Source organism: Hemiscyllium ocellatum, chromosome 31 (assembly GCF_020745735.1).
Source record: "Hemiscyllium ocellatum isolate sHemOce1 chromosome 31, sHemOce1.pat.X.cur, whole genome shotgun sequence".
Taxonomy (NCBI): Eukaryota; Metazoa; Chordata; class Chondrichthyes; order Orectolobiformes; family Hemiscylliidae; genus Hemiscyllium; species Hemiscyllium ocellatum.
This window is the reverse complement of record NC_083431.1, coordinates 36054987-36115934: the sequence shown is the minus strand read 5'-3', so window position 1 is coordinate 36115934 and position 60948 is coordinate 36054987. Positions and strand designations below refer to the sequence as shown.

The 60948-nt window shown below is 37.7% G+C and overlaps 1 protein-coding gene across 1 annotated transcript; it reads left to right on the top strand.

The window, feature by feature from the left end:
- The first annotated feature begins 1213 nt into the window (after positions 1-1213).
- Positions 1214-43115, top strand: LOC132830258 (putative uncharacterized protein DDB_G0282133). The gene is made up of 13 exons (XM_060847803.1): positions 1214-1408; positions 2605-2880; positions 3115-3252; positions 3977-4162; positions 5557-5742; positions 6939-7214; positions 7449-7586; positions 8311-8496; positions 9891-10076; positions 11273-11548; positions 11783-11920; positions 12645-12830; positions 43008-43115. Exons 1-13 carry the CDS (start codon positions 1214-1216, stop codon positions 43113-43115), a joined length of 2475 nt encoding a protein of 824 aa, XP_060703786.1.
- Positions 43116-60948: the final 17833 nt, after the last annotated feature.

The following is a 60948-nucleotide window of genomic DNA, read 5'->3' as shown; positions in this document are numbered from 1 at the left end:
AATGATGCTAACAACAAGATTCGGAAAGATGCTCACAGCACGATTCAGAATGATGCTATCAGCAAGGTTCTGAATGATGCAAACAACTAGATTCAGAATGATGCTAACAGCATGATTCAGAAAGATGCTAACTGCACGATTCAGAATGATGCCAACAGCAAATTTCAGAATGACGCTCACAACGTGATTCAGAATGATGCTAACAGCACAATTCAGAATGATGTTAACAACATGATTCAGAATGTTGTAAACAACTTGATTCAGAATGATGTTAACAGCAAGATTCAGAAAGATGTTAACAACATGATCAGAATGATGCTAAGTACACGATTCAGAATGATGCTAACAGCACGATTCAGAATGATACTAAACGCATGATTCAGAATGATGCCTAAAACATGATTCAGAATGATGCCATCAGCACGATTCAGAATGATAATAATAGCGGGATTCAGAATGATGCAAACAACGCAATTCAGAATGATGCTAACAGCACGATTCAGAATGATGCGAACAACATGAATCAGAACGATGCGAAAAGCAAATTTCAGAACGATGCTAACAACAAGATTCTGAATTTTGCTCACAGCACAATTAAGAATGATGCTAACAGCACGATTCAGAATGATGTTAACAGCACGATTCAGAATGATGCCAACAGCAAGATTCAGAATGATGATAACAGCAAATTTCAGATGCATGTTAACAGCACGATTCAGAATGATATTAACAACAAGATTCAGAATGATGCATACAGCATGATTCAGAATGAAGCAAACAGCATGATTCAGAATGATGTTAACAGAAAATTTCAGAAGGATGTGAACAGCACGATTCAGAATGATACTCACAACAAGGTTCAGAATGATGCCAACAGCAAGATTTTGAATGATACTAACTGCACGATTCAGAATGATGCAAACAGCAAATTTCAGAATGATGCCAACAGCAAATTTCAGAATGACACTCACAACATGAATCAGAATGATGCTAACAGCACAATTCAGAATGATGTTAACAACTGATTCAGAATGATGTTAACAGCACAATTCAGAATGATGCTAACAGCACGATTGATAATGATGCTAACAGAAAGGTTCAGAATGATGCTAACAGCACGATTCATAATGATGCTGACAGCACAATTCAAAATGATGCTAACAGCAAGGTTCAGAATGATACTAACAGCACGATTCAGAATGATGCTCGCAACATGATTCAGAATCATGCGAAAAGCAAATTTCAGAACGATGCGAACAACAAGACTCAGAAGTTTGCTCATAGCACGATTCAGAATGATGCTAACGGCAAGATTCAGAAAAATGTTAACAGCACGATTCATAATGATGCTAACAGAAAGGTTCAGAATGATGCTGACAGCACGATTCAAAATGATGCTAACAGCAAGGTTCAGAATGATACTAACAGCACGATTCAGAATGATGCTCACAAACTGATTCAAATGATGCGACCTGCAAATTTCAAAATTTTGCCAACAACATGATTCAGAATTTTGCTAACAGCACGATTCAGAATGATGCGAACAGGACGATTCAGAATGATGTTAACAACATGATCAGAATGATGCGAATATCACGATTCAGAATGATGCTTACAGCACGATTCAGAATGATGCTAACAACATGATTCAAAATGATACTAACAACATCATTCAGAATGATACTAACAGCATGATTCAGAATGTTGTTAACAACTAGATTCAGAATAGTTCTCCCAGCAATGTTCAGAATGATGCTAACAGCATGATTCAGAATGATGCTGAGAGCACGATTCAGAATGATGCTAACAGCACGATTCAGAATGATGCTCACAACATAATTCAGAATGATGCCAACAGCACGATTCAGAATGATGCTGAGAGCACGATTCAGAATGATGCTAACAGCACGATTAGCAATGATGCTAACAGCACGATTCTGAATGATGTTAATAGCATGATTCAGAATGATGCTCGCAGCACGATTCAGAATGATGCTAACAGCACGATTCATGATGATGCTAACAACATAATTCAGAAAGATGCCAACAGCACGATTCAGAATGATGTCAACAGCACGATTGAGAATGATGCTAAGCACATTATTCAGACTGATGCTAACAGCACGATTCAGAATGATGCTAACAACATGATTCTAATGATGCAAACAGCACGAATCAGAATGATGCTAACTGCACGATTCGGAATGATGCTAACATCACGATTCAGAATGACGCTAAGCACATTATTCAGACTGATGCTAACAGCACGAATCAGGATGATGCTAACAACATGATTCGAATGATGCAAACAGCACGAATCAGAATGATGCTAACTGCACGATTCGGAATGATGCAAACAGCAAGTTTCAGAATGATGCGAACAACAAGACTCAGAATATTGCTAATAGCACGATTCAGAATGATGTTAACAGCACGATTCAGAACGATGCTAACAGCATGATTCAGAATGATATGAAACGCATGATTCAGAATGATGCCATCAGCACGATTCAGAATGATAATAATAGCGCGATTCAGAATGATGCTAACAGCACGATTCAGAATGATGCGAAAAGCAAATTTCAGAATGATGCTAACAACAAGATTCAGAATTTTGCTCACAGCACGATTAAGAATGATGCTAACAGCACGATTCAGAATGATGCGAACAACATGAATCAGAATGATGCGAAAAGCAAATTTCAGAATGATGCTAACAACAAGATTCAGAATTTTGCTCACAGCACGATTAAGAATGATGCTAACAGCACGATTCAGAATGATGCGAACAACATGAATCAGAATGATGCGAAAAGCAAATTTCAGAATGATGCTAACAACAAGATTCAGAATTTTGCTCACAGCACGATTAAGAATGATGTTAACAGCACGATACAGAATGATGTTAACAGCACGATTCAGAATGATGATAACAGCACAATTCAGAATGATGCCAACAGCCAGATTCAGAATGATGATAACAGCAAATCTCAGATGGATGTTAAGAGCACGATTCAGAATGATATTAACAACAAGATTCAGAATGATGCTAACAGCATGAATCAGAATGATGCCAACAGCACGATTCAGAATGATGCTAACAACACGATTCAGAATGATGCTAACGGCAAGATTCAGAACAATGTTAACAGCACGATTCAGAATGATGCTAACAGCACGATTCACAATGATGTGAACAGCAAGGTGCTGAAAGATGCTGACAGTACGATTCAGGATGATGCTAACAGCAAGGTTTTGAATGACAGTAACTGCACGATTCAGAATGATGCCAACAGCAAATTTCAGAATGACGCTCACAACATGATTCAGAATGATGCTAACAGCACAATTCAGAATGATGTTCACAAATGATTCAGAATGATGTAAACAACATGATTCAGAATTATGCTAACAACAAGGTTCAGAATGATACGAACAACAAGATTCAGAATGATGCTAACAGCACGAATCAGAATGATGCTAACGGCAAAATTCAGAACAATGTAAACAGCACGATTCAGAATGATGTTAACAACGAGATTCGGAAAGATGCGAACAGTTTGATTCAGAATGATGCTAACAACATAATTCAAAATGATGCTCACAGCACGATTTTGAATGATGCTAACAGCAAGATTTTGAATGATACTAACTGCACGATTCAGAATGATGCAAACAGCAAATTTCAGAATGATGCCAACAGCAAATTTCAGAATGACACTCACAACATGAATCAGAATGATGCTAACAGCACAATTCAGAATGATGTTAACAACTGATTCAGAATGATGTTAACAGCACAATTCAGAATGATGCTAACAGCACGATTGATAATGATGCTAACAGAAAGGTTCAGAATGATGCTAACAGCACGATTCATAATGATGCTGACAGCACAATTCAAAATGATGCTAACAGCAAGGTTCAGAATGATACTAACAGCACGATTCAGAATGATGCTCGCAACATGATTCAGAATAATGCGAAAAGCAAATTTCAGAACGATGCGAACAACAAGACTCAGAAGTTTGCTCATAGCACGATTCAGAATGATGCTAACGGCAAGATTCAGAAAAATGTTAACAGCACGATTCATAATGATGCTAACAGAAAGGTTCAGAATGATGCTGACAGCACGATTCAAAATGATGCTAACAGCAAGGTTCAGAATGATACTAACAGCACGATTCAGAATGATGCTCACAAACTGATTCAAATGATGCGACCTGCAAATTTCAAAATTTTGCCAACAACATGATTCAGAATTTTGCTAACAGCACGATTCAGAATGATGCGAACAGGACGATTCAGAATGATGTTAACAACATGATCAGAATGATGCGAATATCACGATTCAGAATGATGCTTACAGCACGATTCAGAATGATGCTATCAGCAAGGTTCTGAATGATGCAAACAACTAGATTCAGAATGATGCTAACAGCATGATTCAGAAAGATGCTAACTGCACGATTCAGAATGATGCCAACAGCAAATTTCAGAATGACGCTCACAACGTGATTCAGAATGATGCTAACAGCACAATTCAGAATGATGTTAACAACATGATTCAGAATGTTGTAAACAACTTGATTCAGAATGATGTTAACAGCAAGATTCAGAAAGATGTTAACAACATGATCAGAATGATGCTAAGTACACGATTCAGAATGATGCTAACAGCACGATTCAGAATGATACTAAACGCATGATTCAGAATGATGCCTAAAACATGATTCAGAATGATGCCATCAGCACGATTCAGAATGATAATAATAGCGGGATTCAGAATGATGCAAACAACGCAATTCAGAATGATGCTAACAGCACGATTCAGAATGATGCGAACAACATGAATCAGAACGATGCGAAAAGCAAATTTCAGAACGATGCTAACAACAAGATTCTGAATTTTGCTCACAGCACAATTAAGAATGATGCTAACAGCACGATTCAGAATGATGTTAACAGCACGATTCAGAATGATGCCAACAGCAAGATTCAGAATGATGATAACAGCAAATTTCAGATGCATGTTAACAGCACGATTCAGAATGATATTAACAACAAGATTCAGAATGATGCATACAGCATGATTCAGAATGAAGCAAACAGCATGATTCAGAATGATGTTAACAGAAAATTTCAGAAGGATGTGAACAGCACGATTCAGAATGATACTCACAACAAGGTTCAGAATGATGCCAACAGCAAGATTTTGAATGATACTAACTGCACGATTCAGAATGATGCAAACAGCAAATTTCAGAATGATGCCAACAGCAAATTTCAGAATGACACTCACAACATGAATCAGAATGATGCTAACAGCACAATTCAGAATGATGTTAACAACTGATTCAGAATGATGTTAACAGCACAATTCAGAATGATGCTAACAGCACGATTGATAATGATGCTAACAGAAAGGTTCAGAATGATGCTAACAGCACGATTCATAATGATGCTGACAGCACAATTCAAAATGATGCTAACAGCAAGGTTCAGAATGATACTAACAGCACGATTCAGAATGATGCTCGCAACATGATTCAGAATCATGCGAAAAGCAAATTTCAGAACGATGCGAACAACAAGACTCAGAAGTTTGCTCATAGCACGATTCAGAATGATGCTAACGGCAAGATTCAGAAAAATGTTAACAGCACGATTCATAATGATGCTAACAGAAAGGTTCAGAATGATGCTGACAGCACGATTCAAAATGATGCTAACAGCAAGGTTCAGAATGATACTAACAGCACGATTCAGAATGATGCTCACAAACTGATTCAAATGATGCGACCTGCAAATTTCAAAATTTTGCCAACAACATGATTCAGAATTTTGCTAACAGCACGATTCAGAATGATGCGAACAGGACGATTCAGAATGATGTTAACAACATGATCAGAATGATGCGAATATCACGATTCAGAATGATGCTTACAGCACGATTCAGAATGATGCTAACAACATGATTCAAAATGATACTAACAACATCATTCAGAATGATACTAACAGCATGATTCAGAATGTTGTTAACAACTAGATTCAGAATAGTTCTCCCAGCAATGTTCAGAATGATGCTAACAGCATGATTCAGAATGATGCTGAGAGCACGATTCAGAATGATGCTAACAGCACGATTCAGAATGATGCTCACAACATAATTCAGAATGATGCCAACAGCACGATTCAGAATGATGCTGAGAGCACGATTCAGAATGATGCTAACAGCACGATTAGCAATGATGCTAACAGCACGATTCTGAATGATGTTAATAGCATGATTCAGAATGATGCTCGCAGCACGATTCAGAATGATGCTAACAGCACGATTCATGATGATGCTAACAACATAATTCAGAAAGATGCCAACAGCACGATTCAGAATGATGTCAACAGCACGATTGAGAATGATGCTAAGCACATTATTCAGACTGATGCTAACAGCACGATTCAGAATGATGCTAACAACATGATTCTAATGATGCAAACAGCACGAATCAGAATGATGCTAACTGCACGATTCGGAATGATGCTAACATCACGATTCAGAATGACGCTAAGCACATTATTCAGACTGATGCTAACAGCACGAATCAGGATGATGCTAACAACATGATTCGAATGATGCAAACAGCACGAATCAGAATGATGCTAACTGCACGATTCGGAATGATGCAAACAGCAAGTTTCAGAATGATGCGAACAACAAGACTCAGAATATTGCTAATAGCACGATTCAGAATGATGTTAACAGCACGATTCAGAACGATGCTAACAGCATGATTCAGAATGATATGAAACGCATGATTCAGAATGATGCCATCAGCACGATTCAGAATGATAATAATAGCGCGATTCAGAATGATGCTAACAGCACGATTCAGAATGATGCGAAAAGCAAATTTCAGAATGATGCTAACAACAAGATTCAGAATTTTGCTCACAGCACGATTAAGAATGATGCTAACAGCACGATTCAGAATGATGCGAACAACATGAATCAGAATGATGCGAAAAGCAAATTTCAGAATGATGCTAACAACAAGATTCAGAATTTTGCTCACAGCACGATTAAGAATGATGCTAACAGCACGATTCAGAATGATGCGAACAACATGAATCAGAATGATGCGAAAAGCAAATTTCAGAATGATGCTAACAACAAGATTCAGAATTTTGCTCACAGCACGATTAAGAATGATGTTAACAGCACGATACAGAATGATGTTAACAGCACGATTCAGAATGATGATAACAGCACAATTCAGAATGATGCCAACAGCCAGATTCAGAATGATGATAACAGCAAATCTCAGATGGATGTTAAGAGCACGATTCAGAATGATATTAACAACAAGATTCAGAATGATGCTAACAGCATGAATCAGAATGATGCCAACAGCACGATTCAGAATGATGCTAACAACACGATTCAGAATGATGCTAACGGCAAGATTCAGAACAATGTTAACAGCACGATTCAGAATGATGCTAACAGCACGATTCACAATGATGTGAACAGCAAGGTGCTGAAAGATGCTGACAGTACGATTCAGGATGATGCTAACAGCAAGGTTTTGAATGACAGTAACTGCACGATTCAGAATGATGCCAACAGCAAATTTCAGAATGACGCTCACAACATGATTCAGAATGATGCTAACAGCACAATTCAGAATGATGTTCACAAATGATTCAGAATGATGTAAACAACATGATTCAGAATTATGCTAACAACAAGGTTCAGAATGATACGAACAACAAGATTCAGAATGATGCTAACAGCACGAATCAGAATGATGCTAACGGCAAAATTCAGAACAATGTAAACAGCACGATTCAGAATGATGTTAACAACGAGATTCGGAAAGATGCGAACAGTTTGATTCAGAATGATGCTAACAACATAATTCAAAATGATGCTCACAGCACGATTTTGAATGATGCTAACAGCAAGATTTTGAATGATACTAACTGCACGATTCAGAATGATGCAAACAGCAAATTTCAGAATGATGCCAACAGCAAATTTCAGAATGACACTCACAACATGAATCAGAATGATGCTAACAGCACAATTCAGAATGATGTTAACAACTGATTCAGAATGATGTTAACAGCACAATTCAGAATGATGCTAACAGCACGATTGATAATGATGCTAACAGAAAGGTTCAGAATGATGCTAACAGCACGATTCATAATGATGCTGACAGCACAATTCAAAATGATGCTAACAGCAAGGTTCAGAATGATACTAACAGCACGATTCAGAATGATGCTCGCAACATGATTCAGAATCATGCGAAAAGCAAATTTCAGAACGATGCGAACAACAAGACTCAGAAGTTTGCTCATAGCACGATTCAGAATGATGCTAACGGCAAGATTCAGAAAAATGTTAACAGCACGATTCATAATGATGCTAACAGAAAGGTTCAGAATGATGCTGACAGCACGATTCAAAATGATGCTAACAGCAAGGTTCAGAATGATACTAACAGCACGATTCAGAATGATGCTCACAAACTGATTCAAATGATGCGACCTGCAAATTTCAAAATTTTGCCAACAACATGATTCAGAATTTTGCTAACAGCACGATTCAGAATGATGCGAACAGGACGATTCAGAATGATGTTAACAACATGATCAGAATGATGCGAATATCACGATTCAGAATGATGCTTACAGCACGATTCAGAATGATGCTATCAGCAAGGTTCTGAATGATGCAAACAACTAGATTCAGAATGATGCTAACAGCATGATTCAGAAAGATGCTAACTGCACGATTCAGAATGATGCCAACAGCAAATTTCAGAATGACGCTCACAACGTGATTCAGAATGATGCTAACAGCACAATTCAGAATGATGTTAACAACATGATTCAGAATGTTGTAAACAACTTGATTCAGAATGATGTTAACAGCAAGATTCAGAAAGATGTTAACAACATGATCAGAATGATGCTAAGTACACGATTCAGAATGATGCTAACAGCACGATTCAGAATGATACTAAACGCATGATTCAGAATGATGCCTAAAACATGATTCAGAATGATGCCATCAGCACGATTCAGAATGATAATAATAGCGGGATTCAGAATGATGCAAACAACGCAATTCAGAATGATGCTAACAGCACGATTCAGAATGATGCGAACAACATGAATCAGAACGATGCGAAAAGCAAATTTCAGAACGATGCTAACAACAAGATTCTGAATTTTGCTCACAGCACAATTAAGAATGATGCTAACAGCACGATTCAGAATGATGTTAACAGCACGATTCAGAATGATGCCAACAGCAAGATTCAGAATGATGATAACAGCAAATTTCAGATGCATGTTAACAGCACGATTCAGAATGATATTAACAACAAGATTCAGAATGATGCATACAGCATGATTCAGAATGAAGCAAACAGCATGATTCAGAATGATGTTAACAGAAAATTTCAGAAGGATGTGAACAGCACGATTCAGAATGATACTCACAACAAGGTTCAGAATGATGCCAACAGCAAGATTTTGAATGATACTAACTGCACGATTCAGAATGATGCAAACAGCAAATTTCAGAATGATGCCAACAGCAAATTTCAGAATGACACTCACAACATGAATCAGAATGATGCTAACAGCACAATTCAGAATGATGTTAACAACTGATTCAGAATGATGTTAACAGCACAATTCAGAATGATGCTAACAGCACGATTGATAATGATGCTAACAGAAAGGTTCAGAATGATGCTAACAGCACGATTCATAATGATGCTGACAGCACAATTCAAAATGATGCTAACAGCAAGGTTCAGAATGATACTAACAGCACGATTCAGAATGATGCTCGCAACATGATTCAGAATCATGCGAAAAGCAAATTTCAGAACGATGCGAACAACAAGACTCAGAAGTTTGCTCATAGCACGATTCAGAATGATGCTAACGGCAAGATTCAGAAAAATGTTAACAGCACGATTCATAATGATGCTAACAGAAAGGTTCAGAATGATGCTGACAGCACGATTCAAAATGATGCTAACAGCAAGGTTCAGAATGATACTAACAGCACGATTCAGAATGATGCTCACAAACTGATTCAAATGATGCGACCTGCAAATTTCAAAATTTTGCCAACAACATGATTCAGAATTTTGCTAACAGCACGATTCAGAATGATGCGAACAGGACGATTCAGAATGATGTTAACAACATGATCAGAATGATGCGAATATCACGATTCAGAATGATGCTTACAGCACGATTCAGAATGATGCTAACAACATGATTCAAAATGATACTAACAACATCATTCAGAATGATACTAACAGCATGATTCAGAATGTTGTTAACAACTAGATTCAGAATAGTTCTCCCAGCAATGTTCAGAATGATGCTAACAGCATGATTCAGAATGATGCTGAGAGCACGATTCAGAATGATGCTAACAGCACGATTCAGAATGATGCTCACAACATAATTCAGAATGATGCCAACAGCACGATTCAGAATGATGCTGAGAGCACGATTCAGAATGATGCTAACAGCACGATTAGCAATGATGCTAACAGCACGATTCTGAATGATGTTAATAGCATGATTCAGAATGATGCTCGCAGCACGATTCAGAATGATGCTAACAGCACGATTCATGATGATGCTAACAACATAATTCAGAAAGATGCCAACAGCACGATTCAGAATGATGTCAACAGCACGATTGAGAATGATGCTAAGCACATTATTCAGACTGATGCTAACAGCACGATTCAGAATGATGCTAACAACATGATTCTAATGATGCAAACAGCACGAATCAGAATGATGCTAACTGCACGATTCGGAATGATGCTAACATCACGATTCAGAATGACGCTAAGCACATTATTCAGACTGATGCTAACAGCACGAATCAGGATGATGCTAACAACATGATTCGAATGATGCAAACAGCACGAATCAGAATGATGCTAACTGCACGATTCGGAATGATGCAAACAGCAAGTTTCAGAATGATGCGAACAACAAGACTCAGAATATTGCTAATAGCACGATTCAGAATGATGTTAACAGCACGATTCAGAACGATGCTAACAGCATGATTCAGAATGATATGAAACGCATGATTCAGAATGATGCCATCAGCACGATTCAGAATGATAATAATAGCGCGATTCAGAATGATGCTAACAGCACGATTCAGAATGATGCGAAAAGCAAATTTCAGAATGATGCTAACAACAAGATTCAGAATTTTGCTCACAGCACGATTAAGAATGATGCTAACAGCACGATTCAGAATGATGCGAACAACATGAATCAGAATGATGCGAAAAGCAAATTTCAGAATGATGCTAACAACAAGATTCAGAATTTTGCTCACAGCACGATTAAGAATGATGCTAACAGCACGATTCAGAATGATGCGAACAACATGAATCAGAATGATGCGAAAAGCAAATTTCAGAATGATGCTAACAACAAGATTCAGAATTTTGCTCACAGCACGATTAAGAATGATGTTAACAGCACGATACAGAATGATGTTAACAGCACGATTCAGAATGATGATAACAGCACAATTCAGAATGATGCCAACAGCCAGATTCAGAATGATGATAACAGCAAATCTCAGATGGATGTTAAGAGCACGATTCAGAATGATATTAACAACAAGATTCAGAATGATGCTAACAGCATGAATCAGAATGATGCCAACAGCACGATTCAGAATGATGCTAACAACACGATTCAGAATGATGCTAACGGCAAGATTCAGAACAATGTTAACAGCACGATTCAGAATGATGCTAACAGCACGATTCACAATGATGTGAACAGCAAGGTGCTGAAAGATGCTGACAGTACGATTCAGGATGATGCTAACAGCAAGGTTTTGAATGACAGTAACTGCACGATTCAGAATGATGCCAACAGCAAATTTCAGAATGACGCTCACAACATGATTCAGAATGATGCTAACAGCACAATTCAGAATGATGTTCACAAATGATTCAGAATGATGTAAACAACATGATTCAGAATTATGCTAACAACAAGGTTCAGAATGATACGAACAACAAGATTCAGAATGATGCTAACAGCACGAATCAGAATGATGCTAACGGCAAAATTCAGAACAATGTAAACAGCACGATTCAGAATGATGTTAACAACGAGATTCGGAAAGATGCGAACAGTTTGATTCAGAATGATGCTAACAACATAATTCAAAATGATGCTCACAGCACGATTTTGAATGATGCTAACAGCAAGATTTTGAATGATACTAACTGCACGATTCAGAATGATGCAAACAGCAAATTTCAGAATGATGCCAACAGCAAATTTCAGAATGACACTCACAACATGAATCAGAATGATGCTAACAGCACAATTCAGAATGATGTTAACAACTGATTCAGAATGATGTTAACAGCACAATTCAGAATGATGCTAACAGCACGATTGATAATGATGCTAACAGAAAGGTTCAGAATGATGCTAACAGCACGATTCATAATGATGCTGACAGCACAATTCAAAATGATGCTAACAGCAAGGTTCAGAATGATACTAACAGCACGATTCAGAATGATGCTCGCAACATGATTCAGAATCATGCGAAAAGCAAATTTCAGAACGATGCGAACAACAAGACTCAGAAGTTTGCTCATAGCACGATTCAGAATGATGCTAACGGCAAGATTCAGAAAAATGTTAACAGCACGATTCATAATGATGCTAACAGAAAGGTTCAGAATGATGCTGACAGCACGATTCAAAATGATGCTAACAGCAAGGTTCAGAATGATACTAACAGCACGATTCAGAATGATGCTCACAAACTGATTCAAATGATGCGACCTGCAAATTTCAAAATTTTGCCAACAACATGATTCAGAATTTTGCTAACAGCACGATTCAGAATGATGCGAACAGGACGATTCAGAATGATGTTAACAACATGATCAGAATGATGCGAATATCACGATTCAGAATGATGCTTACAGCACGATTCAGAATGATGCTAACAACATGATTCAAAATGATACTAACAACATCATTCAGAATGATACTAACAGCATGATTCAGAATGTTGTTAACAACTAGATTCAGAATAGTTCTCCCAGCAATGTTCAGAATGATGCTAACAGCATGATTCAGAATGATGCTGAGAGCACGATTCAGAATGATGCTAACAGCACGATTCAGAATGATGCTCACAACATAATTCAGAATGATGCCAACAGCACGATTCAGAATGATGCTGAGAGCACGATTCAGAATGATGCTAACAGCACGATTAGCAATGATGCTAACAGCACGATTCTGAATGATGTTAATAGCATGATTCAGAATGATGCTCGCAGCACGATTCAGAATGATGCTAACAGCACGATTCATGATGATGCTAACAACATAATTCAGAAAGATGCCAACAGCACGATTCAGAATGATGTCAACAGCACGATTGAGAATGATGCTAAGCACATTATTCAGACTGATGCTAACAGCACGATTCAGAATGATGCTAACAACATGATTCTAATGATGCAAACAGCACGAATCAGAATGATGCTAACTGCACGATTCGGAATGATGCTAACATCACGATTCAGAATGACGCTAAGCACATTATTCAGACTGATGCTAACAGCACGAATCAGGATGATGCTAACAACATGATTCGAATGATGCAAACAGCACGAATCAGAATGATGCTAACTGCACGATTCGGAATGATGCAAACAGCAAGTTTCAGAATGATGCGAACAACAAGACTCAGAATATTGCTAATAGCACGATTCAGAATGATGTTAACAGCACGATTCAGAACGATGCTAACAGCATGATTCAGAATGATATGAAACGCATGATTCAGAATGATGTTAACAACATGATCAGAATGATGCTAATAACACGATTCAGAATGATGCTACCAGCACGATTCAGAATGATACTAAACGCATGATTCAGAATGATGCCATCAGCACGATTCAGAATGATAATAATAGCGCGATTCAGAATGATGCGAACAGCATGATTCAGAATGATGCGAAAAGCAAATTTCAGAATGATGCTAACAACAAGATTCAGAATTTTGCTCACAGCACGATTAAGAATGATGTTAACAGCACGATACAGAATGATGTTAACAGCACGATTCAGAATGATGATAACAGCACAATTCAGAATGATGCCAACAGCCAGATTCAGAATGATGATAACAGCAAATCTCAGATGGATGTTAAGAGCACGATTCAGAATGATATTAACAACAAGATTCAGAATGATGCTAACAGCACGAATCAGAATGATGCCAACAGCACGATTCAGAATGATGCTAACAACACGATTCAGAATGATGCTAACGGCAAGATTCAGAACAATGTTAACAGCACGATTCACAATGATGTGAACAGCAAGGTGCTGAAAGATGCTGACAGTACGATTCAGGATGATGCTAACAGCAAGGTTTTGAATGACAGTAACTGCACGATTCAGAATGATGCCAACAGCAAATTTCAGAATGACGCTCACAACATGATTCAGAATGATGCTGACAGCACAATTCAGAATGATGTTCACAAATGATTCAGAATGATGTAAACAACATGATTCAGAATTATGCTAACAACAAGGTTCAGAATGATACGAACAACAAGATTCAGAATGATGCTAACAGCACGAATCAGAATGATGCTAACGGCAAAATTCAGAACAATGTAAACAGCACGATTCAGAATGATGTTAACAACAAGATTCGGAAAGATGCGAACAGTATGATTCAGAATGATGCTAACAACATAATTCAAAATGATGCTCACAGCACGATTTTGAATGATGCTAACAGCAAGATTTTGAATGATACTAACTGCACGATTCAGAATGATGCAAACAGCAAATTTCAGAATGATGCCAACAGCAAATTTCAGAATGACACTCACAACATGAATCAGAATGATGCTAACAGCACAATTCAGAATGATGTTAACAACTGATTCAGAATGATGTTAACAGCACAATTCAGAATGATGCTAACAGCACGATTGATAATGATGCTAACAGAAAGGTTCAGAATGATGCTAACAGCACGATTCATAATGATGCTGACAGCACAATTCAAAATGATGCTAACAGCAAGGTTCAGAATGATACTAACAGCACGATTCAGAATGATGCTCGCAACATGATTCAGAATAATGCGAAAAGCAAATTTCAGAACGATGCGAACAACAAGACTCAGAATTTTGCTCATAGCACGATTCAGAATGATGTTAACAGGACGATTCAGAATGATGTTAACAACATGATTCAGAATGATGCTAATAACACGATTCAGAATGATGATAACAGCACGATTCAGAATGAGGCTAACAACATCATTCAGAATGATACTAACAGCATGATTCAGAATGTTGTTAACAACTAGATTCAGAATAGTTCTCCCAGCATTGGTCAGAATGATGCTAACAGCATGATTCAGAATGATTCTAACAGCAGGATTCAGAATGATGCTCAAAACATGATTCAGAATGATGCTAACAGCACGATTCAGAATGATGCAACAGTACCATTCAGAATGATACTAACAACACGATTCAGAATAATGCTCACAACATGATTCAGAATGATGCTAACAGCACGATTCCGAATGATGTTAACAACATGATTCAGAATGATGCTAATAACACGATTCAGAATGATGATAACAGCACGATTCAGAATGATGCTAACAACATGATTCAGAATGATGCTAACAGCACGATTCCGAATGAGGGTAACAACTAGATTCAGAATAGTTCTCCCAGCAATGTTCAGAATGATGCTAACAACACAATTCAGAATGATGCTAACAGCATGATTCTGAATGATTTTAACAGCAGGATTCAGAATGATGCTAATAGCTCAATTCAGAATGATGCTGAGAGCATGATTCAGAATGATGCCAAGAACATGACTCAGAATGACACAGACAGCACGATTCAGAATGATGCTGACAACACGATTCAGAATGATGCTAACAGCACGATTAGGAATGATGCTAACAGCACGAACCTGAATGATGTTAATAGCACGATTCAGAATGATGCTCGCAGCACAATTCAGAATGATGCTAACAGCACGATTCAGAATGATGCTAACAACATAATTCAGAAAGATGCCAACAGCACGATTCAGAATTATGCTAAGAACATTATTCAGACTGAGGCTAACAGCACGATTCTGAACCTTGCCATTAGCATCATTCTGAATCGTGCTGTTAGCATCATTCTGAATTGTGCTGTTAGTATCATTCTGAATCGGGCTGTTTGCATCTTTCTGAATCATGTTGTTAGCATCATTTTGAATCATGTTGTTAGCATCATTCTGAATCGTGCTTTTATCATCATTCTGAATCATGTTGTTAGCATCATTTGAATCATGTTGTTAACCTCATTCTGAATCGTGCTGTTAGCAAAATTCTGAATCTTGTTGTTCGCATCATTCTGAATCATGTTGTAAGCATCATTCTGAATCATGCTTTTCATATCGTTCAGAATGATGCTGTTAACATCATTCTGAATCATGTTGTTAGCATCATTCTGAATCGTGCTGTTAGCATCATGCTGAATTGTACTGTTAGTATCATTCTGAATCCTGCTGTTAAAATCATTCTGAATCGTGCTGTTACCATCATTCTGAATCGTGTTATTAGCAAAATTCTGAGTCTTTTTGTTCGCATCATTCTGAAACTTGCTGTTAGTATCATTCTGAATCATGTTGTGAGCATCATTCTGAAACATGTTGTTAGCATCATTCTGATTCTTGCTGTTAACATCATTCTGAATCGTGCTCTTAGTATCATTCTGAATCATACTGTTAGTATCATTCTGAATCATGCTGTTTGCATCATTCTGAACCTTGCTGTTTGCATCATTCTCAATCTTGCTGTTACCATCATTCTGAATCATGCTGTTCATATCATTCTGAATCGTGCTGTTAACATCCATCTGAGTCGTGCTGTTAGCACCATTCTGAATCGTGCTGTTAGCATCATTCAGAATCATGTTGATAGTATCATTCTGAATTGTGCTGTCAGCATCATTATGAATCATGCTGTTAGCATCTTTGTGAACCTTTCTGTTAGCATCATTCTGAATCTTGCTGTTGGCATCATTTTGAATCTTGCTGTTTGCATCATTCTGAATCGTGTTGTTAACATCATTCTGAATCTTGTTGTTTGCATCATTCTGAAATTTGCTGAATCATGTTGTTAGCATCATTCTGAATCGTGCTGTTAGCATTATTCTGAACCTTGTCATTAGCATCATTCTGAATCGTGCTGTTAGCATCATTCTGAATTGTGCTGTTAGTATCATTCTGAATCGTGCCGTTAACTTCATTCTGAATCGTGTTGTTGGCATCATTCTTATCGTGCTGTTAGCATCATTCTGAATCATGTTGTGAGAATCATTCTGAACATCGCTGGGAGCACTATTCGGAATGTAGTTGTTAACATCATTCTGATCGTGCTGTTAGCATCATTCTGAATGATGGTGTTAGCATCATTCTGAATCGTGCTGTTAGCATCTTTCTGAATCATGTTGTTAGCATCATTCTGAATGATGTTGTTCACATGATTCTGAATCGTACTGTTTGCATCATTCTGAATCGTGATGTTAGCATCATTCTGAATCATGTTGTGAGCATCATTCTGAATCGTGCTGTTTGCATCATTCTGAATCGGGCTGTTAGCATCATTCTGAATCGTGATGTTAGCATCATTCTGAATCATGTTGTGAGCATCATTCTGAATCGTGTTGTTAGTATCATTCTGAATCGTGCTGTTAGCATCATTCTGAATCGTGCTGTTAGCATCATTCTGAATCATGCTGTTAGTATCATTTTGAATCATGTTGTTTGCATCATTCTGAATCGTGCTTTTATCATCATTCTGAACCGTGATGTTAGCATCTTTCTGAATCATGTTGTTAGCATCATTTTGAATCATGTTGTTAGCATCATTCTGAATCGTGCTTTTATCATCATTCTGAATCGTGATGTTAGCATCATTCTGAATCATGTTGTGAGCATCATTCTGAATCGTGCTGTTTGCATCATTCTGAATCGGGCTGTTAGCATCATTCTGAATCGTGATGTGAGCATCATTCTGAATCATGTTGTGAGCATCATTCTGAATCGTGCTGTTAGCATCATTCTGAATCGTGCTGTTAGCATCATTCTGAATCATGCTGTTAGTATCATTTTGAATCATGTTGTTTGCATCATTCTGAATCGTGCTTTTATCATCATTCTGAATCGTGTATTTTGCATCATTCTGAATCATGTTGTGAGCATCATTCTGAATCGTGTTGTTAGTATCATTCTGAATCGTGCTGTTTGCATCATTCTGCATTGTGCTGTTAGCATCATTCTGCATCGTGCTGTTAGCATCATTCTGAATCGTGCTGTTAGCATCATTCTGAACCGTGATGTTAGCATCTTTCTGAATCATGTCGTTAGCATCATTCTGAATCATGTTGTCAGCATCATTTTGAATCATGTTGTTAGCATCATTCAGAATCGTGCTGTTAGCATCATTCTGAATCGTGCTGTGAGCATCATTCTGAATCATGCTGTTAGTATCATTTTGAATCATGTTGTTAGCATCATTCTGAATCGTGCTTTTATCATCATTCTGAATCGTGTATTTTGCATCATTCTGAATCATGTTGTGAGCATCATTCTGAATCGTGTTGTTAGTATCATTCTGAATCGTGCTGTTTGCATCATTCTGCATCGTGCTGTTAGCATCATTCTGAATCGTGCTGTTAGCATCATTCTGAACCGTGATGTTAGCATCTTTCTGAATCATGTCGTTAGCATCATTTTGAATCATGTTGTTAGCATCATTCTAAATCGTGTTGTCAGCATCATTCTGAATCCTGCTGTTAGCATCTTTCTGAATCGTGCTGTTAGCATCATTCTGAATCGTGCTGTTAGCATCATTCTGAATCATGCTGTTAGCATCATTCTGCACCATGTTTTGAGCATCATTCTGAATTGTGCCGTTAACATCATTCTGACTCATGTTGTTAGCCTCATTCTAATCGTGCTGTTAGCATCATTCTGAACCGTGTATTTAGCATCATTCTGAATCATGTTGCTAACCTCATTCTGAATCGTGTTGTTTGCATGATTCTGCATCGTGCTGTTAGCATCATTCTGAATCGTGATGTTAGCATCATTTTGAATCATGTTGTGAGCATCATTCTGAATCGTGCTGTTAGTATCATTCTGAATCGTGCTGTTTGCATCATTCTGCATCATGTTGTGAGCATCATTCTGAATCGTGATGTTAGAATCATTCTGAATCGTGCTGTTAGCATTATTCTGAATCGTGCTGTGAGCGTCATTCTGAATCATGTTGTGCGCATCATTCTGAACCGTGATGTTAGCATCTTTCTGAATCATTTTGTTGGCATCATTTTGAATCATGTTGTTAGCATCATTCTGAATCGTGCTTTTATCATCATTCTGAATCGTGTTATTAGCATCATTCTGAATCGTGCTGTTAGAATCATTCGGAATCGTGTTGTTAACATCATTCTGAATCGTGCTGTTAGCATCATTCTGCACCATGTTTTGAGCATCATTCTGAATCGTGCCGTTAACATCATTCTGACTCATGTTGTTAGCCTCATTCTAAACATGCTGTTAGCATCATTCTGAATCATGTTTTGAGCATCATTCTGAATCGTGTTGTTAGCATCATTCCGAATCGTGCAGTTAGCATCATTCTGATTCGTGCTGTTTGCATCATTCGAATCATGTTGTTAGCATCATTCTGAACATCGTTGGGAGCACTATTCTGAATATAGTTGTTAACAATATTCTGATCGTGCAGTTAGTATCATTCTGAATGATGTTGTTAGCCTCACTCTGAATCGTACTGTGAGCATCATTCTGAACCATGATGTTAGCATCTTTCTGAATCATGTTGTTAGCATCATTTTGAATCATGTTGTTAGCCTCATTCTAAACATGCTGTTAGCATCATTCTGAATCATGTTGTGAGCATCATTCTGAATCATGTTGTTAACCTCATTCTGAATCGTGCTGTTAGCATCATTCTGAATCGTGCTGTTAGCATCATTCTGAATCGTGTTGTTAGCGTCATTCTGAATCGTGCTGTTGGCATCATTCTGAATCATGTTGTTAACGTCATTCAGAATCGTGCTGTTAGCATCTTTCTGAATCATGTTGTTAGCATCATTTTGAATCATGTTGTTAGCATCATTCTAAATCGTGCTTTTATCATCATTCTGAATCGTGTTATTAGCATCATTCTGAATCATGTTGTTAGCATCATTTTGAATCATGTTGTTAGCATCATTCTGAATCGTGCTCTTTGCACCATTCTGAATCGTGCTCTTTGCATCATTCTGAATCGTGCTGTTAGCATCATTCTGAATCGTGATGTTAGCATCATTCTGAATCATGTTGTGAGCATCATTCTGAATCGTGTTGTTAGTATCATTCTGAATCGTGCTGTTAGCATCATTCTGAATCATGCTGTTAGTATCATTTTGAATCATGTTGTTAGCATCATTCTGAATCGTGTATTTAGCATCATTCTGAATCATGTTGCTAACCTCATTTTGAATCGTGCTGTTTGCATCATTCTGCATCGTGCTGTTAGCATCATTCTGAATCGTGATGTTAGCATCATTTTGAATCATGTTGTGAGCATCATTCTGAATCGTGCTGTTAGTATCATTCTGAATCGTGCTGTTTGCATCATTCTGCATCGTGCTGTTAGCATCATTCTGAATCGTGATGTTAGAATCATTCTGAATCGTGCTGTTAGCATTATTCTGAATCGTGCTGTGAGCGTCATTCTGAATCATGTTGTGCGCATCATTCTGAACCGTGATGTTAGCATCTTTCTGAATCATTTTGTTGGCATCATTTTGAATCATGTTGTTAGCATCATTCTGAATCGTGCTTTTATCATCATTCTGAATCGTGTTATTAGCATCATTCTGAATCGTGCTGTTAGAATCATTCGGAATCGTGTTGTTAACATCATTCTGAATCGTGCTGTTAGCATCATTCTGCACCATGTTTTGAGCATCATTCTGAATCGTGCCGTTAACATCATTCTGACTCATGTTGTTAGCCTCATTCTAAACATGCTGTTAGCATCATTCTGAATCATGTTTTGAGCATCATTCTGAATCGTGCTGTTAGCATCATTCCGAATCGTGCAGTTAGCATCATTCTGATTCGTGCTGTTTGCATCATTCGAATCATGTTGTTAGCATCATTCTGAACATCGTTGGGAGCACTATTCTGAATATAGTTGTTAACATCATTCTGATCGTGCTGTTAGTATCATTCTGAATGATGTTGTTAGCCTCACTCTGAATCATGTTGTGAGCATCATTCTGAATCGTGATGTTAGAATCATTCTGAATCGTGCTGTTAGCATTATTCTGAATCGTGCTGTGAGCGTCATTCTGAATCATGTTGTGCGCATCATTCTGAACCGTGATGTTAGCATCTTTCTGAATCATTTTGTTGGCATCATTTTGAATCATGTTGTTAGCATCATTCTGAATCGTGCTTTTATCATCATTCTGAATCGTGTTATTAGCATCATTCTGAATCGTGCTGTTAGAATCATTCGGAATCGTGTTGTTAACATCATTCTGAATCGTGCTGTTAGCATCATTCTGCACCATGTTTTGAGCATCATTCTGAATCGTGCCGTTAACATCATTCTGACTCATGTTGTTAGCCTCATTCTAAACATGCTGTTAGCATCATTCTGAATCATGTTTTGAGCATCATTCTGAATCGTGTTGTTAGCATCATTCCGAATCGTGCAGTTAGCATCATTCTGATTCGTGCTGTTTGCATCATTCGAATCATGTTGTTAGCATCATTCTGAACATCGTTGGGAGCACTATTCTGAATATAGTTGTTAACAATATTCTGATCGTGCAGTTAGTATCATTCTGAATGATGTTGTTAGCCTCACTCTGAATCGTACTGTGAGCATCATTCTGAACCATGATGTTAGCATCTTTCTGAATCATGTTGTTAGCATCATTTTGAATCATGTTGTTAGCCTCATTCTAAACATGCTGTTAGCATCATTCTGAATCATGTTGTGAGCATCATTCTGAATCATGTTGTTAACCTCATTCTGAATCGTGCTGTTAGCATCATTCTGAATCGTGCTGTTAGCATCATTCTGAATCATATTGTTAGCATCATTTTGAATCATGTTGTTAGCATCATTCTAAATCGTGCTTTTATCATCATTCTGAATCGTGTTATTAGCATCATTCTGAATCATGTTGTTAGCATCATTTTGAATCATGTTGTTAGCATCATTCTGAATCGTGCTGTTGGCATCATTCTGAATCATGTTGTTAACGTCATTCAGAATCGTGCTGTTAGCATCTTTCTGAATCATGTTGTTAGCATCATTTTGAATCATGTTGTTAGCATCATTCTAAATCGTGCTTTTATCATCATTCTGAATCGTGTTATTAGCATCATTCTGAATCATGTTGTTAGCATCATTTTGAATCATGTTGTTAGCATCATTCTGAATCGTGCTCTTTGCATCATTCTGAATCGTGCTCTTTGCATCATTCTGAATCGTGCTGTTAGCATCATTCTGAATCATGTTGTGAGCATCATTCTGAATCGTGTTGTTAGTATCATTCTGAATCGTGCTGTTAGCATCATTCTGAATCATGCTGTTAGTATCATTTTGAATCATGTTGTTAGCATCATTCTGAATCGTGTATTTAGCATCATTCTGAATCATGTTGCTAACCTCATTCTGAATCGTGCTGTTTGCATCATTCTGCATCGTGCTGTTAGCATCATTCTGAATCGTGATGTTAGCATCATTTTGAATCATGTTGTGAGCATCATTCTGAATCGTGCTGTTAGTATCATTCTGAATCGTGCTGTTTGCATCATTCTGCATCGTGCTGTTAGCATCATTCTGAATCGTGATGTTAGAATCATTCTGAATCGAGCTGTTAGCATTATTCTGAATCGTGCTGTGAGCGTCATTCTGAATCATGTTGTGCGCATCATTCTGAACCGTGATGTTAGCATCATTCTGAATCATTTTGTTGGCATCATTTTGAATCATGTTGTTAGCATCATTCTGAATCGTGCTTTTATCATCATTCTGAATCGTGTTATTAGCATCATTCTGAATCGTGCTGTTAGAATCATTCGGAATCGTGTTGTTAACATCATTCTGAATCGTGCTGTTAGCATCATTCTGCACCATGTTTTGAGCATCATTCTGAATCGTGCTGTTAACATCATTCTGACTCATGTTGTTAGCCTCATTCTAAACATGCTGTTAGCATCATTCTGAATCATGTTTTGAGCATCATTCTGAATCGTGCTGTTAGCATCATTCCGAATCGTGCAGTTAGCATCATTCTGATTCGTGCTGTTTGCATCATTCGAATCATGTTGTTAGCATCATTCTGAACATCGTTGGGAGCACTATTCTGAATATAGTTGTTAACATCATTCTGATCGTGCTGTTAGTATCATTCTGAATGATGTTGTTAGCCTCACTCTGAATCATGTTGTGAGCATCATTCTGAATCGTGATGTTAGAATCATTCTGAATCGTGCTGTTAGCATTATTCTGAATCGTGCTGTGAGCGTCATTCTGAATCATGTTGTGCGCATCATTCTGAACCGTGATGTTAGAATCATTCTGAATCGTGCTGTTAGCATTATTCTGAATCGTGCTGTGAGCGTCATTCTGAATCATGTTGTGCGCATCATTCTGAACCGTGATGTTAGCATCTTTCTGAATCATTTTGTTGGCATCATTTTGAATCATGTTGTTAGCATCATTCTGAATCGTGCTTTTATCATCATTCTGAATCGTGTTATTAGCATCATTCTGAATCGTGCTGTTAGAATCATTCGGAATCGTGTTGTTAACATCATTCTGAATCGTGCTGTTAGCATCATTCTGCACCATGTTTTGAGCATCATTCTGAATCGTGCCGTTAACATCATTCTGACTCATGTTGTTAGCCTCATTCTAAACATGCTGTTAGCATCATTCTGAATCATGTTTTGAGCATCATTCTGAATCGTGCTGTTAGCATCATTCCGAATCGTGCAGTTAGCATCATTCTGATTCGTGCTGTTTGCATCATTCGAATCATGTTGTTAGCATCATTCTGAACATCGTTGGGAGCACTATTCTGAATATAGTTGTTAACAATATTCTGATCGTGCAGTTAGTATCATTCTGAATGATGTTGTTAGCCTCACTCTGAATCGTACTGTGAGCATCATTCTGAACCATGATGTTAGCATCTTTCTGAATCATGTTGTTAGCATCATTTTGAATCATGTTGTTAGCCTCATTCTAAACATGCTGTTAGCATCATTCTGAATCATGTTGTGAGCATCATTCTGAATCATGTTGTTAACCTCATTCTGAATCGTGCTGTTAGCATCATTCTGAATCGTGCTGTTAGCATCATTCTGAATCGTGTTGTTAGCGTCATTCTGAATCGTGCTGTTGGCATCATTCTGAATCATGTTGTTAACGTCATTCAGAATCGTGCTGTTAGCATCTTTCTGAATCATGTTGTTAGCATCATTTTGAATCATGTTGTTAGCATCATTCTAAATCGTGCTTTTATCATCATTCTGAATCGTGTTATTAGCATCATTCTGAATCATGTTGTTAGCATCATTTTGAATCATGTTGTTAGCATCATTCTGAATCGTGCTCTTTGCATCATTCTGAATCGTGCTCTTTGCATCATTCTGAATCGTGCTGTTAGCATCATTCTGAATCATGTTGTGAGCATCATTCTGAATCGTGTTGTTAGTATCATTCTGAATCGTGCTGTTAGCATCATTCTGAATCATGCTGTTAGTATCATTTTGAATCATGTTGTTAGCATCATTCTGAATCGTGTATTTAGCATCATTCTGAATCATGTTGCTAACCTCATTCTGAATCGTGCTGTTTGCATCATTCTGCATCGTGCTGTTAGCATCATTCTGAATCGTGATGTTAGCATCATTTTGAATCATGTTGTGAGCATCATTCTGAATCGTGCTGTTAGTATCATTCTGAATCGTGCTGTTTGCATCATTCTGCATCGTGCTGTTAGCATCATTCTGAATCGTGATGTTAGAATCATTCTGAATCGAGCTGTTAGCATTATTCTGAATCGTGCTGTGAGCGTCATTCTGAATCATGTTGTGCGCATCATTCTGAACCGTGATGTTAGCATCTTTCTGAATCATTTTGTTGGCATCATTTTGAATCATGTTGTTAGCATCATTCTGAATCGTGTTATTAGCATCATTCTGAATCGTGCTGTTAGAATCATTCGGAATCGTGTTGTTAACATCATTCTGAATCGTGCTGTTAGCATCATTCTGCACCATGTTTTGAGCATCATTCTGAATCGTGCCGTTAACATCATTCTGACTCATGTTTTTAGCCTCATTCTAAACATGCTGTTAGCATCATTCTGAATCATGTTTTGAGCATCATTCTGAATCGTGCTGTTAGCATCATTCCGAATCATGCAGTTAGCATCATTCTGATTCGTGCTGTTTGCATCATTCGAATCATGTTGTTAGCATCATTCTGAACATCGTTGGGAGCACTATTCTGAATATAGTTGTTAACATCATTCTGATCGTGCTGTTAGTATCATTCTGAATGATGTTGTTAGCCTCACTCTGAATCATGTTGTGAGCATCATTCTGAATCGTGCTGTTAGTATCATTCTGAATCGTGCTGTTTGCATCATTCTGCATCGTGCTGTTAGCATCATTCTGAATCGTGATGTTAGAATCATTCTGAATCGTGCTGTTAGCATTATTCTGAATCGTGCTGTGAGTGTCATTCTGAATCATGTTGTGCGCATCATTCTGAACCGTGATGTTAGCATCTTTCTGAATCATTTTGTTGGCATCATTTTGAATCATGTTGTTAGCATCATTCTGAATCGTGCTTTTATCATCATTCTGAATCGTGTTATTAGCATCATTCTGAATCGTGCTGTTAGAATCATTCGGAATCGTGTTGTTAACATCATTCTGAATCGTGCTGTTAGCATCATTCTGCACCATGTTTTGAGCATCATTCTGAATCGTGCCGTTAACATCATTCTGACTCATGTTTTTAGCCTCATTCTAAACATGCTGTTAGCATCATTTTGAATCATGTTTTGAGCATCATTCTGAATCGTGCTGTTAGCATCATTCCGAATCGTGCAGTTAGCATCATTCTGATTCGTGCTGTTTGCATCATTCGAATCATGTTGTTAGCATCATTCTGAACATCGTTGGGAGCACTATTCTGAATATAGTTGTTAACATCATTCTGATCGTGCTGTTAGTATCATTCTGAATGATGTTGTTAGCCTCACTCTGAATCGTACTGTGAGCATCATTCTGAACCATGATGTTAGCATCTTTCTGAATCATGTTGTTAGCATCATTCTAAACATGCTGTTAGCATCATTCTGAATCATGTTGTGAGCATCATTCTGAAACATGTTGTTAACCTCATTCTGAATCGTGCTGTTAGCATCATTCTGAATCGTGTTGTTAGCGTCATTCTGAATCGTGCTGTTGGCATCATTCTGAATCATGTTGTTAACGTCATTCAGAATCGTGCTGTTAGCATCTTTCTGAATCATGTTGTTAGCATCATTTTGAATCATGTTGTTAGCATCATTCTAAATCGTGCTTTTATCATCATTCTGAATCGTGTTATTAGCATCATTTGAATCATGTTGTTAACCTCATTCTGAATCGTGCTGTTTGCATCATTCTGCATCGTGCTGTTAGCATCATTCTGAATCGTGATGTTAGAATCATTCTGAATCGAGCTGTTAGCATTATTCTGAATCGTGCTGTGAGCGTCATTCTGAATCATGTTGTGCGCATCATTCTGAACCGTGATGTTAGCATCTTTCTGAATCATTTTGTTGGCATCATTTTGAATCATGTTGTTAGCATCATTCTGAATCGTGTTATTAGCATCATTCTGAATCGTGCTGTTAGAATCATTCGGAATCGTGTTGTTAACATCATTCTGAATCGTGCTGTTAGCATCATTCTGCACCATGTTTTGAGCATCATTCTGAATCGTGCCGTTAACATCATTCTGACTCATGTTTTTAGCCTCATTCTAAACATGCTGTTAGCATCATTCTGAATCATGTTTTGAGCATCATTCTGAATCGTGCTGTTAGCATCATTCCGAATCATGCAGTTAGCATCATTCTGATTCGTGCTGTTTGCATCATTCGAATCATGTTGTTAGCATCATTCTGAACATCGTTGGGAGCACTATTCTGAATATAGTTGTTAACATCATTCTGATCGTGCTGTTAGTATCATTCTGAATGATGTTGTTAGCCTCACTCTGAATCATGTTGTGAGCATCATTCTGAATCGTGCTGTTAGTATCATTCTGAATCGTGCTGTTTGCATCATTCTGCATCGTGCTGTTAGCATCATTCTGAATCGTGATGTTAGAATCATTCTGAATCGTGCTGTTAGCATTATTCTGAATCGTGCTGTGAGCGTCATTCTGAATCATGTTGTGCGCATCATTCTGAACCGTGATGTTAGCATCTTTCTGAATCATTTTGTTGGCATCATTTTGAATCATGTTGTTAGCATCATTCTGAATCGTGCTTTTATCATCATTCTGAATCGTGTTATTAGCATCATTCTGAATCGTGCTGTTAGAATCATTCGGAATCGTGTTGTTAACATCATTCTGAGTCGTGCTGTTAGCATCATTCTGCACCATGTTTTGAGCATCATTCTGAATCGTGCCGTTAACATCATTCTGACTCATGTTGTTAGCCTCATTCTAAACATGCTGTTAGCATCATTTTGAATCATGTTTTGAGCATCATTCTGAATCGTGCTGTTAGCATCATTCCGAATCGTGCAGTTAGCATCATTCTGATTCGTGCTGTTTGCATCATTCGAATCATGTTGTTAGCATCATTCTGAACATCGTTGGGAGCACTATTCTGAATATAGTTGTTAACATCATTCTGATCGTGCTGTTAGTATCATTCTGAATGATGTTGTTAGCCTCACTCTGAATCGTACTGTGAGCATCATTCTGAACCATGATGTTAGCATCTTTCTGAATCATGTTGTTAGCATCATTTTGAATCATGTTATTAGCCTCATTCTAAACATGCTGTTAGCATCATTCTGAATCATGTTGTGAGCATCATTCTGAATCATGTTGTTAACCTCATTCTGAATCGTGCTGTTAGCATCATTCTGAATCGTGCTGTTGGCATCATTCTGAATCATGTTGTTAACGTCATTCAGAATCGTGCTGTTAGCATCTTTCTGAATCATGTTGTTAGCATCATTTTGAATCATGTTGTTAGCATCATTCTAAATCGTGCTTTTATCATCATTCTGAATCGTGTTATTAGCATCATTTGAATCATGTTGTTAACCTCATTCTGAATCGTGCTGTTAGCAAAATTCTGAATCTTGTTGTTCGCATCATTCTGAATCGTGCTGTTAGCATCATTCTGAACCTTGCCGTTAGCATCATTCTGAATCGTGCTGTTACCATCATTCTGAATCGTGTTATTAGCAAAATTCTGAATCTTGCTGTTAACATCATTCTGAATCATGCTGTCAGTATCACTCTGAATCATGCTGTTTGCATCATTCTGAACCTTGCTGTTGGCATCATTCTCAATCTTGCTGTTACCATCATTCTGAATCATGCTGTTCATATCATTGTGAATCGTGCTGTTAACATCATTCTGAATCGTGCTTTTATCATCATTCTGAATCGTGTATTTAGCATCATTCTGAATCATGTTGTCAGCATCATTTTGAATCATGTTGTTAGCATCATTCAGAATCGTGCTGTTAGCATCATTCTGAATCGTGCTGTTAGCATCATTCTGAATCATGCTGTTAGTATCATTTTAAATCATGTTGTTAGCATCATTCTGAATCGTGCTCTTTGCATCATTCTGAATCGTGCTCTTTGCATCATTCTGAATCGTGCTGTTAGCATCATTCTGAATCGTGATGTTAGCATCATTCTGAATCATGTTGTGAGCATCATTCTGAATCGTGTTGTTAGTATCATTCTGAATCGTGCTGTTAGCATCATTCTGAATCATGCTGTTAGTATCATTTTGAATCATGTTGTTAGCATCATTCTGAATCGTGTATTTAGCATCATTCTGAATCATGTTGCTAACCTCATTCTGAATCGTGCTGTTTGCATCATTCTGCATCGTGCTGTTAGCATCATTCTGAATCGTGATGTTAGCATCATTTTGAATCATGTTGTGAGCATCATTCTGAATCGTGCTGTTAGTATCATTCTGAATCGTGCTGTTTGCATCATTCTGCATCGTGCTGTTAGCATCATTCTGAATCGTGATGTTAGAATCATTCTGAATCGTGCTGTTAGCATTATTCTGAATCGTGCTGTGAGCGTCATTCTGAATCATGTTGTGTGCATCATTCTGAACCGTGATGTTAGCATCTTTCTGAATCATTTTGTTGGCATCATTTTGAATCATGTTGTTAGCATCATTCTGAATCGTGCTTTTATCATCATTCTGAATCGTGTTATTAGCATCATTCTGAATCGTGCTGTTAGAATCATTCGGAATCGTGTTGTTAACATCATTCTGCATCGTGCTGTTAGCATCATTCTGAATCATGTTGTGAGCATCATTCTGAATCGTGTTGTTAGTATCATTCTGAATCGTGCTGTTTGCATCATTCTGCATTGTGCTGTTAGCATCATTCTGAATCGTGCTGTTAGCATCATTCTGAACCGTGATGTTAGCATCTTTCTGAATCATGTCGTTAGCATCATTTTGAATCATGTTGTTAGCATCATTCTGAATCGTGTTGTCAGCATCATTCTGAATCCTGCTGTTAGCATCTTTCTGAATCGTGCTGTTAGCATCATTCTGAATCGTGCTGTCAGTATCACTCTGAATCATGCTGTTTGCATCATTCTGAACCTTGCTGTTGGCATCATTCTCAATCTTGCTGTTACCATCATTCTGAATCATGCTGTTCATATCATTGTGAATCGTGCTGTTAACATCATTCTGAATCGTGCTGTTAGCATCATTCTGCACCATGTTTTGAGCATCATTCTGAATCGTGCCGTTAACATCATTCTGACTCATGTTGTTAGCCTCATTCTAATCGTGCTGTTAGCATCATTCTGAATCATGTTGTGAGCATCATTCTGAATTGTGCTGTTAGCATCATTCTGAATCGTGCTGTTAGCATCATTCTGATTCGTGCTGTTTGCATCATTCTGAATCATGTTTTGAGCATCATTCTGAACATCGTTGGGAGCACTATTCTGAATCTAGTTGTTAACATCATTCTGATCGTGCTGTTAGTATCATTCTGAATGATGTTGTTAGCCTCACTCTGAATCGTACTGTTCGCATCATTCTGAACCGTGATGTTAGCATCTTTCTGAATCATGTTATTAGCATCATTTTGAATCATGTTGTTAGCATCATTCTGAATCGTGCTTTTATCATCATTCTCAATCGTGTTATTAGCATCATTCTGAATCATGTTGTTAGCATCATTTTGAATCATGTTGTTAGCATCATTCTGAATCATGCTCTTTGCATCATTCTGAATCGTGCTCTTTGCATCATTCTGAATCGTGCTGTTAGCATCATTCTGAATCGTGATGTTCGCATCATTCTGAATCATGTTGTGAGCATCATTCTGAATCGTGTTGTTAGTATCATTCTGAATCGTGCTGTTAGCATCATTCTGAATCATGCTGTTAGTATCATTTTGAATCATGTTGTTAGCATCATTCTGAATCGTGCTTTTATCATCATTCTGAATCGTGTATTTAGCATCATTCTGACTCATGCTGTTAGTATCATTCTGAATGATGTTGCTAGCCTCACTCTGAATCGTACTGTTAGCATCATTCTGAACCGTGATGTTAGCATCTTTCTGAATCATGTTATTAGCATCATTTTGAATCATGTTGTTAGCATCATTCTGAATCGTGCTTTTATCATCATTCTCAATCGTGTTATTAGCATCATTCTGAATCATGTTGTTAACCTCATTCTGAATCGTGCTGTTAGCATCATTCTGAACCGTGATGTTAGCATCTTTCTGAATCATGTTGTTAGCATCATTTTGAATCATGTTGTTAGCATCATTCTGAATCGTACTTTTATCATCATTCTGAATCGTGTTGTTAGCATCATTCTGAATCGTGCTGTTAGCATCATTCTGAATCATGTTGTGAGCATTATTCTGAATCGTGTTGTTAGTATCATTCTGAATCGTGCTTTTATCATCATTCTGAATCATGTTGCTAACCTCATTCTGAATCGTGCTGTTAACATCATTCTGAATCATGTTGTTAGCCTCATTCTAAACATGCTGTTAGCATCATTCTGAATCATGTTGTGAGCATCATTCTGAATCGTGCTGTTAGCATCATTCTGAATCATGTTTTGAGCATCATTCTGAATCGTGCTGTTAGCATCATTCCGAATTGTGCAGTTAGCATCATTCTGATTCGTGTTGTTTGCATCATTCTGAACATCGTTGGGAGCACTATTCTGAATATAGTTGTTAACATCATTCTGATCGTGCAGTTAGTATCATTCTGAATGATGTTGTTAGCCTCACTCTGAATCGTACTGTTAGCATCATTCTGAACCATGATGTTAGCATCTTTCTGAATCATGGTGTTAACCTCATTCTGAATCGTGCTGTTAGCATCATTCTGAATCGTGTTGTTAGCATCATTCTGAATCGTGCTGTTGGCATCATTCTGAATCATGTTGTTAACGTCATTCAGAATCGTGCTGTTAGCATCTTTCTGAATCATGTTGTTAACATCATTTTGAATCATGTTGTTAGCATCATTCTAAATCGTGCTTTTATCATCATTCTGAATCATGTTGCTAACCTCATTCTGAATCGTGCTGTTAGCAAAGTTCTGAATCTTGTTGTTCGCATCATTCTGAATCATGTTGTAAGCATCATTCTGAATCATGCTTTTCATATCGTTCAGAATGATGCTGTTAACATCATTCTGAATCGTGCTGTTAGCATCATTCTGAACCTTGCCGTTAGCATCATTCTGAATCGTGCTGTTACCATCATTCTGAATCGTGTTATTAGCAAAATTCTGAGTCTTTTTGTTCGCATCATTCTGAAACTTGTTGTTAGTATCATTCTGAATCATGTTGTGAGCATCATTCTGAAACATGTTGTTAGCATCATTCTGAATCTTGCTGTTAACATCATTCTGAATCGTGCTGTTAGTATCATTCTGAATCATGCTGTCAGTATCACTCTGAATCATGCTGTTTGCATCATTCTGAACCTTGCTGTTGGCATCATTCTCAATCTTGCTGTTACCATCATTCTGAATCATGCTGTTCATATCATTGTGAATCGTGCTGTTAACATCATTCTGAATCGTGCTATTAGCACCATTCTGAATCGTGCTGTTAGCGTCATTCAGAATCATGTTGATAGCATTATTCTGAATCATGCTGTTAGTATCATTCTGAATCATGTTGCTAACCTCATTCTGAATCGTGCTGTTTGCATCATTCTGAATCGTGCTGTTTGCATCATTCTGCATCGTGCTGTTAGCATCATTCTGAATCATGATGTTAGTATCATTCTGAATCGTGCTGTTTGCATCATTCTGCATCGTGCTGTTAGCATCATTCTGAATCATTTTGTTAGCATCATTCTGAACATCGCTGGGAGCACTATTCGGAATCTAGTTGTTAACATCATTCTGATCGTGCTGTTAGCATCATTCTGAATGATGGTGTTAGCATCATTCTGAATCGTGCTGTTAGTATCACTCTGAATCATGTTGTTAACGTCATTCAGAATCGTGCTGTTAGCATCTTTCTCAATCATGTTGTTAGCATCATTCTGAATCGTGCTGTTAGCATCATTCTGAATCGTGCTGTTAGCATCATTCTGAATCGTGCTGTTAGCATCATTCTGAATCGTGCCGTTAACATCATTCTGAATCGTGTTGTTAGCATCATTCTTATCGTGCTGTTAGCATCATTCTGAATCATGTTGTGAGCATCATTCTCAACATCGCTGGGAGCACTATTCGGAATCTAGTTGTTAACATCATTCTGATCATGCTGTTAGCATCATTCTGAATGATGGTGTTAGCATCATTCTGAATCGTGCTGTTAGCATCTTTCTGAATCATTTTGTTAGCATCATTCTGAATCGAGCTTTTATCATCATGCTGAATCATGTTATTAGCATCATTCTGAATCGTGCTGTTAGCATCATTCTGAATCCTGCTGTTAGCATCTTTCTGAATCGTGCTGTTAGCATCATTCGGAATCGTGATGTTAGCATCATTCTGAATCATGTTGTGAGCATCATTCTGAATCGTGTTGTTAGTATCATTCTGAATCGTGCTGTTAGCATCATTCTGACTCATGCTGTTAGTATCATTTTGAATCATGTTGTTAGCATCATTCTGAATCGTGCTTTTATCATCATTCTGAATCGTGTGTTTAGCATCATTCTGATCGTGCTGTTAGTATCATTCTGAATGATGTTGCTAGCCTCACTCTGAATCGTACTGTTAGCATCATTCTGAACCGTGATGTTAGCATCTTTCTGAATCATGTTATTAGCATCATTTTGAATCATGTTGTTAGCATCATTCTGAATCGTGCTTTTATCATCATTCTGAATCGTGTTATTAGCATCATTCTGAATCATGTTGTTAACCTCATTCTGAATCGTGCTGTTAGCATCATTCTGAACCGTGATGTTAGCATCTTTCTGAATCATGTTGTTAGCATCATTTTGAATCATGTTGTTAGCATCATTCTGAATCGTACCTTTATCATCATTCTGAATCGTGTTATTAGCATCATTCTGAATCGTGCTGTTAGCATCATTCTGAATCATGTTGTGAGCATCATTCTGAATCGTGTTGTTAGTATCATTCTGAATCGTGCTGTTAGCATCATTCTGAATCATGCTGTTAGTATCATTTTGAATCATGTTGTGAGCATCATTCTGAATCGTGTTGTTAGTATCATTCTGAATCGTGCTGTTAACATCATTCTGAATCATGTTGTTAGCCTCATTCTAAACATGCTGTTAGCATCATTCTGAATCATGTTGTGAGCATCATTCTGAAGCGTGCTGTTAGCATCATTCCGAATCGTGCAGTTAGCATCATTCTGATTCGTGCTGTTTGCATCATTCGAATCATGTTGTTAGCATCATTCTGAACATCGTTGGGAGCACTATTCTGAATATAGTTGTTAACATCATTCTGATCGTGCAGTTAGTATCATTCTGAATGATGTTGTTAGCCTCACTCTGAATCGTACTGTTAGCATCATTCTGAACCATGATGTTAGCATCTTTCTGAATCATGGTGTTAACCTCATTCTGAATCATGCTGTTAGCATCATTCTGAATCGTGTTGTTAGCATCATTCTGAATCGTGCTGTTGGCATCATTCTGAATCATGTTGTTAACGTCATTCAGAATCGTGCTGTTAGCATCTTTCTGAATCATGTTGTTAACATCATTTTGAATCATGTTGTTAGCATCATTCTAAATCGTGCTTTTATCATCATTCTGAATCATGTTGCTAACCTCATTCTGAATCGTGCTTTTAGCAAAATTCTGAATCTTGTTGTTCGCATCATTCTGAATCATGTTGTAAGCATCATTCTGAATCATGCCATTAGCATCATTCTGAATCGTGCTGTTACCATCATTCTGAATCGTGTTATTAGCAAAATTCTGAGTCTTTTTGTTCGCATCATTCTGAAACTTGTTGTTAGTATCATTCTGAATCATGTTGTGAGCATCATTCTGAAACATGTTGTTAGCATCATTCTGAATCTTGCTGTTAGTATCATTCTGAATCATGCTGTCAGTATCACTCTGAATCATGCTGTTTGCATCATTCTGAACCTTGCTGTTGGCATCATTCTCAATCTTGCTGTTACCATCATTCTGAATCATGCTGTTCATATCATTGTGAATCGTGCTGTTAACATCATTCTGAATCGTGCTATTAGCACCATTCTGAATCGTGCTGTTAGCGTCATTCAGAATCATGTTGATAGCATCATTCTGAATCGTTTTGTTAGTATCATTCTGAATCATGTTGCTAACCTCATTCTGAATCGTGCTGTTTGCATCATTCTGAATCGTGCTGTTTGCATCATTCTGCATCGTGCTGTTAGCATCATTCTGAATCGTGATGTTAGTATCATTCTGAATCGTGCTGTTTGCATCATTCTGCATCGTGCTGTTAGCATCATTCTGAATCGTGATGTTAGAATCATTCTGAATCGTGCTGTTAGCATTATTCTGAATCGTGCTGTGAGCGTCATTCTGAATCATGTTGTGCGCATCATTCTGAATCGTGCTGTTAGCATCATTCGGAATCGTGTTGTTAACATCATTCTGAATCGTGTTGTTAACATCATTCTGACTCATGTTGTTAGCCTCATTCTAAACATGCTGTTAGCATCATTCTGAATCATGTTGTGAGCATCATTCTGAATCGTGCTGTTAGCATCATTCTGAATCATGTTGTGAGCATCATTCTGAATCGTGCTGTTAGCATCATTCTGAATCATGTTTTGAGCATCATTCCGAATCGTGCAGTTCGCATCATTCTGATTCGTGCTGTTTGCATCATTCGAATCATGTTGTTAGCATCATTCTGAACATCGTTGGGAGCACTATTCTGAATATAGTTGTTAACATCATTCTGATCGTGCAGTTAGTATCATTCTGAATGATGTTGTTAGCCTCACTCTGAATCGTACTGTTAGCATCATTCTGAACCATGATGTTAGCATCTTTCTGAATCATGTTGTTAGCATCATTCTGAATCGTGCTTTTATCATCATTCTCAATCGTGTTATTAGCATCATTCTGAATCGTGCTGTTGGCATCATTCTGAATCATGTTGTTAACGTCATTCAGAATCGTGCTGTTAGCATCATTCTGAATCGTGCTGTTAGCATCATTCTGAATCGTGTTGTTAGCATCATTCAGAATCGTGCTGTTAGCATCTTTCTCAATCAAGTTGTTAGCACCATTCTGAATCATGTTGTAAGCATCATTCTGAATCATGCTTTTCATATCGTTCAGAATGATGGTGTTAACATCATTCTGAATCATGTTGTTAACATCATTCTGAATCGTGCTGTTAGCATCATTCTGAACCTTGCCGTTAGCATCATTCTGAATCGTGCTGTTACCATCATTCTGAATCGTGTTATTTGCAAACTTCTGAGTCTTTTTGTTCGCATCATTCTGAAACTTGTTGTTAGTATCATTCTGAATCATGTTGTGAGCATCATTCTGAAACATGTTGTTAGCATCATTCTTAATCTTGCTGTTAACATCATTCTGAATCGTGCTGTTAGTATCATTCTGAATCATGCTGTCAGTATCACTCTGAATCATGCTGTTTGCATCATTCTGAACCTTGCTGTTGGCATCATTCTCAATCTTGCTGTTACCATCATTCTGAATCATGCTGTTCATATCATTGTGAATCGTGCTGTTAACATCATTCTGAATCGTGCTATTAGCACCATTCTGAATCGTGCTGTTAGCGTCATTCAGAATCATGTTGATAGTATCATTCTGAATTGTGCTGTCAGCATCATTATGAATCATGCTGTTAGCATCTTTGTGAACCTTTCTGTTAGCATCATTCTGAATCTTGCTGTTGGCATCATTCTGAATCTTGCTGTTTGCATCATTCTGAATCGTGTTGTTAACATCTTTCTGAATCTTGTTGTTAACATCATTCTGAATCTTGTTGTTCGCATCATTCTGAATCATGTTGTTAGCATCATTCTGAATTGTGCTGTTAGTATCATTCTGAATCGTGCCGTTAACATCATTCTTATCGTGTTGTTAGCATCATTCTTATTGTGCTGTTAGCATCATTCTGAATCATGTTGTGAGCATCATTCTGAATATTGTTGTTAGCATCATTCTGAACATCGCTGGGAGCACTATTCTGAATCAAGTTGTTAACATCATTCTGATCGTGCTGTTAGTATCATTCTGAATGATGTTGTTAGCCTCACTCTGATTCGGGCTGTTAGCATCATTCTGAATCATGGTGTTAGCATCATTCTGAATCATGCTGTTAGCATCTTTCTGAATGATGTTGTTCGCATGATTCTGAATCGTACAGTTTGCATCATTCCGAACCGTGATGTCAGCATCTTTCTGAATCAGGTTGTTAGCATCATTCTGAATCATGTTGTTAACCTCATTCTGAATCGTGCTGTTAGCATCATTCTGAATCGTGCTGTTAGCATCATTCTGAATCGTGATGTTAGCATCATTCTGAATCGTGTTGTTAGTATCATTCTGAATCGTGCTGTTAGCAACATTCTGAATCATTCTGTTAGTATCATTTTGAATCGTGCCGTTAACATCATTCTGACTCATGTTGTTAGCCTCATTCTAATCGTGCTGTTAGCATCATTCTGAATCATGTTGTGAGCATCATTCTGAATCATGTTGTTAGTATCATTCTGAATCGTACTGTTAGCATCATTCTGAATCGTGCTGTTGGCATCTTTCAGAATTATGTTGTTAGCATCATTCTGAATCGTTCTGTTAACATCATTCTGAATCGTGCTGTGAGCATCATTCTGAATCGTGCTATTAGCATCATTCTGAATCGTGTTGTCAGCATCATTCTGAATCCTGCTGTTAGCATCATTCTGAATCGTGCTGTTGACATCATTCTGAATCATGCTGTTAGCATCATTCTGAATTGTGCTGTTAGCATCATTCTGAATGATGTTGTTGGCATCATTCTGAATCATGCTGTCTGTGTCATTCTGAGTCATGTTCTTGGCATCATTCTGAATCATGCTCTCAGCATCATTCTGAATCGTGCTATTAGCATCATTCTGAATCCTGCTGTTAGAACCATTCAGAATCATGCTGTTAGCATCATTCTGAACATTGCTGGGAGAACTATTCTGAATCTAGTTGTTAACAACATTCTGAATCATGCTGTTAGTATCATTCTGAATGATGTTGTTAGTATCATTTTGAATCATGTTTTTAGCATCATTCTGAATCATGCTGCGAGCATCATTCTGAATCGTGCTATTAACATCATTCAGGTTCGTGCTGTTAGCATCATTCCTAATCGTGCTATTAGCATCATTCTGAATCGTGTTGTCAGCATCATTCTGAATCCTGCTGTTAACATCATTCTGAATCGTGCTGTTGGCATCATTCTGAAATGTGCTGTTAGCATCATTCTGAATTATGTTGCGAGCATCATTCTGAATTGTGCTGTTGTGAGTGTTATTCTGAAATTTGTTATTGGCATCATTCTGAATCGTGCTGTTCGCATCATTCAAAATCGTGCTGTGAGCATCATTTTGAATCATGTTGTTAACATCATTCTGAATCGTGCTGTTTGAAGCTTTCTGAATCGTGCTGTTAACATTGTCTTGAATCTTGCCGTTAGCATCATTCTGAATCGTGTTGTTAGCATCATTCTGTATCATGTTGCGAGCATCATACAGAATTGTGCTGTTGTGTGTTATTCTGAAATTTGTTATTGGCAAATTGATGCTGACAGCACGATTCAGAATGATGTTAGCAACATGATTCAGAATGATGCTAATAACACGATTCAGAATGATGCTAATAGCACAATTCAGAATGATGCTGAGAGCATGATTCAGAATGATGCCAAGAACATGACTCAGAATGACACAGACAGCACAATTCAGAATGATGCAAACAACATCATTCAGAATGATGCTAACAGCGCAATTCAGAATGATGCTAACAGCATGATTCAGAATGATGGGAACAGCAAGATTGAGAATGATGCAAACAGCAGGGTTCAGAATGATGCAAACAGCATGATTCAGAATGATACTAACAGCACGATTCAGAATGAGGTTAACAGCAAGATTCAGAATGATGCTAACAACATGTTTCAGAATGATGCTCACAACATGATTCAGAATGATACTAACAGCAAGTTTCAGAACGATGCGAACAAAAAGACTCAGAATTTTGCTAATAACACGATTCAGAATGATGGTAACAGCACGATTCAGAATGATGCAAACAGCACGATTCAGAATGATGCTAACAGCTTGATTCAGGATGATATTAACAGCACGATTCAGAATGATGCTAACAGCATGATTCAGAATGACGCTCAAAACATGATTCAGAATGATGCTAACAGCACGATTCAGAAAGATGCTAACAGCACGATTCAGAATGATGCTAACAGCACGATTCAGAATGATGCCAACAACACAATTCAGAATGATGCACACAACATGATTCAGAATGATGTTAATGGCACGATTCAGAATGATGAAAACAGCATGATTCAGAATGATGCTAACAGCACGATTCAGAATGATGCTCAAAACATAATTCAGAATGATGCTAACAGCACGATTCAGAATGATGCTAACACAACGATTCAGAATGATACTAACAGCATGATTCAGAATGATGCTAACAGCACGATTCAGAATGATGCTAACACAACGATTCAGAATGATACTAACAGCATGATTCAGAATGATGCTAACAGCACGATTCAGAATGATGCTAACACAACGATTCAGAATGATACTAACAGCACAATTCAGAATGATGCTAACAACATGATTCAAAATGATGCTAACAACATGATTCAGAAAGATGCTAACTGCACGATTCTGAATGATGCTAACAACATGATTCAGAATGATGCCAACAGCACGATTCAGAATCATGCGAACAGCATCATTCAGAATGATGCAAACAACATCATTCAGAAAGATACTAACAGCCCGGTCAGAATGATGTTAACAACTAGATTCAGTATATTGCTCCCAGCAATGTTCAGAATGATGCTAACAACATGATTCAGAATGATATTAACAGCACGATTCAGAATGATGTTAACAGCAAGATTCAGAATGATGCTAACAGCACGATTCTGAATGATGTTAACAACATGATTCAGAATGATGCCAACAGCACGATTCAGAATCATGCGAATAACATCATTCAGAATGATGCAAACAACATCATTCAGAATGATACTAACAGCCCGGTCAGAATGATGGTAACAACTAGATTCAGAATAGTGCTCCCAGCAATGTTCAGAATGCTGCTAACAACACGATTCAGAATGATTCTAACAACATGATTCCGAATGATGATAACAGCACAATATGAGAATGATGCAAATTGCATGATTCAGAATGATGATAAAAACATGGTTCAGACAGATGCTAACAGCACGATTCAGAATGATGCCAACAGCACGATTCAGAATCATGCGAACAGCATCATTCAGAATGATGCAAACAACATCATTCAGAAAGATACTAACAGCCCGGTCAGAATGATGTTAACAACTAGATTCAGTATATTGCTCCCAGCAATGTTCAGAATGATGCTAACAACATGATTCAGAATGATATTAACAGCACGATTCAGAATGATGTTAACAGCAAGATTCAGAATGATGCTAACAGCACGATTCTGAATGATGTTAACAACATGATTCAGAATGATGCCAACAGCACGATTCAGAATCATGCGAATAACATCATTCAGAATGATGCAAACAACATCATTCAGAATGATACTAACAGCCCGGTCAGAATGATGGTAACAACTAGATTCAGAATAGTGCTCCCAGCAATGTTCAGAATGCTGCTAACAACACGATTCAGAATGATTCTAACAACATGATTCCGAATGATGATAACAGCACAATATGAGAATGATGCAAATTGCATGATTCAGAATGATGATAAAAACATGGTTCAGACAGATGCTAACAGCACGATTCAGAATGATGCTAACAGCACGATTCAGAATGATGCTAACAGCACAATTCAGAATGATATGAACAACATGATTCAGAATGATGGGAACAGCAAGATAGAGAATGATGCAAACAGCAAGGTTCAGAATGATGCAAACAGCACGATTCAGAATGATGCTAACAGCATGATTCAGAATGATATTAACAGCACGATTCAGAATGATGTTTACAGCAAGATTCAGAATGATGCTAACAACACGTTTCAGAATGATGCTCACAACATGATTCAGAATGATGCTAACAGCAAGTTACAAAATGATGCAAACAAAAAGACTCAGAATTTTGCTAATAACACGATTCAGAATGATGTTAACAGCACGATTCAGAATGATGCTAACAGCATGATTCAGAATGATGCGAACAACAAGATTCAGAATTTTGCTAACAGCACGATTCAGAATGAGGTTATCAACATGATTCAAATGATGCTAAGAACACGATTCAGAATGATGATAAAAGCACGATTGAGAATGTTGCTAACAACATGATTCAAAATGATGTTAACAACATGATTCAGAATGATGCCAACAGCACGATTCAGAATCATGCGAACAACCTCATTCAGAATGATGCAAACAACATCATTCAGAATGATACTAACAGCACGATCAGAATGATGTTAACAACTAGATTCAGAACAGTGCTCCCAGCAATGTTCAGAATGATTCTAACAACATGATTCCGAATGATGCTAACAGCACAATTAAGAATGATGCTAATTGCATGATTCAGAATGATGATAAAAACATGATTCAGATTGATGCTAACAGCACGTTTCAGAATGATGCTAACAGCATGATTCAGAATTATACTAAAAGCACGATTCAGAATGATGTTCACAGCACGATTCAGGATGATGTTAACAGCAAGATTCAGAATGATGCTAACAGAAAGGTTCAGAATGATGCTAACAGCATGATTCATAATGATACCGACAGCACAATTCAGAATGATACTAACAAGAAGATTCAGAATGATGCGAACAGCACGGTTCAGAATGATGCTAACCGCACGATTCAGAATGATGCTAACAGCACGATTCAGAATGATGCTAACACAACGATTCAGAATGATACTAACAACACGATTCAGAATGATGCTCACAACATGATTCAGAATGATGTTAATGGCACGATTCAGAATGATGCCAACAGCATTATTCAGAATGATGCTAACAACATGATTCAAAATGATGCTAACAACATGATTCAGAAAGATGCTAACTGCACGATTCTGAATGATGTTAACAACATGATTCAGAATGATGCCAACAGCACGATTCAGAATCATGCGAACAGCATCATTCAGAATGATGCAAACAACATCATTCAGAATGATACTAACAGCCCGATCAGAATGATGTTAACAACTAGATTCAGAATAGTGCTCCCAGCAATGTTCAGAATGATGCTAACAACATGATTCAGAATGATATTAACAGCACGATTCAGAATGATGTTAACAGCAAGATTCAGAATGATGCTAACAACATGTTTCAGAATGATGCTCACAACAAGATTCAGAATGATGCTAACAACATGATTCAGAAAGATGCTAACAGCACGATTCTGAATGATGTTAACAACATGATACAGAATGATGCCAACAGCACGATTCAGAATCATGCGAACAACATCAGTGGGCGGCACGGTGGCACAGTGGTTAGCACTGCTGCCTCACAGTGCTTGAGACACGGGTTCAGTTCCCGGCTCAGGCGACTGTCTGTGTGGAGTTTGCACGTTCTCCCCGTGGCTGCGTGGGTTTCCTCCGGGTGCTCCGGTTTCCTCCCACAGTCCAAAGATGTGCGGGTCAGGTGAATTGGCCATGCTAAATTGCCTGTAGTTGTTAGGTAAGGGGTAAATGTAGGGGTATGGGTGGGTTGCGCTTCTGCGGGTCGGTGTGGACTTGTTGGGCCGAAGGGCCTGTTTCCACACTGTAAGTCTAATCTAATCTAAATGATGGTAACAACTAGATTCAGAATAGTGCTCCCAGCAATGTTCAGAATGATGCTAACAGCACGATTCAGAATGATTCTAACAACATGATTCCGAATGATGATAACAGCACAACATCAGAATGATGCTAATTGCATTATTCAGAATGATGATAAAAACATGATTCAGATTGATGCTAACAACATGATTCAGAATGATGCTAACAGCAAATTTCAGAATGAAGCGAACAGCAAGATTCAGAATGATGCCAACAGCAAGATTCATAATGATGCTGACAGTACAATTGAAAATGATACTAATAACATGATTCAGAATGATGTTAACAGCACGATTCAGAATGATGTTAACAGCACGATTCAGAATGATGCTAACAGCATCATTCTGAACGATATGAAAAGCATGATTCAGAATGATGCTTACATGATTCAGAATGATGCGAACAACAAGATTCAGAATTTTGCTAACAGCACGATTCAGAATGAGGTTAACAACATGATTCAAATGATGCTAAGAACACGATTCAGAATGATGATAAAAGCACGATTCAGAATGATGCTAACAACATGATTCAAAATGATGTTAACTACATGATTCAGAATGATGCCAACAGCACGATTCAGAATCATTCGAACAACCTCATTCAGAATGATGCAAACAACATCATTCAGAATGATACTAACAGCACGATCAGAATGATGTTAACAACTAGATTCAGAATAGTGCTCCCAGCAATGTTCAGAATGATTCTAAAAACATGATTCCGAATGATGCTAACAGCACAATTAAGAATGATGCTAATTGCATGATTCAGAATGATGATAAAAACATGATTCAGATTGATGCTAACAGCACGATTCAGAATGATGCTAACAGCACGATTCAGAATGATACTAACAGCACGATTCAGAATGATGCTAACAGCACGATTCAGAACGATACTAACAAGAAGATTCAGAATGATGCGACCAGCACAGTTCAGAATGATGCTAACCGCACGATTCAGAATGATGCAAACAGCACGATTCAGAATGATGCTAACAGCACGATTCAGAACGATACTAACAGCACAATTCAGAATGATGCTAACAGCACGTTTCAGAATGATGCTAACAACGTGATTCAGAACGATGTGAACAGCAAATTTCACAATGATGCGAACAACAATATTCAGAAGTTTGCAAACAGCATGATTCAGAAAGATGCGAACAGCCCGATTCAGAATGATGCTCACAACATGATTCAGAATGATATTAACAGCACGATTCAGAATGATGCAAACAACAAGATTCAGAATGATGTTCACGGCACGATTCAGAATGATGCTAACAGCACGATTCAGAATGATGCTAACAGCACGATTCAGAAAGATGCTAACAGCACGATTCAGAATGATGCTAACAGTACGATTCAGAATGATACTAACAACACAATTCAGAATGATGCTCACGACATGATTCAGAATGATGTTAATGGCACGATTCAGAATGATGTTAATAGCATGATTCAGAATGATGTTAACAGCATGATTCAGAATGATGCTAACAGCATGATTCAGAATGATGCTCAAAACATGATTTAGAATGATGCTAACAGCATGATTCAGAATGATGCAAACAGTACGATTCAGAATGATGCTAACAACATGATTCAGAATGATGCTCACAACAAGATTCAGAATGGTGCTAACAACATGATTCAGAAAGATGCTAACAGCACGATTCTGAATGATGTTAACAACATGATTCAGAATGATGCCAACAGCACGATTCAGAATGATGCCAACAGCAAGATTCATAATGATGCTGACAGCACAATTGAAAATGATACTAATAACATGATTCTGAATGATGCTAACAGCACGTTTCAGAATGATGCTAACAGCAAGATTCAGAATGATGCTGACAACATGTTTCAGAATGATGCTCACAACATGATTCAGAATGATGTTAACAGCACGATTCAGAATGATGCTAACTGCACGATTCAGAATGATGTTAACAGCACGATTCCGAATGATATGAACAGCATGATTCAGAATGATGGGAACAGCAAGATAGAGAATGATGCAAACAGCAAGGTTCAGAATGATGCTAACAGCATGATTCAGAATGATATTAACAGCACGCTTCAGAATGATGTTTACAGCACGATCCAGAATGATGTTAACAGCAAGATTCAGAATGATGCTAACAGAAAGGTTCAGAATGATGCTAACAGCATGATTCATAATGATACCGACAGCACAATTCAGAATGATACTAACAAGAAGATTCAGAATGATGCGAACAGCACGGTTCAGAATGATACTAACCGCACGATTCAGAATGATGCAAACAGCACGATTCAGAATGATGCTAACCCAACGATTCAGAATGATACTAACAACACGATTCAGAATGATGCTCACAACATGATTCAGAATGATGCTAACATCACGATTCAGAATGATGCTAACAGCACGATTCAGAATGATGCAAAGAGCACGATTCAGAATGATGCTAACAGCACGATTCAGAATGAGGTTAACAACATGATTCAGAATGATGCTAATAACACGATTCAGAAAGATGCTAACATCACGGTTCAGAATGATGCAAACAACACGATTCAGAATGATGTTAACGGCACGATTCAGAGTGATGCAAACAGCACGATTCAGAATGATGCTAACACAACGATTCAGAATGATACTAACAGCACGATTCAGAATGATTCTAACAACATGATTCCGAATGATGATAACAGCACAACATCAGAATGATGCTAATTGCATGATTCAGAATGATGATACAAACATGATTCAGATTGATGCTAACAGCACGATTCAGAATGATGCTGACAACATGTTTCAGAATGATGCTCACAACATGAGTCAGAATGATGTTAACAGCACGATTCAGAATGATGCTAACTGCACGATTCAGAATGATGTTAACAGCACGATTCAGAATGATATGAACAGCATGATTCAGAATGATGGGAACAGCAAGATAGAGAATGATGCAAACAGCACGGTACAGAATGATGCAAACAGCACGATTCAGAATGATGCTAACAGCATGATTCAGAATGATATTAACAGCACAATTCAGAATGATGTTTACAGCAAGATTCAGAATGATGCTAACAACACGTTTCAGAATGATGCTCACAACATCATTCAGAATGATGCTAACAGCAAGTTTCAAAATGATGCGAACAAAAACAATCAGAATTTTGCTAATAACACGATTCAGAATGATGTTAACAGCATGATTCAGAATGATGCGAACAACAAGATTCAGAATTTTGCTAACAGCACGATTCAGAATGAGGTTAACAACATGATTCAAATGATGCTAATAACACGATTCAGAATGATGATAAAAGCACGATTGAGAATGATGCTAACAACATGATTCAAAATGATGTTAACTACATGATTCAGAATGATGCCAACAGCACGATTCAGAATCATGCGAACAACCTCATTCAGAATGATGCAAACAACATCATTCAGAATGATACTAACAGCACGATCAGAATGATGTTAACAACTAGATTCAGAATAGTGCTCCCAGCAATGTTCAGAATGATTCTAAAAACATGATTCCGAATGATGCTAACAGCACAATTAAGAATGATGCTAATTGCATGATTCAGAATGATGATAAAAACATGATTCAGAATGATGCTAACAGCACGATTCAGAATGATGCTAACAGCACGATTCAGAATGATACTAACAGCACGATTCAGAATGATGCTAACAGCACGTTTCAGAATGATGCTAACAGCACGATTCAGAATGATGCTAACAGCACGTTTCAGAATGATGCTAACAGCACGATTCAGAATGATACTAACAGCACGATTCAGAATGATGTTCACAGCACGATTCAGAATGATGTTAACAGCAAGATTCAGAATGATGCTAACAGAAAGTTTCAGAATGATGCTAACAGCATGATTCATAATGATGCCGACAGCACAATTCACAATGATACTAACAAGAAGATTCAGAATGATGCGAACAGCACAGTTCAGAATGATGCTAACCGCACGATTCAGAATGATGCTAACAGCACGATTCAGCATGATGCTAACAGTACGATTCAGAATGATGTTCACAGCACGATTCAGAATGATGCTAACAGCACGTTTCAGAATGATGCTAACAACATGATTCAGAATGATGTGAACAGCAAATTTCACAATGATGCGAACAACAAAATTCAGAAGTTTGGAAACAGCATGATTCAGAAAGATGCGAACCGCCCGATTCAGAATGATGCTCACAACATGATTCAGAATGATATTAACAGCACGATTCAGAATGTTGCAAACAACAAGATTCAGAATGATGTTCACACCACGATTCACAATGATGCTAACAGCACGATTCAGAAAGATGTTAACAGCACGATTCAGAATGATGCTAACAGCACGATTCAGAATGATGCTCAAAACATGATTCAGAATGATGCTAACAGCACGATTCAGAATGATGCTAACAGTACGATTCAGAATGATACTAACAACACAATTCAGAATGATGCTCACAACATGATTCAGAATGATGCTAACAGCATGATTCAGAATGATGCTCAAAACATGATTTAGAATGATGCTAACAACATGATTCAGAATGATACTAACAGCAAATTTCAGAATGAAGCGAACAGCAAGATTCAGAATGATGCCAACAGCAAGATTCATAATGATGCTGACAGCACAATTGAAAATGATACTAACAACATGATTCTGAATGATGCTAACAGCACGTTTCAGAATGATGCTAACAGCAAGATTCAGAATGATGCTGACAACATGTTTCAGAATGATGCTCACAACATGAGTCAGAATGATGTTAATAGCACGATTCAGAATGATGCTAACTGCACGATTCAGAATGATGTTAACAGCACGATTCAGAATGATATGAACAGCATGATTCAGAATGATGGGAACAGCAAGATAGAGAATGATGCAAACAGCAAGGTTCAGAATGATGCAAACAGCACGATTCAGAATGATGCTAACAGCATGATTCAGAATGATATTAACAGCACGATTCAGAATGATGTTAACAGCAAGATTCAGAATGATGCTAACAGAAAGGTTCAGAATGATGCTAACAGCATGATTCATAATGATACCGACAGCACAATTCAGAATGATACGAACAAGAAGATTCAGAATGATGCGAACAGCACGGTTCAGAATGATACTAACCGCACGATTCAGAATGATGCAAACAGCACGATTCAGAATGATGCTAACAGCACGATTCAGAATGATGCTAACAGCAAGATTCAGAATGATGCTGACAACATGTTTCAGAATGATGCTCACAACATGAGTCAGAATGATGTTAACAGCACGATTCAGAATGATGCTAACTGCACGATTCAGAATGATGTTAACAGCACGATTCAGAATGATATGAACAGCATGATTCAGAATGATGGGAACAGCAAGATAGAGAATGATGCAAACAGCACGGTTCAGAATGATGTTAACAGCACGATTCAGAATGATGCTAACAGCATGATTCAGAATGATATTAACAGCACGATTCAGAATGATGTTTACAGCAAGATTCAGAATGATGCTAACAACACGTTTCAGAATGATGCTCACAACATGATTCAGAATGATGCTAACAGCAAGTTTCAAAATGATGCGAACAAAAAGACTCAGAATTTTGCTAATAACACGATTCAGAATGATGTTAACAGCATGATTCAGAATGATGCTTACAACATGATTCAGAATGATGCGAACAACAAGATTCAGAATTTTGCTAACAGCACGATTCAGAATGAGGTTAACAACATGATTCAAATGATGTTAACTACATGATTCAGAATGATGCCAACAGCACGATTCAGAATCATGCGAACAACCTCATTCAGAATGATGCAAACAACATCATTCAGAATGATACTAACAGCACGATCAGAATGATGTTAACAACTAGATTCAGAATAGTGCTCCCAGCAATGTTCAGAATGATTCTAAAAACATGATTCCGAATGATGCTAACAGCACAATTAAGAATGATGCTAATTGCATGATTCAGAATGATGATAAAAACATGATTCAGATTGATGCTAACAGCACGATTCAGAATGATGCTAACAGCACATTTCAGAATGATGCTGACAGCACGATTCAGAATGATACTAACAGCACGATTCAGAATGATGTTCACAGCACGATTCAGAATGATGTTAACAGCAAGATTCAGAATGATGATAACAGAAAGGTTCAGAATGATGCTAACAGCATGATTCATAATGATGCCGACAGCACAATTCACAATGATACTAACAAGAAGATTCAGAATGATGCGAACAGCACAGTTCAGAATGATGCTAACCGCACGATTCAGAATGATGCTAACAGCACGATTCAGAATGATGCTAACAGCACGATTCAGAATGATGTTCACAGCACGATTCAGAATGATGCTAACAGCAAGTTTCAAAATGATGCGAACAAAAGGACTCAGAATTTTGCTAATAACACGATTCAGAATGATGTTAACAGCACGATTCAGAATGATGCTAACAGCATCATTCTGAATGATATGTAAAGCATGATTCAGAATGATGCTTACAACATGATTCAGAATGATGCGAACAACAAGATTCAGAATTTTGCTAACAGCACGATTCAGAATGAGGTTAACAACATGATTCAAATGATGTTAACTACATGATTCAGAATGATGCCAACAGCACGATTCAGAATCATGCGAACAACCTCATTCAGAATGATGCAAACAACATCATTCAGAATGATACTAACAGCACGATCAGAATGATGTTAACAACTAGATTCAGAATAGTGCTCCCAGCAATGTTCAGAATGATTCTAAAAACATGATTCCGAATGATGCTAACAGCACAATTAAGAATGATGCTAATTGCATGATTCAGAATGATGATAAAAACATGATTCAGATTGATGCTAACAGCACGATTCAGAATGATGCTAACAGCACATTTCAGAATGATGCTAACAGCACGATTCAGAATGATACTAACAGCACGATTCAGAATGATGTTCACAGCACGATTCAGAATGATGTTAACAGCAAGATTCAGAATGATGCTAACAGAAAGGTTCAGAATGATGCTAACAGCATGATTCATAATGATGCCGACAGCACAATTCACAATGATACTAACAAGAAGATTCAGAATGATGCGAACAGCACAGGTCAGAATGATGCTAACCGCACGATTCAGAATGATGCTAACAGCACGATTCAGAATGATGCTAACAGCACGATTCAGAATGATGTTCACAGCACGATTCAGAATGATGCTAACAGCACGTTTCAGAATGATGCTAACAACATGATTCAGAATGATGTGAACAGCAAATTTCACAATGATGCGAACAACAAAATTCAGAAGTTTGGAAACAGCATGATTCAGAAAGATGCGAACCGCCCGATTCAGAATGATGCTCACAACATGATTCAGAATGATATTAACAGCACGATTCAGAATGTTGCAAACAACAAGATTCAGAATGATGTTCACACCACGATTCACAATGATGCTAACAGCATGATTCAGAAAGATGTTAACAGCACGATTCAGAATGATGCTAACAGCACGATTCAGAATGATGCCCAAAACATGATTCAGAATGATGCTAACAGCACGATTCAGAATGATGCTAACAGTACGATTCAGAATGATACTAACAACACAATTCAGAATGATGCTCACAACATGATTCAGAATGATGTTAATGGCACGATTCAGAATGATGTTAACAGCATGATTCAGAATTATGTTAACAGCATGATTCAGAATGATGCTCACAACATGATTCAGAATGATGTTAACAGCACGATTCAGAATGATGCTAACTGCACGATTCAGAAAGATGTTAACAGCACGATTCAGAATGATGGGAACAGCAAGATAGAGAATGATGCAAACAGCAAGGTTCAGAATGATGCAAACAGCACGATTCAGAATGATGCTAACAGCATGATTCAGAATGATATTAACAGCACGATTCAGAATGATGTTAACAGCAAGATTCAGAATGATGCTAACAGAAAGGTTCAGAATGATGCTAACAGCATGATTCATAATGATACCGACAGCACAATTCAGAATGATACTAACAAGAAGATTCAGAATGATGCGAACAGCACGGTTCAGAATGATGCTCACAACATGATTCAGAATGATGCTAACACAATGATTCAGAATGATACTAACAGCACGATTCAGAATGATGCTCACAACATGATTCAGAATGATGTTAATGGCACGATTCAGAATGATGCCAACAGCATGATTCAGAATGATGCTAACAACATGATTCAAAATGATGCTAACAACATGATTCAGAGAGATGCTAACTGCACGATTCTGAATGATGTTAACAACATGATTCAGAATGATGCCAACAGCACGATTCAGAATCATGCGAACAGCATCATTCAGAATGATGCAAACATCATCATTCAGAATGATACTAACAGCCCGATCAGAATGATGTTAACAACTAGATTCAGAATAGTGCTCCCAGCAATGTTCAGAATGATGCTAACAACATGATTCAGAATGATATTAACAGCACGATTCAGAATGATGTTAACAGCAAGATTCAGAATGATGCTAACAACATGTTTCAGAATGATGCTCACAACAAGATTCAGAATGATGCTAACAACATGATTCAGAAAGATGCTAACAGCACGATTCTGAATGATGTTAACAACATGATACAGAATGATGCCAACAGCACGATTCAGAATCATGCGAACAACATCAGTGGGCGGCACGGTGGCACAGTGGTTAGCACTGCTGCCTCACAGCGCTTGAGACACGGGTTCAGTTCCCGACTCAGGCGACTGTCTGTGTGGAGTTTGCACGTTCTCCCCGTGGCTGCGTGGGTTTCCTCCGGGTGCTCCGGTTTCCTCCCACAGTCCAAAGATGTGCGGGTCAGGTGAATTGGCCATGCTAAATTGCCTGTAGTTGTTAGGTAAGGGGTAAATCTAGGGGTATGAGTGGGTTGCGCTTCTGCGGGTCGGTGTGGACTTGTTGGGCCGAAGGGCCTGTTTCCACACTGTAAGTAATCTAATCTAATCATTCAGAATGATGCAAACAACATCATTCAGAATGATACTAACAGCCCGGTCAGAATGATGGTAACAACTAGATTCAGAATAGTGCTCCCAGCAATGTTCAGAATGATGCTAACAACACGATTCAGAATGATGATAACAGCACGATTCAGAATGATTCTAACAACATGATTCCGAATGATGATAACAGCACAACATCAGAATGATGCTAATTGCATGATTCAGAATGATGATAAAAACATGATTCAGATTGATGCTAAGAGCATGATTCAGAATGATGCTAACAGCACGATTCAGAATGATGCTAACAGCATGTTTCAGAATGATGCAAACAGCAAGGTTCAGAATGATGCTAACAACATTATTCAGAAGGATACGAACAGCAAATTTCAGAATGAAGCGAACAGCAAGATTCAGAATGATGCCAACAGCAAGATTCATAATGATGCTGACAGTACAATTGAAAATGATACTAATAACATGATTCTGAATGATGCTAACAGCACGATTCAGAATGATGCTAACAGCAAGATTCAGAATGATGCTGACAACATGTTTCAGAATGATGCTCACAACATGAGTCAGAATGATGTTAACAGCAAGATTCAGAATGATGCTAACTGCACGATTCAGAATGATGTTAACAGCACGATTCAGAATGATGTGAACAGCATGATTCAGAATGATGGGAACAGCAAGATAGAGAATGATGCAAACAGCACGGTTCAGAATGATATTAACAGCACGATTCAGAATGATGTTTACAGCAAGATTCAGAATGATGCTAACAACACGTTTCAGAATGATGCTCACAACATGATTCAGAATGATGCTAACAGCAAGTTTCAAAATGATGCGAACAAAAAGACTCAGAATTTTGCTAATAACACGATTCAGAATGATGTTAACAGCACGATTCAGAATGATGCTAACAGCATCATTCTGAACGATATGAAAAACATGATTCAGAATGATGCTTACAACATGATTCAGAATGATGCGAACAACAAGATTCAGAATTTTGCTAACAGCACGATTCAGAATGAGGTTAACAACATGATTCAAATGATGTTAACTACATGATTCAGAATGATGCCAACAGCACGATTCAGAATCATGCGAACAACCTCATTCAGAATGATGCAAACAACATCATTCAGAATGATACTAACAGCACGATCAGAATGATGTTAACAACTAGATTCAAAATAGTGCTCCCAGCAATGTTCAGAATGATTCTAAAAACATGATTCCGAATGATGCTAACAGCACAATTAAGAATGATGCTAATTGCATGATTCAGAATGATGATAAAAACATGATTCAGATTGATGCTAACAGCACGATTCAGAATGATGCTAACAGCACGTTTCAGAATGATGCTAACAGCACGATTCAGAATGATGTTAACAGCACGATTCAGAATGATGTTCACAGCACGATTCAGAATGATGTTAACAGCAAGATTCAGAATGATGCTAACAGAAAGGTTCAGAATGATGCTAACAGCATGATTCATAATGATGCCGACAGCACAATTCACAATGATACTAACAAGAAGATTCAGAATGATGCGAACAGCACAGTTCAGAATGATGCTAACCGCACGATTCAGAATGATGCTAACAGCACGATTCAGAATGATGTTCACAGCACGATTCAGAATGATGCTAACAGCACGTTTCAGAATGATGCTAACAACATGATTCAGAATGATGTGAACAGCAAATTTCACAATGATGCGAACAACAAAATTCAGAAGTTTGGAAACAGCATGATTCAGAAAGATGCGAACCGCCCGATTCAGAATGATGCTCACAACATGATTCAGAATGATATTAACAGCACGATTCAGAATGTTGCAAACAACAAGATTCAGAATGATGTTCACATCACGATTCACAATGATGCTAACAGCACGATTCAGAAAGATGTTAACAGCACGATTCAGAATGATGCTAACAGCACGATTCAGAATGATGCTCAAAACATGATTCAGAATGATGCTAACAGCACGATTCAGAATGATGCTAACAGCACGATTCAGAATGAGGTTAACAACATGATTCAGAATGATGCTAACAACCGGATTCAGAAAGATGCTGACATCACGGTTCAGAATGATGCAAACTGTACGATTCAGAATCATGCGAACAACATCATTCAGAAAGATGCTAACAGCATGATTCAGAATGATGCTAACAACATGATTCAAAATGATGTTAACAACATGATTCAGAATGATGCCAACAACACGATTCAGAATCATGCGAACAATCTCATTCAGAATGATGCTCACAACATGATTCAGAATGATACTAACAGCCCGATCAGAATGATGTTAACAACTAGATTCAGAATAGTGCTCCCAGCAATGTTCAGAATGATTCTAACAACATGTTTCTGAATGATGCTAACAGCACAATTAAGAATGATGCTAATTGCATGATTCAGAATGATGATAAAAACATGATTCAGAATGATGCTAACAGTACGATTCAGAATGATACTAACAACACAATTCAGAATGATGCTCACAACATGATTCAGAATGATGTTAATGGCACGATTCAGAATGATGTTAACAGCATGATTCAGAATTATGTTAACAGCATGATTCAGAATGATGCTCACAACATGATTCAGAATGATGTTAACAGCACGATTCAGAATGGTGGGAACAGCAAGATAGAGAATGATGCAAACAGCAAGGTTCAGAATGATATTAACAGCACGATTCAGAATGATGTTAACAGCAAGATTCAGAATGAGGCTAACAGAAAGGTTCAGAATGATGCTGACAGCATGATTCATAATGATACCGACAGCACAATTCAGAATGATACTAACAAGAAGATTCAGAATGATGCGAACAGCACGTTTCAGAATGATACTAACCGCACGATTCAGAATGATGCAAACAGCACGATTCAGAATGATGCTAACAGCACGATTCTGAATGATGCTAACAGCACGATTCAGAATGATGCTAACACAACGATTCAGAATGATGCTAACAGCACGATTCAGAATGATGCTCACAACATGATTCAGAATTATGTTAATGGCACGTTTCAGAATGATGCTAACCGCACGATTCAGAATGATGCAAACAGCACGATTCAGAATGATGCTAACAGCACGATTCAGAATGATGCTCACAACATGATTCAGAATGATGCTAACACACATCGATTCAGAATGATGCCAACAGCATGATTCAAAATGATGCTAACAACATGATTCAGAAAGATGCTAACAACATGATTCAAAATGATGCTAACAACATGATTCAGAAAGATGCTAACTGCACGATTCGGAATGATGTTAACAACATGATTCAGAATGATGCCAACAGCACGATTCAGAATCATGCGAACAGCATCATTCAGAATGATGCAAACATCATCATTCAGAATGATACTAACAGCCCGAACAGAATGATGTTAACAACTAGATTCAGAATAGTGCTCCCAGCAATGTTCAGAATGATGCTAACAACATGATTCAGAATGATATTAACAGCACGATTCAGAATGATGTTAACAGCAAGATTCAGAATGATGCTAACAACATGTTTCAGAATGATGCTCACAACAAGATTCAGAATGATGCTAACAACATGATTCAGAAAGATGCTAACAGCACGATTCTGAATGATGTTAACAACATGATTCAGAATGATGCCAACAGCACGATTCAGAATCATGCGAACAACATCAGTGGGCGGCACGGTGGCACAGTGGTGAGCACTGCTGCCTCACACTCTGCTTGAGACACGGGTTCAGTTCCCGACTCAGGCGACTGTCTGTGTGGAGTTTGCACGTTCTCCCCGTGGCTGCGTGGATTTCCTCCGGGTGCTCCGGTTTCCTCCCACAGTCCAAAGATGTGCGGGTCAGGTGAATTGGCCATGCTAAATTGCCTGTAGTTGTTAGGTAAGGGGTAAATGTAGGGGTATGGGTGGGTTGCGCTTCTGCGGGTCGGTGTGGACTTGTTGGGCCGAAGGGCCTGTTTCCACACTGTAAGTAATCTAATCTAATCATTCAGAATGATGCAAACAACATCATTCAGAATGATACTAACAGCCCGGTCAGAATGATGGTAACAACTAGATTCAGAATAGTGCTCCCAGCAATGTTCAGAATGATGCTAACAACACGATTCAGAATGATGATAACAGCACGATTCAGAATGATTCTAACAACATGATTCCGAATGATGATAACAGCACAACATCAGAATGATGCTAATTGCATGATTCAGAATGATGATAAAAACATGATTCAGATTGATGCTAATAGCATGATTCAGAATGATGCTAACAGCACGATTCAGAATGATGCTAACAGCATGTTTCAGAATGATGCAAACAGCAAGGTTCAGAATGATGCTAACAACATTATTCAGAAGGATACGAACAGCAAATTTCAGAATGAAGCGAACAGCAAGATTCAGAATGATGCCAAGAGCAAGATTCATAATGATGCTGACAGTACAATTGAAAATGATACTAATAACATGATTCTGAATGATGCTAACAGCACGATTCAGAATGATGCTAACAGCAAGATTCAGAATGATGCTGACAACATGTTTCAGAATGATGCTCACAACATGAGTCAGAATGATGTTAACAGCACGATTCAGAATGATGCTAACTGCACGATTCAGAATGATGTTAACAGCACGATTCAGAATGATATGAACAGCATGATTCAGAATGATGGGAACAGCAAGATAGAGAATGATGCAAACAGCACGGTTCAGAATGATGTTAACAGCACGATTCAGAATGATGCTAACAGCATGATTCAGAATGATATTAACAGCACGATTCAGAATGATGTTTACAGCAAGATTCAGAATGATGCTAACAACACGTTTCAGAATGATGCTCACAACATGATTCAGAATGCTGCTAACAGCAAGTTTCAAAATGATGCGAACAAAAAGACTCAGAATTTTGCTAATAACACGATTCAGAATGATGTTAACAGCACGATTCAGAATGATGCTAACAGCATCATTCTGAATGATATGTAAAGCATGATTCAGAATGATGCTTACAACATGATTCAGAATGATGCGAACAACAAGATTCAGAATTTTGCTAACAGCACGATTCAGAATGAGGTTAACAACATGATTCAAATGATGTTAACTACATGATTCAGAATGATGCCAACAGCACGATTCAGAATCATGCGAACAACCTCATTCAGAATGATGCAAACAACATCATTCAGAATGATACTAACAGCACGATCAGAATGATGTTAACAACTAGATTCAGAATAGTGCTCCCAGCAATGTTCAGAATGATTCTAAAAACATGATTCCGAATGATGCTAACAGCACAATTAAGAATGATGCTAATTGCATGATTCAGAATGATGATAAAAACATGATTCAGTTTGATGCTAACAGCACGATTCAGAATGATGCTAACAGCACGTTTCAGAATGATGTTAACAGCAAGATTCAGAATGATGCTAACAGAAAGGTTCAGAATGATGCTAACAGCATGATTCATAATGATGCCGACAGCACAATTCACAATGATACTAACAAGAAGATTCAGAATGATGCGAACAGCACAGTTCAGAATGATGCTAACCGCACGATTCAGAATGATGCTAACAGCACGATTCAGAATGATGCTAACAGCACGATTCAGAATGATGTTCACAGCACGATTCAGAATGATGCTAACAGCAAGTTTCAAAATGATGCGAACAAAAGGACTCAGAATTTTGCTAATAACACGATTCAGAATGATGTTAACAGCACGATTCAGAATGATGCTAACAGCATCATTCTGAATGATATGTAAAGCATGATTCAGAATGATGCTTACAACATGATTCAGAATGATGCGAACAACAAGATTCAGAATTTTGCTAACAGCACGATTCAGAATGAGGTTAACAACATGATTCAAATGATGTTAACTACATGATTCAGAATGATGCCAACAGCACGATTCAGAATCATGCGAACAACCTCATTCAGAATGATGCAAACAACATCATTCAGAATGATACTAACAGCACGATCAGAATGATGTTAACAACTAGATTCAGAATAGTGCTCCCAGCAATGTTCAGAATGATTCTAAAAACATGATTCCGAATGATGCTAACAGCACAATTAAGAATGATGCTAATTGCATGATTCAGAATGATGATAAAAACATGATTCAGAATGATGCTAACAGCATGATTCAGAATGATGTTCAAAACATGATTCAGAATGATGTTAATGGCACGATTCAGAATGATGTTAACAGCACGATTCAGAATGATGTTCAAAACATGATTCAGAATGATGCTAACAGTACGATTCAGAATGATACTAACAACACAATTCAGAATGATGCTCACAACATGATTCAGAATGATGTTAATGGCACGATTCAGAATGATGTTAACAGCACGATTCAGAATGATGTTCAAAACATGATTCAGAATGATGCTAACAGCACGATTCAGAATGATGCTAACAGTACGATTCAGAATGATACTAACAACACAATTCAGAATGATGCTCACAACATGATTCAGAATGATGTTAATGGCACGATTCAGAATGATGCTAACAGCACGATTCAGAATGAAGCGAACAGCAAGATTCAGAATGATGCTGACAGCACAATTGAAAATGATACTAATAACATGATTCTGAATGATGCTAACAGCACGTTTCAGAATGATGCTAACAGCAAGATTCAGAATGATGCTGACAACATGTTTCAGAATGATGCTCACAACATGATTCAGAATGCTGTTAACAGCACGATTCAGAATGATGCTAACTGCACGATTCAGAATGATATGAACAGCATGATTCAGAATGATGGGAACAGCAAGATAGAGAATGATGCAAACAGCAAGGTTCAGAATGATGCAAACAGCACGATTCAGAATGATGCTAACAGCATGATTCAGAATGATATTAACAGCACGATTCAGAATGATGTTTACAGCAAGATTCAGAATGATGCTAACAACACATTTCAGAATGATGCTCACAACATGATTCAGAATGATGCTAACAGCAAGTTTCAAAATGATGCGAACAAAAAGACTCAGAATTTTGCTAATAACACGATTCAGAATGATGTTAACAGCACGATTAAGAATGATGTTAACAGCACGATTCAGAATGATGCTAACAGCATCATTCTGAACGATATGAAAAGCATGATTCAGAATGATGCTTACAACATGATTCAGAATGAAGCGAAAAACAAGATTCAGAATTTTGCTAACAGCACAATTCAGAATGAGGTTAACAACATGATTCAAATGATGCTAAGAACACGATTCAGAATGATGATAAAAGCACGATTTAGAATGATGCTAACAACAGGATTCAAAATGATGCTAACAACATGATTCAGAAAGATGCTAACAGCACGATTCTGAATGACGTTAACAACATGATTCAGAATGATGCCAACAGCACGATTCAGAATGACGCTAACAACACGATTCAGAATGATGCTAACAGCACGATTCAGAATGATGCTAACAGCACGATTCAGAATGAGGTTAACAACATGATTCAGAATGATGCTCACAACATGATTCAGAATGATGCTGACAGCATGTTTAGAATGATGCTAACAACATGATTCAAAATGATGCTAACAACATGATTCAGAAAGATGCTAACATCATGGTTCAGAATGATGCTCACAGTACGATTCAGAGTGAGGCTAACAACATCATTCAGAATGATACTAACTGCACGATCAGAATATTGTTAACAACTATATTCAGAATAGTGCTCCCAACGATGTTCAGAATGATGCTAACAACATGATTCGAATGATGCAAACAGCACGATTCAGAATGATGCTCAAAACATGATTCAGAATGATGCTAACAGCATGTTTAGAATGATGCTAACAGCACGATTCAGAATGATGCAAAGAGCACGATTCAGAATGATGCTAACTGCACGATTCGGAATGATGATAAAAACATGATTCAGATTGATGCTAACAGCACGATTCAGAATGATGCTAACAGCACGATTCAGAATGATGCTAACAGCACGATTTAGAATGATGCTAACTGCATGTTTCAGAATGATGCTAACAGCACGATTCAGAATGATGCTAACAGCATGTTTCAGAAGGATACGAACAGCAAATTTCAGAATGAAGCGAACAGTAAGATTCAGAATGATGCCAACAGCAAGATTCATAATGATGCTGACAGCACAATTGAAAATGATTCTAATAACATGATTCTGAATGATGCTAACAGTACGATTCAGAATGATGCTAACAGCACGATTCAGAATGATGCTAACAGCAAGATTCAGAATGATGCTGACAACATGTTTCAGAATGATGCTCACAACATGAGTCAGAATGATGTTAACAGCACGATTCAGAATGATGCTAACTGCACGATTCAGAATGATGTTAACAGCACGATTCAGAATGATGTGAACAGCATGATTCAGAATGATGGGAACAGCAAGATAGAGAATGATGCAAACAGCACGGTTCAGAATGATGCAAACAGCACGATTCAGAATGATGCTAACAGCATGATTCAGAATGATATTAACAGCACGATTCAGAATGATGTTTACAGCAAGATTCAGAATGATGCTAACAACACGTTTCAGAATGATGCTCACAACATGATTCAGAATGATGCTAACAGCAAGTTTCAAAATGATGCGAACAAAAAGACTCAGAATTTTGCTAACAGCACGATTCAGAATGAGGTTAACAACATGATTCAAATGTTGCTAATAACACGATTCAGAATGATGATAAAAGCACGATTGAGAATGATGCTAACAACATGATTCAAAATGATGTTAACTAC

Coding starts and splice junctions, on each gene's coding strand:
- LOC132830258 (XM_060847803.1), top strand. CDS start 1,214: ATGATTCAGAATCATGCGAAAAGCAAATTTCAGAACGATGCGAACAAC. Junction 2,881..3,114: donor ACAGCACGATTAAGAATGAT/GTTAACAGCACG, acceptor AACACGATTCAG/AATGATGCTAACGGCAAGAT. Junction 8,497..9,890: donor AAAATGATGCTAACAGCAAG/GTTCAGAATGAT, acceptor AACATGATTCAG/AATCATGCGAAAAGCAAATT.